This window comes from Triticum aestivum, chromosome 1A (assembly GCF_018294505.1).
Source record: "Triticum aestivum cultivar Chinese Spring chromosome 1A, IWGSC CS RefSeq v2.1, whole genome shotgun sequence".
NCBI classification, from domain to species: domain Eukaryota; kingdom Viridiplantae; phylum Streptophyta; class Magnoliopsida; order Poales; family Poaceae; genus Triticum; species Triticum aestivum.
Window position 1 is genome coordinate 404,488,252 of NC_057794.1, and position 72,089 is coordinate 404,560,340.

The following is a 72,089-nucleotide window of genomic DNA, read 5'->3' on the forward strand; positions in this document are numbered from 1 at the left end:
TAAGAAGAAGAAGCAACTACTCCGCATAGGGCCTCAACGGGGCGGCGCCTCTAGCGGTGCCACATTAGGATTGGCGCCCGCACCTGCGGTGCCTCCCTCCCTTGCATAGGAAGGCGCGCCCGGCGCCCTCCTCGGGCAGGCCTCGGGGGCTCTCTTCTGGAGGGCCTCGGACCTAGCCGACATCACGAGGGAGGCACTCGGGCACCACGTGGAGGCGTGCTTCGTGGCACATTTCCCTCAAGAGGGCACCGGGCGAGGAGCGCCCGGCGCTCAGGAGTTCATCGTCAAGGCCACCCAGGAGTTTCAGGAAGCAAGGGCAATACGTGGCGACTGCCGCCCACCTGGTGCAGCTCCCCATCTAGGCAAGGGTGGTGAGCTGCACGTCTGCGTCGATATCCCAGGGCTCAACAGGGCCGCATCTCAGGAGCGCTTCTGGCCTTCGCGCGCTGGCCGGTGCAAGGGTCCACCTCACAGCTACGTTCGCATGCTGTTTGGCCTGCCGAGCATGGCAGCCGCCTTCTAGCGCAACCTACGAAGTATCCTGGCAACCTAGGAGGCCAGGCATCACGCGGTCCTGGCGGAGATGGAGACGGTCCTCAGGGAGCCACCTGAGCTCCTAGAGCCTCCCAAGGCTCAGGGTCTTGACGGCTCATGAGGAGCGACTTCTTCAGCGCGCGCCTTCAGCTACCCCAACGCTCCTTCGACAACAAAACCAGGTGACATTTTCCAAGTTCATTCAGCTGGGAGCGCCCCTCGGGCTGCATTATTCCCAAGTCGCATGGGCCTGTCCCTGCAGCGTGTATCCTCTTGCATCTTTAGCTTACCTCACTAGGGGTGCCCCTCGGGCTGCATCATCCCCAGGCCGCTCGGGTCCGTCCCAATGGCATGTATCATTCTCGGATCTATCTAAGCTAGCTGGTTCCCATGCATGAGTTATTTATAGTCATCACCTGCTTGATTGCCACCCACCACGGGAGCCGCGCACTGATCATTTTTCTTTAGGATCCTTCACATGAGAAGACTAGGCACGACGCCTGTGCTCGGGTCCGTCCCTGCAACATCGATAAACCCAATGGCTCAGCTCTATCTGGTAGGATGGCCCCGTTCACGTCACCTCCTGGGGTCGTTGGTGCTTGGCCTCCTCATGCGATAGCCTTAGGAGGCCCGCTCGGCCCAGGTTGCCTAACCATCTCGCAGGACCACCACAGCCATCAAGAGCCAAGACCATGCGCAACCCGCCTTGAGGTAGGGCCTCGTGAGTCCCGCTCTTGCTCACGAGTGCCCAGACACACCTCGTCCAGCCCTGTCGTGCAAGCCACGTGTCAGGGCGGGGCTGTACACGCCTCGGGGGCTCCACTCAGAGGGAGCCCTCACCCACGCACCAGTGGAAGCACCATGCTCCACGCTGGCAGTCGACACTGTCAAGGAGCAGCTATGCCCGTGCAAGTGCGGAAGCGCTATGCTTCGTGCTGGTGATAAACAACTGAGGGCGGCCTCATGGCAGTATCAACCTCAGGGAATTTCCGAGCTCAGTGTCTAGCCTCATCGCAACACCTCCCCTTGGGAGAGTCGCGCGAGGGGGCTGGGCACGAGGGCTGCGCTCGGGTCACGCCTGAGCGTACACCACCCTACTAGGTCCCTCGGACCTGGTCGTCGCGCGCCCTCCCAAGTGAAGCCAAGGTATGAAGGTCATTTGGACGTCAAGGGGGACTCCTGAGCATCGTGACTCAAGAGCCTAACTGGCTGCATAGCCCCTCACTCCTTGGTCCGTCCTGGTGATCCGGACGGTCCAATGGCAACTGAGGTATGCGCGGGGTCGTGCCCTGCCAACGTAGAACACTAGGCCTACTCTCGCATCTCCTTTCTATAAGCTGTTTGCGCGTCAAGGGGGACTCCTGAGCATCGCGACTCAGGAGCCTAACTGGCCACGTAGCCCTGATACGTCTCCGTCGTATCTATAATTTTTGATTGTTCCATGCCAATATTCTACAACTTTCATATACTTTTGGCAACTTTTTATACTATTTTTGGGACTAACATATTGATCCAGTGCCCAGTGTCAGTTCCTGTTTGTTGCATATTTTTTGTTTTGCAAAAAATCCATATCAAACGGAGTCCAAACGGAATAAAAACGGACGGAGAATATTTTTGGAATATATGTGAAATATGGGAAGAAAATCAACGCGAGACGGTGCCCGAGGGGGCCACGAGGCAGGGGGGCGCGCCCCTGACCCTCGTGGCCCCCCCGTAAGGCGGTTACTGCTCTTCTTTGGCCACAAGAAAGCTAATTTTCAGAAAAAATTTAGGGCGAAGGTTTCAATCCAATCAGAGTTATGAATCTCCGGATATATAAGAAACGGTGAAAGGGCAGAATCAGAGAACGTGGAAACAGAGAGAGACAGAGAGATAGATCCAATCTCGGAGGAGCTCTCGCCCCTCCCACGCCATGGAGGCCATGGACCAGGGGGAAACCCTTCTCCCATCTAGGGAGAAGGTCAAGGAAGAAGAAGAAGAAGAAGAAGGGGGCTCTCTCCTTGTCGGTGTCAAAACCGGCGGATCTCGGGTAGGGGGTCCTGAACTGTGTGTCTAGGCCGGATGGTAACAGGAGGCAAGGGACACGAAGTTTTACCCAGGTTCGGGCCCTCTCGATGGAGGTAAAACCCTACGTCCTGCTTGATTAATATTGATGATATGGGTAGTACAAGAGTAGATCTACCACGATATCAGAGAGGCTAAACCCTAGAAGCTAGCCTATGGTATGATTGTTGTTGTGTATGTTGTCCTACGAACTAAAACCCTCCGGTTTATATAGACACCGGAGAGGGTTAGGGTTACACAAAGTCGGTTACAATGGTAGGAGATCTGCATATCTGTATCGCCAAGCTTGCCTTCCACGCCAAGGAAAGTCCCTTCCGGACACGGGACGAAGTCTTCAATATTGTATCTTCATAGTCCAGGAGTCCGGCTGAAGGTATAGTCCGGCCATCCGGACACCCCCTAATCCAGGACTCCCTCAGTAGCCCCTGAACCAGGCTTCAATGACGACGAGTCCGGCGCGCAGATTGTCTTCGGCATTGCAAGGCGGGTTCCTCCTCCAAGTACTTCATAGAAGATTTTGAACACAAAGATAGTGTCTGGCTCTGCAAAATAAGTTTCCACATATTGCCATAGAGAGAATAATATTTACACAAATCTAATCTGCTGACGTATTCCGTAGTGTGACACACCACAACCAAGCCTTTATCCGAGTCATTTCATTATCCCACCTTAACGCGTCATGCGAGGCGGTTTCCTTGGCACGTCTTGTTAAAGCAGAGATCGTGTCCCCTTATTCCGGGATTCTCATCAATACGGGCGTGGGTAACCCAACCGCGCCATTGATTACGGTGCTTGGAGATAAGCGAGTTTTACCAGGCTGGTGGGGACACGTAGTTGCGTCCACCCATATAAGGGGATAAGGATCCACCCTTTCACCTATGCCTTCTTCCTCCCTTGCTTATCCATTCTCGCGCACTCGAGCTCCAGCGCCCAAGTCTGCACTCCCCACCTCAACCTTCTCCAGCCATGTCCGGAGCGGGAGGCAAGTGGATGGTCTCCTCGGTCACGGAGGGACACATCAAAAAACTGAGGAAGGCCGGATACTTGTCTAACGACATTGCGTACCGGCTTCCCGAAAAGGGGCAGCTCATCCCCACCCCTAGGCCCTATGAGAGGGTAGTGTTCCTCCCCCATTTCCTCCGCGGACTGGGCTTCCCTCTTCACCCATTTGTCCGGGGGCTCATGTTCTACTATGGCCTAGATTTCCACGATCTGGCCCCGAACTTTGTCCTCAACATCTCGGCGTTTATCGTCGTGTGCGAGGCTTTCCTCCGCATCCGCCCCCATTTCGGCCTATGGCTCAAGACTTTCAATGTCAAGCCGAAGGTGGTGCGCGGCAACCAGGCGGAGTGCGGAGGTGCCATGGTGGGCAAGATGGCCAACGTTTTATGGCTCGAGGGCTCCTTTGTGGAGACCCTAAAGGGGTGGCAATCGGGGTGGTTTTACATCACCGAGCCACACGACCCCGAATGGGTCGCAACCCCCGAGTTTCGATCCGGACCCCCTACGCGGCTCACCTCCTGGAAGGAGACGGGCCTGTCGTGGGGTAAAAAAGGAGAGCTGACCGGACTCCAAACATGCATCCAAACCCTGGTGGACAAGAAACTCAAACTTGTCAACGTAGTCCAGGTTATGCTCATCCGCCTGATCCTCCCGTGTCAACAATGGGCTTTCAACCTGTGGGAGTTCGACCCGGCGCGGCACCAAACTCTGAGCAGGCTCTTCGACACGACGTACGAAGATGCCTGGAAGGTGCTTTTCAAGGGCGCCGAGGCCCCCGCATCCGCTACCTAGGATTGCGGATTTAGTACGCAGCGTCATGCTCATGCGGTAAGCTGTTTTTTCCTTTTACAGGGTATCAGTTTTTCATAGTTTGACTCCATGCGGGATCTAAGCTCCCTTACCTTTGACAGGATTGGCAAGTGACGTCTGGACAGATCAACTATCCGGCTCCTTTGCCCGAAGGCCCAGCGGACGCTCGCTTGGCGAAGCTGCTAGTTCCGGCACCCTATGTGGTGCCGGAGAAGAAGGCCGCGAAAAAGTCCACGGGGACTCGAAAGAGTGCCGGCACCAGGAGGTGTCGGATCCATCATCCGACGGTTCCGAGGCGCATTCCTCCCGTGAAGACGAGGAGGAAGAAGAAGAGACCTCTCCCCCTCCAGCGGGAGGAGAGAAGAAAAGGAAGGCCGCCCTCTCTAGGGAGGCCGGAGGGTCCAAGAAGGGAAAAACCCTTCCTCTGGACTACTCCACCGACGCCGACGACGGCGGAGAGGAGTGGTCGCCTAGGGCCAAGCCCCTGGCAAAATCGTAAGTATCCGGATACCAGAGTAATTCATAGTATTCATTTATTGCACAGCTTTCCCTTATGTCGAATATGTTTATGCAGCCCACCCAAAGACCGGCTCGACGCGTCGTTGAGCGGCTCACTGGACTCGCCGGATGTGAACTCGCTTCTGACGGCTTCCTCTCCCCGCCCTACGGATGACACCGAAGTGTTGTCCCAACAGGTTCCAAGCCGGGAGGAGGTGGTCCTGGAGGCGCCGCAAGGCGACCTCCCGGACTCCAGGAGTAAAGGGGATGAAACCCCCCAGGGCTCCAAGTCCGGCTCTAGGCCGGACACCGCTCCGGAACCTTCAAAGGTTCTAGAGTCCGGCGGGGGACCTCCTTCCAAGAGGAGCAAGCCCACCGTGCCGGTGACCCCCGTCCAACCGGAGGCGCCGGACAATCTGTTGGAGGCGCTCCAAGGCGCCTCCATCGATGAGGAGCACCGCACCATTATGAGTGCAGTGGTCCAGAAGGTTCAGTCCGCCAAGAGCGGACTGACTGAAGCTTGTACTAGCCTTTTAACAGGCTTTGAAGTAAGTAAAGAATGTGTAAATAATATTACCGCATAGACAGTAGCCCCTGATGCTCTGTTTGGCGTTCGGGAAGAAAAGCCGAATAGAGGATCAAATAAAATTCGCAGGAGTCTAACAAAAAGGAGTCAATATGCGCATGCAGGCTTCTCTGCTTGCGTCCGCCGCACTGACTGCGGAAGTGGACACGCTAAAGCAGAACCTCGAGCGGTCCGAGCAAGAGCTCGGGCGTGCCAAGAAGCAGCTCGAGGACAATGAAGGTAGGAAATACCTTGTTTAAATATATATAAAAAGGTGCAATTGCAAAAAATGACAGGATTATCGTGGCTATTGTAGGGGCCACGTCTGAGGTGGCGACCCTTAAGCAAGCGCTGGTCGAGGCCGAGAAGAGGGCGGCCATGGAGCGCACCGAGCGGGAGAAGTATGAGGCCGATGTTGGCAAGGTATGGCAAGAGCTCCAGGCTCTCATGGAAAAACATGAGAGTTTGGAGCTTGACTCAAAGACGCGAGTGTCCGAGCTCGCGGTGGCTATTGGAAATGCCAAGTCTGCCAAGGCCGAATCCCAGAAGACCCTCTAGGAGTTGGATGAGGTGAAGAATATAGCGGTGGGTAAGGCATTCTTTATGCAAAGCAAACACATAAACGTGAGTTACTTGTTACTTACCCGAATCCGGAGCTCTCTAGGAGCGTTCGCAGATCTTCCCCGGAGTGTGTCCAATGCCGTTGCATTCTATCGAGCTGAGGAGCGCAGCTTGACAGAGAAGGTGTTCTGGTCTCAGTATGCTGAGGCCGGACACCCCGTGCCCCTGAGCGACCAGCTGAAGTAACTGGTCGAGCTCCACAAGGTGGCCGAACAGGCCATGAAGGGCCTCATAGTTCGGCTGTGGCCTGGAGGGGCTCTGCCTGGGAGCTATTTCGGGCTGGTGCGGCGGCTGGTGGAGGCCTGTCCAAGGCTCAAAGTCATCAAGCGCTCCGTCTGCATTGAAGGTGCCCGTAGGGCCCTTGCCCGTGCTAAGGTGCACTGGGGCAAGCTGGATGCTGAGAAGCTTGTGAAGGACGGGCCACCGCTGGGGAAAGAGCATCGCAAGCCCGAGAATTATTATAAGGATGTTCTGAAGGGTGCCTGCCTTGTGGCGGATGAATGTTCTAGGGATGTAATTTTTGAGTGAAACTTGCTCGTTTTGTCCTGTGCGCTGAAAACTTGTTCATATGCGCTAAGCAATGCTGTTGGAATAAATATTACCTTTTGTGCGGTTGTTTATCAATTCTGAGAGATGGCAAGTCGTCGGCTTCTGCCCCTGTGCCGCTAGTGCTGGGGTGTTCGGGGATAAACTTGAGCGCTCTTTTCCCCATGTTTGGGTCCTTCGAAGGAGGCGCTCAGCCCAATGAACAAGGCAATCAGACTATAATGCGTGAACACTCTCACTTAGCCATAGAATTCTATAATTTTAAATTTCGGCGAAGCCCCTGGTATTTGGAAGACCGAGTTTGGGGCGCTATCCACGCCTTGGCCGGACAGAGCCGGCTCCTCGCTCTAAGCGGCATAAGTCGTTAGGGACTCGAAAAACCTCTTAAACAGCGACCAGCTCTCGCTTCATCATGACAGTCAGTTTTAGCTTTCTCCACTGAGGTGCTCGACCCAGCTCAACTGGGGCACAATCGCAGTGGTTCTCCTAGTGCTACCTTAGCCGATATAGCGGAACGTAAGGCACCAAAACATAGGAGCCGGGCAAACCCAACTATTGACCCAAGACATGATTCGGAGCCGATGCATATAATGCTATAAGTTCGGGGTGCCGCACTTGTTAAAGTGTTCGGACTTCTCACACCATATTGAGGGGTACTAAAGCCCCTGGCGTATTTAGGCCGTACCAAAGTGTACGGGTGCAATATGTCATTAAGGAACATATATATATATAAAAGAGTAATGCAAAAATAGACAAAAGCTATGCACTGTTTATTAAACAGGGCTGCGATCATTGCAGAACAATACAAATAATGCGATAAGCAAAAGGTTGGACAATGTAACATGTCCGTTCCAGGGGCAAGCTGTGGAATAGTATGCGAAACAGGTATACTGCTCGTGATAGAGACCACCTGGGAGTTCCGCAATGCGGTGTGGCTTGTCTGCTTCCCTGGTTCTTGCATCGTTTGTGCGGCAATTGAACTGCCGAACAGGCCTTCCGAAGTGTGGAGTCCTGAAAGTAAGAGAAAATTAAAAAATCGGCAGCCCCTGGTGCGGTTTAAGCCGTGTTTCGGGCGTGCTGTGATGGTGCCCCTTCCCTTGTACCCATGGTATTTCTAGAGCGTAGTTATGTACGCGAAGTACTGGTGTCGCATTTTTGCGAGGGCTGGGGTTGGGGCCGCATTGCTACGCCTGCTCGGATTGTGCCAGGCGGTCTTGTTGTAGGTTACTCCGGGCGCGCTTGACGGTGTCCGGTCGTTTAATGGCCGGACTGGAGAACTGCCTGGAGAGGCTGCTTTGTACTTCCGCTGCAAGGGCCGCCGTGTGCTCCTCTGTTCGGAGGGAGCGTTCGGTGTTTCCATTGACCGTAATTACTCCTCGAGGGCCTGGCATCTTGAGCTTAAGGTATGCGTAGTGCGGTACCGCATTGAACTTGGTGAATGCGGTTCGCCCGAGCAGTGCGTGATAGCCACTGCGGAATGGGACTATGTTGAAGATTAACTCCTCACTTCGGAAATTATCCGGAGATCCGAAGACCACTTCAAGTGTGACTGAGCCTGTACAGTTGGCCTCTAGACCTGGTATTACGCCTTTAAAGGTTGTTTTGGTGGGCTTAATCCTCGAGGGATCTATGCCCATTTTCCGCACTGTATCCTGGTAAAGCAGGTTCAGGCTACTGCCGCCGTCCATAAGGACTCTAGTGAGATGAAATCCGTCAATAATTGGGTCTAGAACCAATGCTGCGAATCCGCCATGACAAATGCTAGTGGTATGGTCCCTTCGATCAAAGGTGATCGGGCAGGAGGACCATGGGTTGAACTTTGGGGCGACTGGCTCTACCGCGTATACGTCCCTTAACGCGCGCTTCCGCTCCCTTTTGGGGACGTGGGTTGCGTATATCATGTTCACCGTCCGCACTTGTGGGGGAAAACCCTTCTGTTCACTGTTGTTCGGCGGCCGGGGCTCCTCGTCGTCATCTCTATGCAGCCCCTTGTCTTCATTTTCGGCGTTTAACTTGCCTGCCTGCTTGAACACCCAACAATCCCTGTTCGTGTGATTGGTCGGCTTTTCGGGGGTGCCATGTATCTGGCACAAGCGGTCTAGTACTCGGTCCAAACTGGATGGGCCCCTAGGATTCCTTTTGAATGGCTTTTTCCGCTGACCGGATTTAGAGCCTCTGAATCCGGCATTAACTGTCGTATCCTCAGCATTGTCGTCGTCAATGCGGCGCTTCTGCTTGTTGCGACGCGACCTGCCACTACTGTCCCTGGTATCCGAATTACCAGGGTTCTTGGTCATATTGTTGCTATGAGCAAGCCAACTGTCTTCTCCCGCGCAAAAGCGGGTCATGAGTGTCGTGAGTGCTGCCATAGACCTCGGCTTTTCCTGTCCAAGGTGCCGGGCAAGCCACTCGTCACGGATATTGTGCTTGAAGGCTGCTAGGGCCTCAGCATCCGGACAGTCGACTATTTGATTTTTCTTTGTTAGGAACCGTGTCCAGAATTGCCTGGCTGATTCCTCTGGCTGCTGAATTACGTGACTTAGGTCATCGGCGTCTGGGGGTCGCACATAAGTGCCCTGGAAATTGTCGAGGAATGCGGCTTCCAGGTCCTCCCAACAACTGATTGATCCTATTGGCAAGCTGTTAAGCCAATGCCGAGCTGGTCCTTTAAGCTTGAGTGGGAGGTATTTGATGGCGTGGAAATCATCGCCGCGGGCCATGTGGATATGAAGGAGATAATCCTCGATCCATACCGCAGGATCTGTTGTGCCATCATATGATTCGATATTTACGGGTTTGAAACCCTCGGGGATTTGATGATCCATTATTTCGTCTGTGAAGCATAGTGGGTGTGCGGCGCCTCTGTACTGGGCTATATCATGATGTAGCTCCAATGAGCTTTATCTACTGTGTTCGGCCCTGCCGAATTTGTGGCCGGCGTGACGGTTACCGTCTCGAGCCGTGGGGCGCCCACGCGATCTGTAGATCGATCTTGTTTGCCTTGCCTTGTCCTCCAACATATCTCGTAAGTCCGGCACATATTCCCATGCCTTGGTACGGGGTGCGGCTTGAGTGGAGGGCCGAGAGGCCTCTCTGTCGCGGCCACGAGGTGGCCGGTCGGCCGCATCAAGTGCTTCCTCCTTTAATTGGGGTAGCAACCTGCGCTTTGGGTAGCTCTTGGAGGGGCGTTCGATTTTATGCTCTTCGGCCGCAAGGACTTCAGTCCATCTATAGACTAGCAAATCTTGATCAGCTCTAAGCCGTTGCTGTTTTTTATTGAGGCTTCTTGCCGTGGCCATAAGCCTGCGTTGAAAACGCTCTTGCTCGACGGGATCCTCTGGCATGGCGAATTCGTCGTCGTCGAGGCTTGCCTTGTCTTCGGAGGGAGGCATATAATTATCGTCCTCGACCTCTCTGTCTGCCGCTCTCTCATGAGGGCTGATTTCTCCATCCTCCTGTGCTAAGTCTTGCTGGAGGGGGTTTTCTTCGGCACTTTTCGGAGTATTATTATCTCCCGTGCTGGAATCACCGTATTTGTTTTGGCAGGATTTTGAGCGGCGCCGCTGACGCCGGCGCTTAGGCTGTTTCTTGGAGGGGTCATCCTCCACTGTTCCATCGCCATCTCCTTCTTTTGGGGTGTCCACCATGTATATGTCATATGACGAGGTGGCTTTCCAGGGCCTGATAGGCGCTGGTTCTTCATCGTCTCCTTCATCAGCGTCCATACCGTCGATGTCTTATGAGTCAAAGTCGAGCATGTCGGTTAAGTCGTCGACAGTGGCTACAAAGTGGGTGGTGGGTGGGCTTTGAATTTCTTTATCGTCCGAATCCCAACCTTGCTAACCGTAGTCCGGCTAGGGCTCTCCTGATAAAGAGAGAGACTTCAGTGTCTTCAGAATATCGCCGAAAGGCGAGTGCTGAAAGATGTCCGCGACAGTAAACTCCATAATCGGCGCCCAATCGGATTTGATCGGCAGGGGCACGGAGGGTTCGGAGTCTGGAGAGGAGTCCGGCTCCTTGGAGTCACGAGTCTCGCAGAGTGCGGGGCTGGAGTTCGGCTCGATCGCCATTGGGATCGCAGCCCCCGAGGTGGCGTCCAACCACCCATCCTCGATCGGCGCAGTTGGCTCCGAATTAAGGGTCGAAGCCGATGCGGGTGCGGCCTCCAGGGCAGTGTTCGGCGGCAGAGCTAGATCATGCTCGTCATGACAGTGCTGCGCGCTTGGCAGTGGCTCGAATCCATCGAAGATCAAGTCCCCGCGGATGTCAGCCGTGTAGTTTAAACTTCCAAATCTGACCTGACGGCCAGGGGCATAGCTTTCGATCTGCTCCAGATGGCCAAGTGAATTGGCCCGCAGTGCGAAGCCGCCGAAGACGAAGATCTGTCCGGGGAGGAAGGTCTCACCCTGGACTGCATCGCCATTGATGATCGTAGGAGCCATCAAGCCTGACGGCGACGACACAGAGGAACTCTCAATGAAAGCACCAATGTCGGTGTCAAAACCGGCGGATCTCGGGTAGGGGGTCCCGAACTGTGCGTCTAGGCCGGATGGTAACAGGAGGCAAGGGACACGAAGTTTTACCCAGGTTCGGGCCCTCTCGATGGAGGTAAAACCCTATGTCCCGCTTGATTAATATTGATGATATGGGTAGCACAAGAGTAGATCTACCACGAGATCGGAGAGGCTAAACCCTAGAAGCTAGCCTATGGTATGATTGTTGTTGTGTATGTTGTCCTACGGACTAAAACCCTCCGGTTTATATAGACACCGGAGAGGGTTAGGGTTACACAAAGTCGGTTACAATGGTAGGAGATCTGCATATCCGTATCGCCAAGCTTGCCTTCCACGCCAAGGAAAGTCCCTTCCGGACACGGGACGAAGTCTTCAATCGTGTATCTTCATAGTCCAGGAGTCCGACTGAAGGTATAGTCCGGCCATCCGGACACCCCCTAATCCAGGACTCCCTCACTCCCCCTCGCTTTCGGTGGCGCCGGAACGCCGCCGAGGGCCATCATCATCACCGCAATCTACACCAACACCTCTGCCATCTTCACCAACATCTCCATCACCTTCCCCCCTCTATCTACAGTGGTCCACTCTCCCGCAACTCGTTGTACCCTCTACTTGAACATGGTGCTTTATGCTTCATATTATTATCCAATGATGTGTTGCCATCCTATGATGTCTGAGTAGATTTCCGTTGTCCTATCGGTGGTTGATGAATTTCTATGATTGATTTAATTTGCTTGTGGTTATGTTGCTATCCTTTGGTGCCCATCATATGAGCGCACGCGTGGATCACACCATAGGGTTAGTTGTATGTTGATAGGACTATGTATTGGAGGGCAAGAGTGACAGAAACTTCAACCTAGCATAGAAATTGATGCATCGGGATTGAAGGGGGACCAATATATCTTAATGCTATGGTTGGGTTTTACCTTAATGAACGTTAGTAGTTGCGGATGCTTGCTAATAGTTCCAATCATAAGTGAATAGAATTCCAAGTCAGGGATGACATGCTAGCAGTGGCCTCTCCCACATAAAACTTGCTATCGGTCTAGTAAAGTAGTCAACTGCTTAGGGACAATTTCAACTCCTACCGCCACTTTTCCACGCTCGCTATACTAACTTTATTGCTTCTTTACCTAAAACAGCCCCTAGTTTTTATTTACGTGCTCTTTATATTCTTGCAAACCTATCCAAAAACACCAACAAAGTACTTCTAGTTTCATACTTGTTCTAGGTAAAGCAAACATTGAGCGTGCGTAGAGTTGTATCGGTGGTCGATAGAACTTGAGGGAATATTTGTTCTACCTTTAGCTCCTCGTTGGGTTTGACACTCTTACTTATCGAAAGAGGCTACAATTGATCCCCTATACTTGTGGGTTATCAAGCCCCTCACTCCTTGGTCCTTCCTTGTGATCCGGACGGCCCAATGGTGGCAGAGGTATGCGCAGGGTCGGGCCCTGCCGACGCAGAACACCAAAGCAAACGAAAAGGAAATCACGGAATTTCAAAAAAATATTACAAGACATACTGTTTCTCGAATACCAAGCACAAGTTTAAATGCCTCCACGAGGCATGGTTCATGTTGCAGAAGCAAAGCAGGAAAAGGAGCCACCGGCAAGTCATCCCATCATCCCTGGACGCCGCCGTCGCTTGCAAGAGGCGTCCCTTCGATGGTGGTGCCTCCCTCACCTGAGCCGCCAGCTGGAGTTGCAGGTTCAGCAGCGTCACCAGTTGGGGGCTTAGGGTCGAAGACGCGGAACTTCTTCAGCAGAGCCTCCACCTGGCCCTTCACGGCTTCGGCAGTAGTTGCGTAGCGCTCGCCATCCACAGGCTCCAGCAGCTCGTCAAGGTTAGCGTTAGGATCATGAAGATGGAGATGGCTGAGACGCGCATCAGCGCGGCCGAGGAAAGCGTGCGGGCTTCCTCCTCCACCAAGGGGCCGATCCCATCCACGACATCCTCAAGTGCCGCGACCAGATGAGGAAGCAGCTGGGTGGGGCCCTCATCATCTGTCGCCAGCGGCTCCTCCAAGCCCTTCTTGCAGAGTGCCCTCAACGCCACGTGGGACCTCTCCTCAAGGGACGTGAAGAGCACGCGGTCCTCAGCTAGGACCTTTTCCTTGACTTCCATCTCGGCCTTCTCCGCCTTCACCTTCTGCTCCAGCTTCTCCAGCCGGCTATGCTCCACGGCATGCGCCATCGCCAGCTACTCCAGCTCGGCGTCGCGACCCCTGATGGTTGTCGGATGTGGGGTTCCGGAAAACCCTTAAGGTTCAAACACTTGGGTGCGCGCGAAGTCTTTTCCTCCCACCGATCTATGCCCTAATTTGCTAAGATCTCGCGGGAAAACTCGACGAACTCGCAACACGGAAAGACAAAAGATTTATACTGGTTCGGGCCACCATTGTGGTGTAATACCCTACTCCAGTGTGGTGGTGGTGGATTGCCTCTTGGGCTGATGATGAACAATACAATGGGAAGAACAGCCTCCTGAGGTTGAGGTGTTCTTGTGCTTGGCTAACTTGTGTGTGTGAGAGTGATCTAAGATCTCGTTGTCCCCCCGGCCTATGGTGGTGGCTAGTTCTACTTATAGAGGCCCTGGTCCTCCTCCCAAATCTTGAGTGGGAAGGAAGCCAACAATGGCGGGCAAATTTAAAGGGGGACAACTAGTACAAGCTATCCTGACAAAAGTGGTCTTCGCCTGCCAAAGGCTCTGGTGGTAACATCGTCTTGGGCTCCACAATGACCTCCGCCTTGCCGTCCCTCTGGTCTTGGTCTTAGTCTTGTTGCACCAAAATGGCAACCTTTGCCTGGTGCCTCGGTACTCCTCGCCTGCGCTGGTTTCCTTAGCACCAAAGAGGAAACAAGGACGTTGTGCGCGCTGGCGCCTGCCTAGTGTTGATCGTCATGGCTCACATCATGAGAGCCTCGTGAGGTTCGCCTCGCCTTGATATCTCCGCTCCTCGTGAGCCTACCTGACTAGGCCGCTCTAGAGGAGGTCTTGTGTCGTCCGCCTCGCGAGGCTTGGCCCCTCGCGAGGGTCCTGGATGCCTTGTTGATGAAGGTGGGCCGTACGGCCTGCTGGCTTAGCACGCAGCGGGCCGCAGGGAGGCAAGCCTGGGGACCACCGTTCTCAGGATGCCGACAGTAGCCCCGGGGCCCAAGGTGCGCTCGGGCTTGGCTTCGCGGTGAAGCCAAGGGTCAAGTACGGAGCACTGCGGGCCCCAAAAGCATGCGGCCTCGGTTGACGCGTGGTGGTTAATTGGACGTGGGCGTCTCCACTTCCCCACGCTGCGTGGGCAACTGCATGACTTGACGAGTGCCTGCGACATGCAAGGAAAACCATCATTACCTACGATCGTGGGAGGTGCCGATTGGCCTTCTCTTGCTATAAATGGGAGGGGGTGGAGCCCCCGTTGCCCATCTCTTCCTTGCTCGCTTGCTTCTTCCTCCTCGCTCCACTGCTAACTTCTTTTCCCTTGCTTCATTGCTAGCACGAATGGCGCCTATCAGAAGGTTCTCCGCCGAAGAAAAGGGGAAGGCCCCCCGAGATGTCCCGGAGCTCCTTCTGCCGAAGAAGAGGTTGATCCATCGCCGTGAAGAAGCGGCGATGTAGGTGGTGACGAGGCCTTGGTGTGAGATCCTCCCCCAGGGTATCCGCTACCCCTGTATGCCCAAGCCGAGGACTCAGGAAGGCGGAGCGACGAGCAGCGCCGCCGGCGCCGCACCCGGAGTCGCCGCGCCATGGTGACGCGCGTCGTCGCCCCAACAATCCACGCCGCAGACTCTTCGTGCGAGCTGGTGCTGTGGGCGCCGATGCCCCCAAGCTCTTGGATCCGCTTCCCGCGGTTCTTCTCCGATGTGATGCCGCCGAGGGGGCCTCTTGAGCTCTGGTTACAGCATGCCGACTGCGGCGCTCTGGCGACGGGAGCGGTGATCGAAGCGGTCCCCACCAGCAAGATCTTCATGACTCGCGGCTGGGGCGAGATCGTGCGGGTCTGCCGCACGAGGGGCGCCCTCGCAATCCATCTTGAATACGAAGGTGTCTCCACGCTCTTCTTCAAGGTCTTCGATGCCGAGGGCCGCCGCTTGGAGTGCTGCTCCGGAGAGGAGCGCGAGGCTGATGCGTGCTCCGCTCACGACCACTCCAGCAGCAGCAGCTTTTGGGAGTCCAGCAGCTCTCCTGAGCTCTACGAGACTCCGGAGATGAGCGACGACAGCTACATGCCCCCGAGCTCTCGCCTCACTCAGAGCAGTGTTGTCGCGTCCCGCCGTCGCCGCCACTGATCTGGATGGGGTTGGTGCCGGCCTCTCGTGGGCCACTGTTGATGATGGTGTCCGCCATGGGGGGGTGTAGATAGGGCCCTCCTTAGTTTTAGCTTTCATTTCCTGTGAAGAATCATGAAGCACTCCGTGGGGGCATGTAAGGGTCTGTAATGTCTTTTGTGCTTATCTTCCTTGTTATGAAGATTTGATGAAGGCGCGTCCTGTTAAGGCTCAGTTCCCCCTTTCTTTCCTCGCGATAGCTTATTGCTCTGCCCCGATATGTCCCGGTCCCGAGGCAGGCTACAGCCGTCGCTGGTATGCCAGGTCGCGTGCCGTGGTCAAGGCCAGGAGGTGTGCGGCCCGAGGTCCAGTAAGACCCCCTGAGGCGCGATGCTTAGGAGGTCCCCCTTAGCGCTCAAGCGGCCATGGTAAGGGAAGAAAGGGAGTTGACGTGGTCGCAACAGGATTGTGGCAAGGCGTATCCATAAGGCCCAGACATTTAGCCGATCCGAGGGCGAGACTTATCTTGTGAACTTCGTGGCGATTCCTGACGTTGCGCTGGGGTTGCGCGCCAACTTGTGCGGCATGGCCAGGCCGGCCCATACAAGTTTCCCTCCTCACATGCTTTCCTTAGTGCTCTGCGCCCTCAGGTCCCGGCCCTCGAGCGAGCTCAGCTGCCGCCGGTATGCCATGTCGCGATGCCATGATGCCGTGGTCAAGGCCAGGGGTTGAGGGCTGGAGAGCCAGTAAGAGCTCCTGAGTCGTGATGCTCAGGAGCCCCCTTTTAACACGCAAGCGAATTGCACGAGAGAAAAGGAGACTCGCGGTGCCGCCTGCCATCCTCCCCATGGGGTCCCTGTGAACAGGCACAAGAAGAACATGGTTTGCCGTTACAGCCGTCAGCCTGCCGCTGGTTGGTCCGGATGAAGTGAATGCAATGAGGGCCTGGTGAGGTGACGTGTGCGGGGCGTGCCGCAAGCCAGAGCTCGACCGCTTAGATTTGTCGACGTGGCAGGGACGGACCCATGCACCAGCACCGTGCCTGTGAGGAGGCCCCGTGGGAGGCGATGATCGAGCAGGTGATAATCGTAGGCAGGTTAAGTAGGGAAGGCAAATCAGCTTGGGTAAATGCAGGAAGATATATGCCACTGGGTCCGGCCCGAGCGGCTTGGGGATGGTGCAGCCCGAGGGGCGCCCCCAGCAAGGTAAGCTAAAGACATAAGCAAATGGGATACATGCCATAGGGACGGACCCACACGGCCTGGGAATAATGCAGCCCAAGGGGCGCTCCCAGCTTAACGAGCTTGGAAGATGTCACCTGGTTCTGTAGACGAAGCAGAGTTGGTGCAGATGAAGGCGTGCGTTGAAGAAAGGACTCCTCATGAGCCACCAGAGCCCTAAGCCTCGGGAGGCTCTGGGGGCTCAGGAGGCTTCCTGAAGACCGTCTTCATTCCCTCTAGGACGACGCGGTACCTGGCCTCTTGAACCGCCAGGTCACGCTGCACGGCAGCTGATAGGCCGACGCCACGCTCGGCAAGCCAAGGGGCATACAAACGTAGCTGTGTGGCAGGCCCTCGCAACGGCCCACACGCGAAGGCCAGAAGCGCTCCTGAGATGCGGCCCTATTGAGCCCTGGGACGTCGATGCAGACACGCAGCTCAGCACCCTCGCCTGGGTGGTGAGCCGCGCCCTGTGAGCGGCTTTCGCCGCGCATGGCTCTTGCGTCTTGCAGTTCCTGTGTGGTCTTGGCGATGAACTCCTGAGCAGTGGGCACCCCTTTCCCTGTGTCCTCTTGAGGAAAACATGCCGCATGGCACGCCTCCAAGTGGCACCCAAGCGCCTCCCTCATGAGGTTGGCAAGGCTTGTGGCCCTCCAGAAGAGAGCCGCTGAGCCCTGCCCGAGGAGGGCGCTGGGCACGCCTTCCTATGCGATGGAGGGAGGTGTCCCTGGGACGGATGCTGATCCTGATGAGGCTCCCGCCGTGACGCCATCCTCCTGAGGTCCTGCGCAGCGCGGCTGCTTCTTCTTGGGGATGGCCTCCGGAGGGCCCTCACTTCTGCTATCGGGGTCATCGATTGTTGCAGCTTGGAAGGCGCGCTCGAGGGAGCACACTGCATCCCTTTCTTCACACAGGACCGTGATGACCCCACCACTTCCAGGAATCTTGAGGATGTTGTAGCCGTGGTGGGTGACCGCCATGAACTTTACCAGGGCCGGATACCCGAGGATGGTGTTGTACGGCAGGCGGATGTGCGCGACGTCAAAGTCGATGAGCTCGGTGCGATAGTTGTTGCATGTGCCAAAGGTGACAGGCAGGCGGACCTGCCCTATCGGTGTGGTGGAGCCGTCGGTCACTCCTAAGAAAGGTTTGGTAGGCTGGAGCTGCTCATATGGCAGTTGAAGGTTGTCAAAGGTGTCGACGGACAGGACGTTGAGCCCTGCACCACCGTCGATGAGGGTCTTGGTAACCTGCACATTGCTGATGACTAGGGAACACAACATCGGGAGGACGCCAGTGGTGGCTGCGCATTTGAGCTGATCTGCCGAGTCGAAAGTGATGGCGCACTGGGACCACTTGAGCGGGCACGCGGTCTCAAGCTTGGGGAGCGCTGCGTTCACCTCGCGAGCGAACCGTTTGAAGATGCGCTGAGAGGCTGGGGCCTGGGCGCCGCTCAAGATGCAGGCGATTGCACGCGTCTCCTCAAAGCCCCCAGCCCCCTCGTCCTGATGATGGTCGTCGTTCCTTCTTGGCAGCAGTGGAGAAAGACCGGCGTTGCCTTGGGGGCAATCCGCACAAGGCTGGTCCCTCAAGGGCCCCTCGCGAGGATGGTCCTGCCAGCTGTCCTCACGAGGCCTGTCGCGCCATTCCTGGCATGGGCCACGGTCGTCCCAGCGTCCACCTCCTCGTCCTCCTCCACGGCCGTAGCCCCGGTCGCTGCGCTCGGGGCGTCGACCGTAGCGTCCCTCGCGTAGGGCTCGGAGCTCTTGGCCGTCGTTGGTGTTGTGGGTGTTCAGGTTGTGGAAGGTGCAGAACGGTCGTCTGTTCTTGGATGACTCGGGCTGGTCTCTGCCCCATTTGGTGTCGGGCTCCGCAGCTAGCACTACCGCTTCCTTGCGCTTCACGTCCTTGGCCTTGGCTTTCTTCTCCTCTATGCCTGTGGCTGGCAGCTCAAGGAGGGAAAGGTGCCCCTCCTCAGCTCTCGCGCACTTGGTCGCCAGGTTGAACAGCTCTTGAGACGTGCAGAGCTCCTCATGGATGGCGAGCTCTTCCTTCATCTTGACGTCACAGACACCGTCAGAGAATGCGGAGATGATGACCTCATCCATGACCTTGGGGATCTTGAGGCGGGTGCTGTTGAAGCGCTGGATGTACTTCTGGAGGGTCTCCTCTGGTTGTTTCTTGATGAGGCGCAGGTCAGTCGTCGCGGCCGGCGGGCGGTCGCGAGTGCCCTGGAAGTTGGCAACGAAGCGGTCGTGCATCTCGTCCCAGGAGGAGATCGAACTGTGCTGCAGGTTCAGGAGCCAGGTGCGGTCCCCTTCCTTGAGAGCCATGGGAAACCAGTTCGCCATGACTTTCTCGTCGCCGTTGGCTGCTTCGATACTCAGCTCGTAGAGCTGCAGGAACTTTGCGGGGTCGGCGGTGCCGTCGTAGCAAGGAGGCAGATCCGGCTTGAACTTGCCTAGCCAGGCCACACTGCGCAGCTCGGGGGTGAAGGTGCGGCAACCGGCCGTAGTCACTGGGGCCCGCCTTGGAGGTGGAGCTTGGTCTTGTTGAGGTCCGCGTGGCGCCGCTGCAAGCGGCGCACGGTCTTAACGAGGCGGTGCGGGAAGTGCGGGTGCAGCTTCTCGCGGCCGTGGGATTTATTGGCAGCTTCTCTTTTCGCGCGCAGGCACCGGTCGTGGCGGATCGCACCGCGGGGCCGCACGCCTTGGTGCCAAGGCGCCGTCTTTGGACTGGGGTGGTGGAGGCGCACCTCAGGCCTCGTCGCCCGTGGCTGGCTAAGGGTGAGGCCGAGAGAAGGATGGCACCGGGGAGCCCCCTGCGGCGTGGACGAGCTCAGTGACGCGGTCGAGCCACTCCTCATAGAGGTCGTCGACTGGGCGGTAGCGCAGGAGCTCGTTTGCGGCGATGACTGTGGCCCGCGCCTCCATGGGAGCGCGGTGTGCATGAGACGAAGAGCCGGCTGGGGCCAGCGATGGAGTGGCGGTGCAGCCGTTCTGCCGCACTGAAGGATGCAGCAAAGACACTTGCTGCTCATTCCCCACTGGGCTGGTGGCAGCGTTAGTGGCGGGAGACGAAGAACGATGTGGTGGCCCACCGATGGGAGCCGTCTGAGCGACGCAGGCGGTGAGGGCAGCCCGACGCTGAGCTCGAGCACGACGAGTGTCCGCCATGGAGACGATGGAGCGACGGAGCAACGAACTAATGGAAGGAAAGCTACGGCGCACCCCTACCTGGCGCGCCAAATGTCGGATGTGGGGTTCCGGCAAACCCTTAAGGTTCGAACACTTGGGTGAGCGCGAAGTCTTTTCTTCCCACCGACCTACGTCCTAACTCGCTAAGATCTCGCGGACTAACTCGACGAACTCGCAACACAGAAAGACACAAGATTTATACTGGTTCGGGCCACCGTTGTGGTGTAATACCCTACTCCAGTGTGGTGGTGGTGGATTGCCTCTTGGGCTGATGATGAACAATACAATGGGAAGAATAGCCTCCTGAGGTTGAGGTGTTCTTGTGCTTGGCTAACTTGTGTGGGTGAGAGTGATCTAAGATCTCGTCGTCCCCCCGGCCTATGGTGGTGGCTAGTTCTACTTATAGAGGCCCTGGTCCTCCTCGCAAATCTTGAGCGGGAAGGGAGCCAACAATGGCGAGTAAATTTAAAGGGGGACATCTAGTACAAGCTATCCTGACAAAAGTGGTCTTCGCCTGCCAAAGGCTCTGGTGGTGACGCCGTCTTGGGCTCCACGATGACCTCCGCCTTGTCGTCCCTCTGGTCATGGTCTTGTTGCACCAAAATGGCAACCTTTGCCTCGTGCCTCGGTACTCCTCGCCTGCGCTGGTTTCCTTAGCAGCTCCTTCGCCCCTTATCTCTTCATCATCGTCGGTTCCGTCACTTGTGGTATTCGTTTAGAATCTTGTTGACCCTACTCGCTTACTCCTATTTTCCTTATTTCTTTTTCTACATAATTAATTAGAACTTTCTTGAAAGAATGGGGTTCTCTCTGGGGGGCGCACCCTCTCTTCCTTTTTGAGAAAGATGGGCTTGTTTTTTTCAATAAGTTCTATTGCTTTGACACATTTAGTATATAACATAATATATATAAGAAAAGTACTAAAGGCAAAGGGCATTCTATTGTACAGCTACTTTGGTACGCGTTGGCGCCCGCCTGGCGCCCGCCTGGTGTTGATCGTCATGGCTCGCGTCACGAGAGCCTCGTGAGGTTCGCCTTGCCTTGATATCTCCGCTCCTCGTGAGCCTGCCTGACTAGGCCGCTCCAGATGAGGTCTTGTTCGTCCGCCTCACGAGGCTTGGCCCCTCGCGAGGGTCTTGGATGCCTTGTTGATGAAGGTGGGCCGTACGGCCTGCTGGCGTAGCCACGCAGCGGGCCTCAGGCAGGCAAGCCTGGGGACCCCCATTCCCAGGACGCCTACAACGGCGTCCTCCTGGGCCTTCATCTTCTCCTCCTTTGCCTTGTGGTCTCGAGCTTCGGTCGCACGCTTGTTGTGCGCGGTCTCTAGCTCGGCCACCAGCGACCGATGATTTCTACTACACAACCTTCTTCTTGTACATGTTGTTGGGCTTCCAAGTGCAGAGGTTTGTAGGGCAGTAGCAAATTTCCCTCAAGTGGATGACCCAATGTTTATCAATCCGTGGGAGGCGTAGGATGAAGATGGTCTTTCTCAAGTAACCCTGCAACCAAATAACAGAGAGTCTCTTGTGTCCCCAATGCTACCTCTTTTAGCACTGCGTTGGTTTTCCCCGAAGAGGAAGGGATGATGCAGCAAAGTAGCGTAAGTATTTCCCTCAGTTTTTGAGAACCAAGGTATCAATTCAGTAGGAGGCTACGCGCGAGTCCCTTGTACCTGCACAAAACAAATATCCTCGCAACCAATGCAAATAGGGGTTGTCAATCCCTATAGGGCCACTTACGAGAGTGAGATTTGATAGATATGATAAGATAATATTTTTGGTATTTTTATGATAAAGATGCAAAGTAAAATAAAGGCAAAGTAAATAGCAAAGGAGATAACTAAGTAGTAGGAGATTAATATGATAAAGATAGACCCGAGGGCCATAGGTTTCACTAGTGACTTCTCTCGAGAGCATAAGTATTCTACGGTGAGTGAACAAATTACTGTTGAGCAATTGACATAATTGAGCATAGTTATGAGAATATCTAGGTATGATCATGTATATAGGCATCACGTCCGAGACAAGTAGACCGACTCCTGCCTGCATCTACTACTATTACTCCACTCATCGACCGCTATCTAGCATGCATCTAGAGTATTAAGTTAAAAACAGAGTAACACCTAAAGCAAGATGACATGATGTAGAGGGATAGACTCATGCAATATGAAGAAAACCCCATCTTGTTATCCTTGATGGCAACAATACAATACGTGCCTTGCTGCCCCTACTGTCACTGGGAAAGGACACCGCAAGATTGAACCCAAAGCTAAGCACTTCTCCCATTGCAAGAAAGATCAATCTAGTAGGCCAAACCAAACTGATAATTCGAAGAGACTTGCAAAGATAACCAATCATACATAAAAGAATTCAGAGAAGATTCAAATATTATTCATAGATAGACTTGATCATAAACCCACAATTCATCGATCTCAACAAACACACCGCAAAAAGAAGATTACATCGAATAGATCTCCACAAGAGAGGGGGAGAACATTGTATTGAGATCCAAAAGAGAGAAGAAGCCATCTAGCTACTAACTACAGACCCGTAGGTCTGAGGTAAACTACTCACACTTCATCGGAGAGGCTATGGTGTTGATGTAGAAGCCCTCCATGATCGATGCCCCCTCCGGCGGAGCTCCGGAATAGGCCCCAAGACGGGATCTCGTGGATACAGAAAGTTACGGCGGTGGAATTAGGGTTTTGGCTCCGTATGTGATCGTTTGGGGGTACGTGGGTATATATAGGAGGAAGAAGTACATCGGTGGAGCAATAGGGGGCCCACGAGGGTGGAGGGCGCGCCTAGGGTAGGCAGGCGCGCCCCCCTACTTCGTGGCCTCCTGTTACGTGTCTTGACATAGGGTCCAAGTCTCCTGAGTCTTATTCGATGAGAAAATTACGTTCCCGAAGGTTTCATTCTGTTTGGACTCCGTTTGATATTCCTTTTCTTCGAAACCCTAAAACAGGCAAAAAACAGCAATTCTGCGTTGGGCCTCCGGTTAATAGGTTAGTCCCAAAAATACTATAAAAGTGGATAATAAAGCCCAATAATGTCCAAAACAGTAGATAATATAGCATGGAGCAATCAAAAATTATAGATACGTTGGAGACGTATCAAGCATCCCCAAGCTTAATTCATGCTCGTCCTTGAGTAGGTAAGTGATAAAAACAGAATTTTTGATGCGGGGTGCTACTTAGCATAATTTTAATTTAATTCTTCTTAATTGTGGTATGAATATTCAGATCTGAAAAGATTCAAGACAAAAGTTCGTATCGACATAAAAATAATAATACTTCAAGCATACTAACAAAGCAATTATGTCTTCTCAAAATAACATGGCTAAAGAAAGTTATCCCTACAAAATCATATAGTCTAGCTATGCTCTATCTTCACCACACAAAATATTTAAATCATGCACAACCCCGATGACAAGCCAAGCAATTGTTTCATACTTTTGATATTCTCAAAACTTTTTCAATCTTCACGCAATACATGAGCGTGAGCCATGGATATAGCACTATAGGTGGAATAGAGTGGTGGTTGTGGAGAAGACAAAAAGGGAAGATAGTCTCACATCAACTAGGCGTAGTAACAGGCTATGGAGATGCCCATCAATAGACACAATGTGAGTGAGTAGGGATTGCCATGCAACAGATGCACTAGAGCTATAAGTATATGAAAGCTCAAAAAAAACTAAGTGGGTGTGCATCCAACTTGCTTGCTCATGAAGACCTAGGGCAATTTTGAGGAAGCCCATCATTGGAATATACAAGACAAGTTCTATAATGAAAAATTCCCACTAGTGTATGAAAGTGATAACATGAGAGACTCTCTACTATGAAGATCATGGTGCTACTTTGAAGCACAAGTGTGGTAAAAGGATAGTAACATTGTCCCTTCTATCTTTTTCTCTCATTTTTTTTCCTTTTTTCCTTTTTTTGTTTTGGTCGTTTCTCTTTTTTTATGGCCTCTTTTCTTTTCTTTCTTTTTCGTCCGGAGTCTCATCCCGACTTGTGGGGGAATCATAGTCTCCATCATCCTTTCCTCACTGGGACAATGCTCTAATAATGATGATCATCACACTTTTATTTTTCTTACAACTCAACAATTACAACTCGAGAACAAAATATGACTCTATATGAATGCCTCCGGCGGTGTACCGGGATATGCAATGATGCATGAGTGACAAGTATGAAAGAATTATGAACGGTGGCTTTGCCACAAATACTATGTCAACTACATGATCATGCTAAGCAATATGACAACGATGGAGTGTGTCATAAATGGAACGGTGGAAAGTTGCATTGCAATATATATCGGAATGGCTATGGAAATGCCATAATAGGTAGGTATGGTGGCTATTTTGAGGAGGGTATATGGTGGGTGTATGATACCGGCGAAAGGTGCGCGGTATTAGAGAGGCTAGCAAAGGTGGAAGGGTGAGAGTGCGTATAATCCATGGACTCAACATTAGTCATAAAGAACTCATATACTTATTGCAAAAATCTACAAGTTATCGAAACAAAGTATTACGCGCATGCTCCTAGGGGGATAGATTGGTAGGAAAAGACCATCGCTCGTCCCCGACCGCCACTCATAAGGAAGACAATCAATAAATAAATCATGCTCTGACTTTATCACATAACGGTTCACCATACGTACATGCTACGGGAATCACAAGCTTCAACACAAGTATTTCTCAAATTCACAACTACTCAACTAGCATGACTTTAATATCACTATCTCCATATCTCAAAACAATTATCAAGTATCAAACTTCTCATAGTATTCAACACACTCATAAGAGAATTTTTATTATTAGTCTTGCATACCAAGCATATTAGGATTTTAAGCAAATTACCATGCTATTAAGACTCTCAAATTAATCTAAGTGAAGCATGAGAGATCAATAGTTTCTATAAAACAAATCCACCACTGTGCTCTAAAAGATATAAGTGAAGTACTAGAGCAAAATTATATAACTCAAAAGATATAAGCGAAGCACATAGAGTATTCTAATAAATTCCAAATCGTGTATGGATCTCTCAAAAGGTGTGTACAGCAAGGATGATTGTGGTAAACTAACGAGCAAAGACTCAAATCATACAAGACGCTCCAAGCAAAACACATATCATGTGGCGAATAAAAATATAGCTCCAAGTAAAGTTACCGATAGAAGTAGACGAAAGAGGGGATGCCTTCCAGGGCAGCCCAAGCTTTGGCTTTTAGGTGTCCTTAGATTATCTTGGGGGTGCCATGGGCATCCCCAAGATTAGGCTCTTGCCACTCCTTGTTCCATAATCCATCAAATCTTTACCCAAAACTTGAAAACTTCACAACACAAAACTTAAAGTAAAAAATCTCGTGAGCTCCGTTAGCGATAGAAAATAAAAGAACACTTCAAGGTACTGTAATGAACTCATTATTTATTTATATTGGTGTTATACCTACTGTATTCCAACTTCTCTATGGTTTATAAACTATTTTACTAGCCATAGATTCATCAAAATAAGCAAACAACACACGAAAAACAGAATCTGTCAAAAACAGAACAGTCTGTAGTAATCTGTAGCTAGCGCAAGATCTGGAACCCCAAAAATTCTAAAATAAATTGATGGACATGAGGAATTTATCTATTAATCATCTTCAAAAATAATTAACTAAGTAGCAGTTTCCAAATAAAAATTACAGCAGTTCTCATGAGCGCTAAAGTTTCTGTTTTTTACAGCAAGTTCAACGAGACTTTCCCCAAGTCTTCCCAACGGTTCTACTTGGCACAAACACTAATTAAACACAAAAAACACAACCAAAACAGAGGCTAGATAATTTATTTATTACTAAACAGGAGCAAAAAGCAAGGAATAAAAATAAAATTGGGTTGCCTCCCAACAAGCGCTATCGTTTAACGCCCCTAGCTAGGCATAACAAGCAAGAATAGATCTAGGTATTGCCATATTTGGTAGGCAATTCTTCAATTAGGCATCTACCATCTTTAGGAATTTCTTTATTTTTACTAATTATCAAACTTTAGGCACAAGATCGAAAAAATCATTAGTAACAAATGGTTCCTTAATGATAGCAAAAAGATTGGGATGAACACTTATAGATTTAAGATCCGCATTTTCCTTACTAGAGGATTCACCCTTATTTTTAGGAACATACATAAGCTTGGCAACTTTAGTGGAAGGACTTGGGGTATTCTTTACGGAAGAAAAAGCGGTTCCCAAGTCGATAATAATATTCTCAAGTTTATCGATCCTGATGGAATCGTGATTTATTTTCTCATTAACTATGGGTTCCTTTTCTTTAATATCTTTCAAAATAACTCCTACTTTAGATCCATATTGAGAGATTCGGTTGTGGATATTTTTATCCAAATTTTCAATTAACTCTACGGTACCAACCTTATTTTCAATAATCTCAAGCATTTGCATTACATGCTCCAAAGTTAATATAGTTCCATGAACCAAGAGAGGGGGTGAGCCAAATAAATCTAACATAGCATTATAAGAATCAAAAGTATGGCTACCCAAAAAGTTCCCCCCGGTAATAGTATTAAGAACATAACGGTGCCAAGGAGTAATGCCTACATAAAAATTGCGAAGAAGAACGGAAGTAGATTGCTTCCTAGTGTATCTGTTTTGAGCATTGCAAATTCTATACCAAGCATCTTTTAGGTTTTCTCCCTCCCTTTGCTTAAAATTTAGAATTTCATTCTCAGGAGACAACGGAGAAGATAAGGGACTAGCCATAACGACAAGCAAACAATTGTCACACAAGCAAACAAAAAGCAAGCGAGCAAAAAGAGGCAAATAGAGAAAGAGAGGGAGGATAGAGAGAGAGAGGGCAAATAAAACGGCAAGGGTGAAGTGGGGGGAGAGGAAAATGAGAGGCAAATGGCAAATAATGTAATGCGGGAGATAAGGGTATCTGATGGGTACTTGGTATGTTGACTTTTGCGTAGACCTCCCCGGCAACGGCGCCAGAAATCCTTCTTCCTACCTCTTTTAGCACTGCGTTGGTTTTCCCCGAAGAGGAAGGGATGATGCAGCAAAGTAGCGTAAGTATTTCCCTCAGTTTTTGAGAACCAAGGTATCAATCCAGTAGGAGGCTACGCGCGAGTCCCTCGTACCTACACAAAACAAATAAATCCACGCAACCAACGCAAATAGGGGTTGTCAATCCCTATAGGGCCACTTACGAGAGTGAGATCTGATAGATATGATAAGATAATGTTTTTGGTATTTTATGATAAAGATGCAAAGTAAAATAAAGGCAAAGGAAATAACTAAGTAGTAGGAGATTAATATGATAAAGATAGACCCGGGGGGCATAGGTTTCACTAGTGGCTTCTCTCGAGAGCATAAGTATTCTACAGTGGGTGAACAAATTACTGTTGAGCAATTGACAGAATTGAGCATAGTTATGAGAAATATCTAGGTATGATCATGTATATAGGCATCACATCCGAGACAAGTAGATCGACTCCTGCCTGCATCTACTACTATTACTCCACTCATCGACCGCTATCCAGCATGCATCTAGAGTATTAAGTTAAAAACAGAGTAACGCCTTAAGCAAGATGACATGATGTAGAGGGATAGACTCATGCAATATGAAGAAAACCCCATCTTGTTATCCTCGATGGCAACAATACAATACATGCCTTGCTGCCCCTACTGTCAATGGGAAAGGACACCGCAAGATTGAACCCAAAGCTAAGCACTTCTCCCATTGCAAGAAAGATCAATCTAGTAGGCCAAACCAAACTGATAATTCGAAGAGACTTGCAAAGATAACCAATCATACATAAAAGAATTCAGAGAAGATTCAAATATTATTCATAGATAGACTTGATCATAAACCCACAATTCATCGGTCTCAACAAACACACCGCAAAAAGAAGATTACATCGAATAGATCTCCACAATAGAGGGGGAGAACATTGTATTGAGATCCAAAAAGAGAGAAGTAGCCATCTAGCTACTAATTATGGACCCGTAGGTCTGAGGTAAACTACTCACACTTCATCGGAGAGGCTATGGTGTTGATGTAGAAGCCCTCCGTGATCGATGCCCCCTCCGGCGGAGCTCCGAACAGGCCCCAAGATGGGATCTCGTGGATACAGAAAGTTACGACGTTGGAATTAGGGTTTTGGCTCCGTATCTGATCGTTTGGGGGTACGTGGGTATATATAGGAGGAAGAAGTACATCGGTGGAGCAACAGGGGGCCCACGAGGGTGGAGGGCGCGCCTAGGGTAGGCAGGCGCGTCCCCTACCTCGTGGCCTCCTATTACATGTCTTGACGTAGGGTCCAAGTCTCCTGAGTTTTATTCGATGAGAAAATCATGTCCCCGAAGGTTTCATTCTGTTTGGACTCCGTTTGATATTCCTTTTCTTCGAAACCCTAAAACAGGCAAAAACAACAATTCTGGGCTGGGCCTCCGGTTAATAGGTTAGTCCCAAAAATAATATAAAAGTGGATAATAAAGCCCAATAATGTCCAAAACAGTAGATAATATAGCATGGAGCAATCAAAAATTATAGATACGTTGGAGACGTATCACCCAATACACCCAATACAATGGTAAATTGTATAGGTGCACTAGTTCGGCGAAGAGATGGTGATACAAGTGCAATATGGATGGTAGATAAAGGTTTTTGTAATCTGAAAATATAAAAATAGCAAGGTAACTAATGATAAAAGTGATCACAAACGGTATTGCAATGTGTTGAAACAAGGCCTAGGGTTCATACTTTCACTAGTGCAAGTTCTCTCAACAATAATAACATAATTGGATCATATAACTATCCCTCAACATGCAACAAAGAGTCACTAATAGTGGAGAACAAACAAAGATATTATGGTAGGGTACGAAACCACCTCAAAGTTATCCTTTCTGATCGATCTATCATAGAGTTCATACTAGAATAACACCTTAAGACACAAATCAACCAAAACCCTAATGTCACCTAGATACTCCAATGTCACATCAAGTATCTGTGGGTATGATTATACGATATGCATCACACAATGTCAGATTCATCTATTCAACCAACACAAAGAACTTCAAAGAGTGCCCCAAAGTTTCTACCGGAGAGTCAAGACGAAAATGTGTGTCAACCCCTATGCATAATTTCATGAGGTCACGGAAATCGCAAGTTGATCACCAAAACATACATCAAGTGGATCACATGATATCCCATTGTCGCCACAGATAAGCACGTGCAAGACATACATCAAGTGTTCTCAAATCCTTAAAGACTCAATCCGATAAGACAACTTCAAAGGGAAAACTCAATTCATCACAAGAGATTAGAGGGGGAGAAACATCATAAGATCCAAATATAATAGCAAAGCTCACGATACATCAAGATCGTGCCCACTCAAGAACACGAGAGAGAGAGAGAGAGATCAAACACATAGCTACTGGTACATACCCTTAGCCCCGAGGGTGAACTACTCCCTCCTCGTCATGGAGAGTGCCGGGATGATGAAGATGGCCACTGGAGAGGGATTCCCCCCCTCCGGCGGGGTGCCGGAACGGGTCTAGATTGGTTTTTTGTGGCTAAAGAGGCTTCTGGCTATGGAGAAGACAAAAAGGAGAAGATAGTCTCACATTAACTAGGCGTATTAACGGGCTATGGAGATGCCCATCAATAGATATCAATGTGAGTGAGTAGGGATTGCCATGCAATGGATGCACTAGAGCTATAAGTGTATGAAAGCTCAAAAATAAACTAAGTGGGTGTGCATCCAACTCGCTTGCTCACGAAGACCTAGGGCATTTTGAGGAAGCCCATCATTGGAATATACAAGCCAAGTTCTATAATTAAAGATTCCCACTAGTATATGAAAGTGACAACATTGGAGACTCTCTATCATGAAGATCATGGTGCTACTTTGAAGCACAAGTGTGCTAAAAGGATAGTAGCATTGCCCCTTCTCTCTTTTTCTCTCATTTTTTTTGTTTTTTGGGCCTTCTCTTTTTTTATGGCCTCTTTTTTCTCTTTTTTTATTTTTCGTCCGGAGTCTCATCCCGACTTGTGGGGGAATCATAGTCTCCATTATCCTTTCCTCGCATGGGACAATGCTCTAATAATGATGACCATCACACTTTTATTTACTTACAACTCAAGAAATACAACTCGATACTTAGAACAAAATATGACTCCATATGAATGCCTCTGACGGTGTACCGGGATGTGCAATGACTCATGAGTGACATGTATGAAAGAATTATGAACGGTGGCTTTGCCACAAATACGATGTCAACTACATGATCATGCAAAGCAATATGACCATGATGGAGCGTGTCATAATAAACGGAACGGTGGAAAGTTGCATGGCAATATATCTCGGAATGGCTATGGAAATGCCATAATAGGTAGGTATGGTGGCTGTTTTGAGGAAGGCAAATGGTGGGTTTATGGTACCGACGAAAGTTGCGCGGCACAAAAGAGGCTAGCAATGGTGGAAGGGTGAGAGTGCGTATAATCCATGGACTCAACATTAGTCATAAAGAACTCACATACTTATTGCAAAAATCTATTAGTTATCGAAACAAAGTATTACGCGCATGCTCCTAGGGGGATAGATTGGTAGGAAAAGACCATCACTCGTCCCCGACCGCCACTCATAAGGAAGACAATCAATAAATAAATCATGCTCCGTCTTCATCACATAACGGTTCACCATACGTGCATGCTACGGGAATCACAAACTTTAACACAAGTATTTCTCAAATTCACAACTACTCAACTAGCATAACTCTAATATCACCATCTTCATGTCTCAAAACAATTATCAAGTATCAAACTTCTCATAGTATTCAATGCACCTTTTATGAAAGTTTTTATTATATCCCACTTGGATGCCTATCATATTAGGACTAGTTTCATAACTAAAGCAAACTACCATGCTGTTCTAAAGACTCTCAAAATAATATAAGTGAAGCATGAGAGTTCATCTATTTCTTCAAAATGAAACCACCGCCGTGCTGTAAAAAGATATAAGTGAAGCACTAGAGCAAATGACAAACTACTCCGAAAGATATGAGCGAAGCACAATGAGTAGTCGAATAATTATGCAACTATGTGAAGACTCTCTAACATTTAATAATTTCAGATCTTGTTATATTATTCAAACAGCAAGCAAAACAAAAGAAAATAAAATGACGCTCCAAGCAAAACACATATCATGTGGTGAATAAAAATATAGCTCCAAGTAAAGTTACCGATGAACGAAGATGAAAGAGGGGATGCCATCCGGGGCATCCCCAAGCTTAGGCTCTTGGTTGTCCTTGAATATTACCTTGGGGTGCCTTGGGCATTGCTACTTCTTGAGCACTGCGTTGGATTTCCACGAAGAGGAGAGGATGATGCAGCAAAGTAGCGTAAGTATTTCCCTCAGTTTTTGAGAACCAAGGTATCAATCTAGTAGGAGGCTACGCTGGAGTCCCTTGTACCTACACAAAAATAATAGCTCAACGCAACCAATGCGCTTAGGGGTTGTCAATCCCTTCACGGTCACTTACGAAAGTGAGATCTGATAGAGATGATAAATAATATTTTTGGTATTTGGTATAGAGATGCAAAGTAAAAAGTAAATGGCAAAGTAAAAGCAAAGCAATAATAAAGTGATGGAGATTGATATGATGAGAAAGAGCCCCGGGGGCCATAGGTTTCACTAGTCGCTTCTCTCAAGAGCATAAGTATTCTACGGTGGGTGAACAAACTACTGTTGAGCAATTGACAGAATTGAGCATAGTTATGAGAATATCTAGGTATGATCATGTATATAGGCATCACATCCGAGACAAGTAGACCGACTCCTGCCTGCATCTACTACTATTACTCCACTCATCGACCGCTATCCAGCATGCATCTAGAGTATTAAGTAAAAACAGAGTAACGCCTTAAGCAAGATGACATGATGTAGAGGGATAGTTTCATGCAATATGATAAAAAAACCATCTTGTTATCCTCCATGGCAACAATAAAATACGTGCCTTGCTGCCCCTTCTGTCACTGGTAAAAGACACCGCAAGATCGAACCCAAAGCTAAGCACTTCTCCCATGGCAAGAACAACCAATCTAGTAGGCCAAACCAAACTGATAATTCGAAGAGACTTGCAAACATAACAACTCATACATAAAAGAATTCAGAGAAGATTCAAATATTATTCATAGATAGACTTGATCATAAACCCACAATTCATCGGTCTCAACAAACACACCGCAAAAAGAAGATTACATCGAATAGATCTCCACAAGAGAGGGGGAGAACATTGTATTAAGATCCAAAAAGAGAGAAGAAGAAATCTAGCTACTAACTATGGACCCGTAGGTCTGAGGTGAACTACTCACACTTCATCGGAGAGGCTTGGATGATGATGTAGAAGCCCTCCGTGATCGATTCCCCTTCCGGCGGAGCTCCGGAACAGGCCCCAAGATGGGATCTCGTGGATACAGAAAGTTGCGGTGGTGGAATAAGGTTTTTGGCTCTGTATCTGATCGTTTGGGGGTATGTAGGTATATATAGGAGGAAGAAGTACATCGGTGGAGCTTCGAGGGGCCCACGAGGCAGGGGGCGCCCTAGGGGGGCGCGCCCTCCACCCTCGTGACCACCTCATGGCTTTCTTGATGGAGGGTCCAAGTCTCCTGGATCTTATCTGATGAGAAAATCACGTTCCTGAAGGTTTCATTCCATTTGGACTTTGTTTGATATTCTGTTTCTCCGAAACACTGAAATAGGCAAAAAACAACAATTCTGGGCTGGGCCTCCGGTTAATAGGTTAGTCCCAAAAATAATATAAAAGTGGAAAATAAAGCCCAATATAGTCAAAAACAGTAGATAATATAGCATGGAGCAATCAAAAATTATAGATACATTGGAGACGTATCAAGCATCCCCAAGCTTAGGCTCTTGCCACTCCTTATTCCATACTCCATCGAATCTTTACCCAAAACTTGAGAACTTCATAACACAAAACTTAACAGAAAACTCGTAAGCTCCGTTAGTATAAGAAAATAAATCACCACTTAGGTACTGTTGTGAACTCATTATAAATTCATATTTGTGTAATATCTACTGTATTCCAACTTATCTATGGTTCATAGCCTCCGATACTACTCATAGATTCATCAAAATAAGCAAACAACACATAGAAAACAGAATCTGTCAAAAACAGAACAGTCTGTAGTAATCAGGATCAAACGTATACTTATGGAACCCCAAAAATTATAAAATAAATTGCTGGACGTGAGTAATTTTTCTATCAATCATCTCCAAAAAGAATCAACCTAATCACACTCTCCAGTAAAAAATGGCAGCAAATCTCGTGAGCGCTAAAGTTTCTGTTTTTTACAGCAAGATCGCAAAGACTTCACCCAGGTCTTCCCAAAGGTTCTACTTGGCACAAACACTAATTAAAATATAAAACCACATCTAAACATAGGCTAGATTAATTATTTATTACTAAACAGGAAGAAAAATCAAGGAACAAAAATAAAATTGGGTTGCCTCCCAACAAGCGCTATCGTTTAACGCCCCTAGCTAGGCATGATGATTTCAATGATCCTCACATAAAAGATAAGAATTGAAACACAAAGAGAGCATCATGAAGAATATGACTAGCATATTTAAGTCTAACCCAATTCATATGCATAGGGATTTTATGAGCAAACAATTTATGGGAACAAGAATCAACTTGCATAGGAAGGTGAAGCAAGCAAAACTTCAAAACTTTAAGCACATAGAGAGGAAACTTGATATCATTGCAATTCCTACAAGCATATATTCCTCCCTCATAATAATTTTCAGTAGTATCATGAATGAATTCAACAATATAGCTATCACATAAAGCATTCTTTTCATGATCTACAAGTATGCAAAGTTGACACTCTTCCAAAATAGTGGGATTAACATTAACTAAAGTCATGACCTCTCCAAACCCACTTTCATAATTATCACAATAAGATTCAACACCCTCCAAAATAGTGGGATCATTACTTCCTGAAGTTGACAGTCTTCCAAACCCACTTTCATCAATATAATCATCATAAATAGGAGGCATGTTATCATCAAAATAAATTTGCTCATCAAAACTTGGGGGACAAAAAATATCATGTTCATCAAACATACCATCCCCAAGCTTGTGGCTTTGCATATCATTAGCATCATGGATATTCAAAGAATTCATTCTAACAACATTGCAATCATGCTCATCATCCAAAGATTTAGTGCCAAACATTCTAATGCATTCTTCTTCTAACACTTTGGCACAATTATCGGAATCCTTATTTTCATGAAAGACATTAAAAAGATGAAGCATATGAGGTATCCTCAATTCCATTTTTTAAATTTTATTTTATAAACTAAACTAGTGATAAAAGAAGAAACTAAAAGATTAGATTGCAAGATCTAAAGATATACCTTCAAGCGCTAACCTCCCCGGCAACGGCGCCAGAAAAGAGCTTGATGTCTACTACACAACCTTCTTCTTGTAGACGTTGTTGGGCCTCCAAGTGCAGAGGTTTGTAGGGCAGTAGCAAATTTACCTCAAGTGGATGACCTAAGGTTTATCAATCCGTGGGATGCGTAGGATGAAGATGGTCTCTCTCAAGCAACCCTGCAACCAAATAACAAAGAGTCTCTTGTGTCCCCAACACACCCAATACAATGGTAAATTGTATAGGTGCACTAGTTCGGCGAAGAGATGGTGATACAAGTGCAATATGGATGGTAGATAAAGGTTTTTGTAATCTGAAAATATAAAAACAGCAAGGTAACTAATGATAAAAGTGAGCACAAACGGTGTTGCAATGTGTTGAAACAAGGCCTAGGGTTCATACTTTCACTAGTGCAAGTTCTCTCAACAATAATAACATAATTGGATCATATAACTATCCCTCAACATGCAACAAAGAGTCACTCCAAAGTCACTAATAGCGGAGAACAAACGAAGAGATTATGGTAGGGTATGAAACCACCTCAAAGTTATCCTTTCTGATCGATCTATCATAGAGTTCGTACTAGAATAACACCTTAAGACACAAATCAACCAAAACCCTAATGTCACCTAGATACTCCAATGTCACCTCAAGTATCCGTGGGTATGATTATACGATATGCATCACACAATCTCAAATTCATCTATTCAACCAACACAAAGAACTTCGAAGAGTGCCCCAAAGTTTCTACCGGAGAGTCAAGACGAAAATGTGTGCCACCTCCTATGCATAAGTTCACGAGGTCACAGAACTCTCAAGTTGATCACCAAAACATACATCAAGTGGATCATATGATATCCCATTGTCACCACAGATAAGCACATGCAAGACATACATCAAGTGTTCTCAAATCCTTAAAGACTCAATCCAATAAGACAACTTCAAAGGGAAAACTCAATTCATCACAAGAGAGTAGAGGGGGAGAAACATCATAAGATCCAAATATAATAGCAAAGCTTGCGGTACATCAAGATCATGCCGACTCAAGAACACGAGAGAGAGAGAGAGATCAAACACATAGCTACTGGTACATACCCTCAGCCCCGAGGGTGAACTACTCCCTCCTTGTCATGGAGAGCGCCGGGATGATGAAGATGGCCACCGGAGAGGGATTCCCCCTCCGGCAGGGTGCCGGAACGGGTCTAGATTGGTTTTCGGTGGCTACGGAGGCTTCTGGCGGCGGAACTCCCGATATAGGTTATTTTCTGGAGGTTTCTGTATTTATATGGATTTTTGGCGTCGGTATCACATCAAGGAGGTGCCCGAGTCATCCACGAGGCAGGCCCACGCGCCTAGGGGGGTGGGAGCTCCCCCCACCCTCGTGGACAGCCCGGGACTCTTCTGGCCCAACTCTTTTACTCCGGGGTCTTCTTTTGGTCATAAAAAATCGTCAAAAATTGGCATGTCTATTGGACTCCGTTTGGTATCCCTTTTCTGTAGAACTCAAAAACAAGGAAAAAAAACAGAAACTGGCACTGGGCTCTAGGTTAATAGGTTAGTCCCAAAAATCATATAAAATAGCATATAAATGCATATAAAACATCCAAGGTTGATAATATAATAGCATGGAACAATAAAAAATTATAGATACCTTGGAGAGTATCAACCGATAGCAATCCTGGGTGTCCTCGGCGTCCTTCAACGCCACCTCACGAGCCACCACGGCTTGTACGGCGGCCTGCTTGTCCGTCTCGGAGGCCGCTGCAACTTGGCTCAATGCCGCCCAGGCGGACGCATCGGAGTGAGGCCATCCAAAAATCAGCTCCAGGCGCCCGGCCGCCAGGTGACGGTCGGTGCCTTGAAGATCCTCTCGCAGCAGGGTCAGCACGGAGAGAGCATGCTCCAGGACCTCAGGGGAGGCGGAAGGATCCAAGGTCAGCAGTGCGGCGGAAGGAGGAGGAGACAAAGTCATCACCATGGCCTAAGAGGCTAGGAGCTCCTGAACTTGGGGGACCCCAGCAACCGAGCCGGACGTGGGCACCTCCGGAGCCAGCAGGGCTACGGGGGCTGCCTCCTCCGTAGGACGCTCCCCCAAGTCTCGCGAGGACGATCGGGCCGGGGAAGCGTGAGCGCTCTCACTGCCCTTCCCCACGGAGGAGGGTGCGGCTGCTACAGGCAATTTGGTCCCGAGCAGTACCGCCGCTTCCTCCTTCCTCTTCTTCGCGACGGGCGTCGGCCTAATTGCGCAACGGAGAAGCGTCAAGAATCAGCAGCAGAAGCAAGAACAAGGCAGGACGAGAATACTTACTGGTCCACCGTGGCGTAGTCTCTCCGCTTCCTAAGCTTGAAGCCTGAGAGCCTTGCAGCCTGAGGCACGGGCGTGCAGCCTCCAGGCGCTAAAGAGGGGGCAGCAGATAGGCCGGAAGCAGCTTCAGAACGGGGGCATCGTTTTGGGAGATTAAGGCCGACCTTCCCCTCATCGGAACCTCGGCCGGTGACCTCCTCCAGGTACTGACCTTGGACCCCATGGAGCCCCCTGCCGCACGCAGCTCCCCACTTTCCAGGAGGACATCGGCCTCATCATCGTCATCAGGCAGGGTGCGGAGGATGTTGGCCTTGTGCAAAGGGGAGGTCTCCCCCGCCCCTTCGCGGTCGCCTCCGAGCCGCACTCCTCCTCCTCCTCTTCTTCCTCCTCTTCGTCCGCCCGAGACTCGTCGGAAGACACGTCCACCGGAGTCGTCTTCACCGGGACGTTCGAGGGTGCAGGCGGCATGAGCCCATGCCCATCGAAGACAGGCAGAGCGGTGACAACATTCGCCCCATTCCGACGACGGTACAAGGGAACGAAGGAGTCCGGCGGATACCCTTGGTCATCCCCAACCAAGGAGCGGAGGGCCGAGCGCAGCTCCTCGTTAAAAAGGGCCTCCGGGCGCAGGCGGAGGTAATCTCCAAGCTTCCACAAAGGACGTGGGCGCGACTGGAGGGGAGCCACGCGCTGCTTCATGAATTCTTTGACGATCATGGCCCCCGTCAATTTCGCCGCCCTTGAATCACCAGGCCTCAGGTCGGCAGTCATCCTCTCCAACACCTGCGTCGCCCGGGAGTTGGTGCGCATCGCGCGAAGCCACCCCTCATGGGACACAGGCATCTCCGTCGGCAGCACCAGCCCGAGGTGGGCACGCTTGGTGTCCATCAAGACCCACTTGCCCCTGAAGCCCTCGGCCTTCTTCCCGGACTTCGAGATGGCGCTGGTCTTGTTGGCCGCGACGAAGCCAATGCACCCAGAGCAGTGGCCCTCTTTGATCGGGAGGAAGAAGAAGTGGCGCAGCAGCGCCACGGACGGCATCACCCCGACATACGCCTCGCAGTAGAAGGCGAAGATCGACAGGAGGAGGATGGAGTTGGGATGAAGATGGAGAGCGTGGATGTTATAATGGCTAAGGACGGAGTAGAAGAAGTAAGAGAAGGGGGGAACCAGCACGGCGACGATGCTACTCGTGAAGAAGGGGTAGAAGGTGCTGCCTGAGGCCTCCGGCTCGTCGGAGCTAGCCCGGAGCATAGTCTTCCTCTTCTTATCACCCTCCGCTGTCATCAGGAGCATGATGGCAAGGTTCTTCTCCGAAACGCTCGGCGCATCGAGCGCCGGCACGTACCAAGACGACGAGTGTCGGTGTCAAAACCGGCGGATCTCGGGTAGTGGGTCCCGAACTGTGCGTCTAGGCCGGATGGTAACAAGAGGCAGGGAACACGATGTTTTACCCAGGTTCGGGCCCTCTTGATGGAGGTAAAACCCTACGTCCTGCTTGATCAATATTGATGATATGGGTAGTACAAGAGTAGATCTACCACGAGATCAAGGAGGCTAAACCCTAGAAGCTAGCCTCTGGTATGATTGTTGTATATGGAGTTGATTGCCTACGGACTACAACCCTCCGGTTTATATAGACACCGGATAGGGTTAGGGTTACACAGAGTCGGTTACAATGGTAGGAGATCTTGAATATCCGCATCGCCAAGCTTGCCTTCCACGCCAAGGAAAGTCCCATCCGGACACGGGACGAAGTCTTCAATCTTGTATCTTCATAGTCCAGGAGTCCGGCTGAAGGTATAGTCCGGCTACCCGAACACCCCCTAATCCAGGACTCCCTCAGTAGCCCCTGAACTAGGCTTCAATGACAACGAGTCCGGCGCGCAAATTGTCTTCGGCATTGCAAGGCGAGTTCCTCCTCCAAGTCCTTCATAGAAGATTGTAAACACCAAGAGTAGTGTCCGGCTCTGCAAAATAAGCTTCCACATATTGCCATAAAGAGAATAATATTAACACAAATCAAATCTGCTGACGTATTCTGTAGTGCGTCATCACACTACAGCCAAGTCCTTCACTCGAATCGTTTTCACTTTTCCACCTCAGCGTGTTTTGCGAGGCGGTTTCCTTGGCACGTCTTGTCAAAGCAGAGATCGTGTGCCCCCCTTTTGCGGGATTCTCATCAATACGGACGTGGGTAACCCAATCGTGCCCATTAGCATGTTTTCTCGATTAAAGGCGAGTCCCAAACGGTTACGGGGAGGGCTCTTGGTATTCAACCTCTTATAAAGAGACCAGGGCCTTACTCCTTTTCTCCAATCCCAAAACAAGTTCGCCCGTCGCCTCGAGTTCCAACACCCTAGGCTCCAGATTCCGGGCGCCTCAAACCTTTGACAATGTCCGGTTCCGACCTTCAAGGCCGATGGATGCCCTCCTCCGTCACGGAGGAGGACGTGCTAAAGTTGAGAGAGGCTAAGTTCTTGACCGCCGAAATTTTGCACAGGTTGCCTGCTCAAAGGCAGGCTATCCCCAGTCCCCAGCCCGGTGAGAGCGTAGTGTTCGTGTCTCACTTCCTTCGGGGGTTAGGCTTCCCGATGGACCCCTTTGTGAGGGGACTGCTGTTTTATTACGGGCTGGAATTCCACGACTTAGCTCTGGAGTCCATCCTCCATATCTCCTTGTTTATTATTGTATGCGAAGCGTTCCTCCGTGTTACCCCTCACTTCGGATTATGGCTCAAGACTTTCAAAGTGGAGCCGAAGATGATCAAGGGACGGCACGCAGAGTGCGGAGGCGCTGTTATAAGAAAAAATGCTGATGCTCCATGGCCCGAGGGCTCCTTTCAAGAGGAGCTAGGCTTGTGGCAACGAGAGTGGTTTTATATCACCGCTTCCCGGAGCACCAAGTGGGTGGCGCTTCCTGCCTTTCGCTCGGGTCCCCCACCACGGCTAGCGTCATGGGTTAACAGAGGGTTAGATTGGGTTTTGCCCAAAGATGTGCCCCTGTTACAGGGCCGAATTAAGGATCTCTTGGAAGGAGGCCTCATCTTGGTCAAGGTGGCGCAGGTCATGCTGATTCGCCGAATATTGCCCGACAAACGTCGCCCCCTTCGCCTGTGGGAGTTTAATCCAGAGGGACCGCGAGCTCTCCAAAACTTTATGGGCGCAACGCCCGCGGAGATGTATAGACTGTTCTTCGAATCACAAGAGATGTGTCCGGATTTAACCGAGGACGCAGGCCTAAGCTGCAATCGCCCGGATACTCAAGTAAGCAACCTTGTGCCCGGACCTTCTATCCGTATAATTGTCATAAACTTGCCCCTAAAGGAGCCATCCTTTTAAACAGGAGTGGATAGTGAAGGCGAAGTTGATCAGGTGTCCGGCTCCCCTTCCTGAAACCAGGTCGGATCCCATGCTGGTCAGGATGTTGTAGATAATGCCTTTGGAGGGAGAGGACAAGGAAGCTATGGCCTCCTCAAAGGAGGCTTCTCCGAAGGGAGGAACCGACAATTCCTCTCCTAAGGGGAAGAAGAGAGCCGCCTCTGACGACCCGGAAACCATGGCCTCGAAACGGGGGAGAAAATCCTTGTCAGAGGGTCTGATGCCGGGGAGTTCCTCGGCCGGACTACGCCCTCAAGGGGGTCAGCCCTCCAGCGAGCCGTAAGTGGAGAAAAGATTTTCCTTTTGAGGGATGAGGGAAGTCCTTGATTTATATCTGAGAAGATTAACCAAACCTTTATCTTGTAGCTCGGACCTCAGCCCTTCCCAGCAGAGCTCGTCTTCGGGGGATCTCCTTCCGGAGATGATGGAGAGCGGGACGCCTCCCCCTGCCGTGCCGCCTAGCGAGGCGGGTGACCCTGAGGTGTCGTCGCGGAGGGTTTCTCCAAATCCGGCAGGGGCGGAAGGTGGCTATGCGGCCCCCTGAGGTTCTCCGCGTCCGGCCTTCGAAAGAGGTCATGGGACGAGCCCGGCACCGTCTGGTGCTCGGCCGGAGGAGCTAAAGATTCTGCTGGGGTGAGCTTCTATCTCAGAGGTGCACCGCGCATTGATGGGCATGGTGATTGAAAGGATTTCATCCGTAGAGAGCGGATTGTATGAGGCCGTCAAAAGTTTACTCACGGGTTTCGAGGTACATTAGATAATGTATACTTTTGTCAGTTGCGCATGAATAAGATGCGCCCTGTGTAGATAGTAGCCCCTGAGACTCTGCGCGTCGTCAAGAAATGACGGCACGCGGAGGATCATAATCCCAGGTCTAAGATGTCGCCTTTGAATGTAGGCGGCAGGGTGTCCAGAATCGAGCCGAACTGACGATTTTGCCGAACTAAAGCGGCAACTGGAAGTGGCAGATGCCGACATCACGCTTGTTGATAAGCGGCTTGATGAGGCTCAAGGTATGTAATTCCTCGGGCGGCATCAGGTAAGAACAGTTTTATGCCTGTGTCTTACGATGTGTGTGCTTGACGCAGATGGTGCGGCTGCCGTGGAGAGTCTTAGGGCAGAACTTGCCTGAGCTAAAGAACAAGCCAGCGAAAGTGATGCGGTCACCAGGAAAGCCCTTTAAGAGCTAAGAGCCGAACAGGCTGCTCATTGCCGAAGCAAAGAAGAGATGGCCAAGATGGCCGAAAAGTTAAAAAGCGCTACAGACCGTTGCAGACTTCTTGAAAAAGAAGACCAGGCGAAACAGACGGACTTAGAGAAGGCCGTTGCCAATGCCAAGGACGCGCGCTCTGCAATGAGAGCTGCGAAGGAAGAGCTGCGTCAGGCCGAACAGATTGCGGCTGGAAAGCCCTTTATGCTGCGAAGGAAATTTTGTGATCCAAAGTTTGCTCCGTTGGACCGGATGTGGAGTGTGGAGGATACCTATCTAGACTTGGCAGCGAGTGCTGCTGATGCGACCGAACACTCTCGAGATCAGAAAGATCGTGAAGTGGAAAAGCTTTTCTGGTCGCAGTTTCACAATCCAGAGCGTCCACTGGCAGTGGATGATCGTTTGGCTCAATGGGCCGAACTGAATAGGTTGTCTGGACTGGCCATGAAGTACGTCATGGGTCACCTGTGGCCGGGGAGATCGGAGCCGAAGAGTTATTTCAGCTTGGTGCAGCAATTCCTTGACGCGGTGCTGTGTATAAATGCAATGAAGAGATCAGCATGCATAGAGGGCGCTAGGATGGCTCTTGCCCGTGTTAAGACATACTGGGCAGAGATGGAGACCACCGTTGTTGCGTCCCGAGATTCGGACAAAAGCCGAGTACCCTCTAAGCACTATTTTCAGGAAGTTCTTGAAGGCGCTCGTGTAATAGAGACACACTACCCGGAAGATGCTATGTTATGATAGCATATGTAATTATAAAGTAATATTTTGATAAACTGTAGTGGCCTTTTTTATACTTGTGCCTCCAAGTATTGGGAACACCTCCTGTGCGGCCGTTTTAAGATATATACAGAATCTGAAAGATGGCAGTCGTTGGCTTCAGCCCCCACGCACATAGTGCGTGGGTGCTCGCAGAAGACGCATTTTCACACTTAACCCAACGTCTTGGTCCTACAAAGGAGGTGATAGCGCAGCGGGCTAGGCAACCGGACTATAATGCTTTAACACTTTCACTTAGCCATAGGAGTTTGACAGTGAGACTATTTAGGTAGCCCCTTGGTGGCAACTGCGCTCGTCCGAGTTCGGGCGCGTATGTGCCTGACCGGGAAGCGGCCCTTCGTTAAAGCGGAGGAATCCGATAGATTCCGATAGGTCATCGAGTGGCTGGCCAGTCTCACGCTACATCATGACAGTCAGCTTTCGGCTTTCTCTACTGAGGTGCTCGCCCGGCCGAACCGGGGCACAATCGCAGTAGTTCTCCTGGTGCTACCTTAGCCGATAGAGCGGAACGTAAGGTAGCCGAACTCAGGAGCCGGGCAACCCAACATTTGACCAAAGACATGATTCGGAGCTGATGCATATAATGCCAAAACTCGCGACGCCGAACACTCCCTAAGGTGTTCGGTCTTTATGAGTGCGGGCGAAACAACACTCTTTATTAAAAAAGCCCCTAGTGTCCAGGTACGTGCAAAAATTCTGACGTGGCCACATGCCAAGACGCCAGCCTCCTCCTTGGTTATATCAGAAAGAAAAAACCAGGGGATGTGTAGCAACAAGAGATAGTAAAAAAGGTTTACGCAGGGTCTTAATCTGAAAAGAATCCTTTAGGACGGGTCCCTACTGCACGTCTGCGCCTGTGTCTCCATTGTGCCGTATCCTGGACAGGCGCCGCACGACGTTCATCTGTAAAAGAGAGGAACTGAGTTGAAAATGGGTCGTGCCGAAAAAGTTTAAAATAAGCAAAGTATAAAGTAAGATATATAAGATTGAGCTTTATTGTCTCTTATTGTATACGCGTGGAGCCCCTAGTGCGGGGGTATATGGCTTCTAGGCCTGCATCAATGATGATTTTGCACCGAACTCGTCTATCCGCGTTCGTGGTCTTGAATGACCTATTTCGAAGTTTTTTTGGCCGGTGAGGCCATTTTGCTGTGGGGCTGTCAAAGCAGCCGCATAGTCCGCTGCTTGGGGAGGTGCACTTTAGTGCTTTCCCTTCAAAGAGATGATGCCTCGTGGACCGGGCATCTTAAGCGTAAGAGATGCATAATGCGGTATTGCGTTAAAGCAAGCGAAAGCTTCGCGTCCCAGTAGTGCTTGATAGCGACTTGAGAACGGGGCGATATGGAAGGTCAGCTTTTCACGGCGGAGGTTATCGGCAGAGCCGAATATGACTTCGAGCCGGAGAAAACCCATACAATGGGTGTCCGTACCAGGTATTACCCCTTGAAAGGAGGTTTTGCTGCGGCGGATTCTTGCTGGGTTTATCCCCATGTGCTGGATTGTATCCTGATATATCAGGTTTAGTCCACTGCCGCCGTCCATAAGGACATTTGAAAACTGGAGTCCGCCAATTATTGGATCGACTATCAAGGCAGTCCAGCCTACATTCTTGATATTCCTAGAATAATCTAGCTGATCGAAGATGATCGGTTTTGACAACCAGTGGCAGGACCCTTTGGGGATGGGCCGTGTGGTGCGTACCTTAACGGACGCCGCGCGTTTTGTTATGTGAAGTGAGTTAACTGTTTTTACTTCTTGTGGGAAGTTCTTTTGTTTCCTAGTGCTCTGCTTTTGGGGTTCGTCCTCATCTTCGCTTGGTGTGTCGATCCCCTTGTGTTCGGCATTGAGTCTGCTGGATTGTTTGAAAACCCAACAGTCTCTGTGGGTATGGTTAGCAGGCTTCCCGGGAGTACTGTGTATCTGACATATCCTGTCCAGGACTTTATTTAGGTTGGATGGATCGTCCCTATTATCCTGGGGGGGCGATTTTTCCTAATTTTGTCTTGAGCCTTTGAATCCGGCATTGACTGTCGTGCTCTTCGGACTTTTGTCCTTAGTCCAGCGACGGTCCTTGTTGCGTCGCGGTTTTCCGTTTCCATCCCTAGTTTCGGATGTACTTGGGTTGCTGGGGCTGCACCTTGCCAACCAGCTGTCCTCCCCTGCACAAAAGCGGGTCATGAGGCTTGTTAGTGCGGCCATTGTTCTTGGCTTTTCTTGGCCGAGGTGTTTGGCGAGCCATTCGTCTCGGACGTTATGCCTGAAAGCTGCTAAGGCTTCGGCGTCCGGACAGTCGACTATCTGATTCTTTTCAGTGAGGAATCTATTCCAGAACTGCCGAGCTGATTCTCCGGGTTGTTGAGTTATGTGACTAAGATCGTCTGCATCCGGAGGGCGGACATAGGTCCCTTGAAAGTTTGCTCAAAAAGCATCCTCGAGCTCTTCCCAGCTTCCAATTGTGTTTTCGAGAAGGCTTTTAAGCCAATGCCGGGCTGGCCCTTTAAGCTTAAGGGGTAGATATTTTATGGCGTGGAGATCATCTCCTCTAGCCATGTGTATGTGGAGGATATAATCCTCGATCCAAACTCCAGGGTCTGTTGTTCCATCATATGCCTCTATGTTTACGGGTTTGAACCCCTCTGGGAATTCATAGTCCAGGACCTCATCGGTGAAACATAGGGGGTGTGCGGCGCCCCTGTATTTGGGTGTGCCGGATTCTGATGATGGCTTCATAGTGTTGCTTACGAGAGCTTGCTTTCTTGGCCCATAAATGGACCTGACTGGGCCATGATGCGAATCCTTAAGTGGGTCGCATGCCGATTTAGGTGCGGCGCCGCTTGCCGCTTTATGCGGTCGTCTATCCGACCATGTGGCTTTTTCATTTTTTGAATGCGAGGGCTCTAGGGCCTCTTCGTCGAATTCAGGCACTAGCTTTCTTTTCGGATAGCTTTTAGTGCGGTGACTGTCGCCGTACTTATCTGTGGTATTGATTACTTTGCTCCATCTAATCCGGAGTGCATCTTCCGCTGTTTTTAGCTTCCGCTTCTGCTTTTTTAGGCTGCGTGCAGTTGCAACGAGCCTCTCGTGGAGATTCTTCTGCTCCATAGGTTTATTCAGCGTGAGGTCGTCCGGAATGCCGTTTTCGCCGGAGGAGGGATGTTCGGTTTCTCTATCCGTGTTGCCCTATTCGGACGGTTGCTCTAAGGCCTGCTCGTCGTCTACCGGCTCGTCCTGCTCTATGGCTGGGTTTTTGTCGAGGCGGGGCTTGGGTCGGCGTTTACGCCGACGCTTTGATTGCTTTTCGGGGGGTCGATCTCCCGTCCCATCCCCTTTTTCCTCGTTGTCGCTTCCTTTAGGGGTATCCACCATGTACACATCGTGATATGAGGTGGTTGTCCAATGCCCTATGGGCGTTGGTTCGTTGGTATCTCCTGCATCGTCATCCATGCTGTCGATGTCTCCGGAGTCAAAGTTGAGCACGTCGTTTAAATTGTCGACAGTGGCTACCAAGTGGGTGGTGGGTGGGCTTTGAATTTCTTCATCGTCCGTATCCCATCCTCGCTGACCGTAGTTCGGCCAGGGCTCTCCTGATAAGGAGAGAGACTTGAGAGAGTTCAGGATATCGCCACAAGGCGAGTGCTGAAAGATGTCTGCAGTGGTGAACTCTATTATCGGCGCCCAATCGGATTCGATCGGCAGGGGCGCGGGGGGTTCGGAGTTCGGAAAGGAGTCCGGATCCTCGGAGTCACGGATCATGCAGAGTGCGGGGCTAGCGTTCGGCTCGATCGCCTTTGAGATCGAAGCCCCCGAGGTGACGTCCAACCGCTCATCCTCGATTCAATAGGCTTCGAGTTAGGGGTCGGAACCGATGCGTGTGCGGCCTCCAGGACACTATCCGGAGGCAAAGCTAGGTCATGCCCCTCGAGATAGTGCGGCGCGCTTGGTCGTGGCTCGAACCCGTTGAAGATCAAGTCTCCGCGGATGTCAGCCGTGTAGTTTAAGCTTCCAAACCTGACTTGATGGCCAGGGGCGTAGCTTTCGATCTGCTCCAGGTGGCCGAGCGAATTGGCCCGCAGAGCGAAGCCGCCGAAGACGAAGATCTGTTCGGGGAGAAAAGTCTCACCCTGGACCGTATCGTTGTTGATGATCAAAGGAGCCATCGGGCCTAAAGGCGACGACACAGAGGAACTCTCAATGAAAGCACTAATGTCGGTGTCAAAACCGGCGGATCTCGGGTAGTGGGTCCCGAACTGTGCGTCTAGGCCGGATGGTAACAGGAGGTAGGGAACACGATGTTTTACCCAGGTTCGGGCCCTCTTGATGGAGGTAAAACCCTACGTCCTGCTTGATTAATATTGATGATATGGGTAGTACAAGAGTAGATCTACCACGAGATCAAGGAGGCTAAACCCTAGAAGCTAGCCTATGGTATGATTGTTGTATATGGAGTTGATTGCCTACGGACTACAACCCTCCGGTTTATATAGACACCGGATAGGGTTAGGGTTACACAGAGTCGGTTACAATGGTAGGAGATCTTGAATATCCGCATCACCAAGCTTGCCTTCCACGCCAAGGAAAGTCCCATCCGGACACGGGACGAAGTCTTCAATCTTGTATCTTCATAGTCCACGAGTCCGGCTGAAGGTATAGTCCGGCTACCCGAACACCCCCTAATCTAGGACTCCCTCAACGAGGGAGTGGCCCAAGCTTTCTTGGGCGCCATTGGCGGCAGACTTGAAGGAGGATCCGGGCGGATCTGGAGTCTCCGGAAGCAAGGAGCGAGAAAGGGGATCTGGAGCAAGTCAATGGGAAGCAATGAAGGCAAATGCAGCCCGCACCAGCCTTTTGTCAGGTGGGCAATTGCCGAGGCAACATGGGGAAGCGGAGACGCCCACGTCCCATCAATCACCACGCGTCAACCGAGGCCGCAGGCTATTGGGGCCAGCGGCCGCACTTGTCCCTTGGCTTCGCCTCGAAGCCAAGTCCGAGCGTGCCTTAGGCCCGGGGGCTATTGTCGGCGTCCTGGGAATGGGGGTCCCCAGACTTGCCTGCCAGTGGCCCCGTATGGCCCATCTTCACCAGCAAACACTCAAGACCCTCGTGAGGGGCTGAGCCTCGCGAGGCAGACGACGCAAGACCTCCTTGGGGGCGGCCTCACCAGGCTGGCTCACAAGGAGCGGGGAGATCAAGGTAGGGGCACCTCGAGAGGTCCCTGTGACGTAAGCCATGACGACCAAGGCCAGGCGGACACCAGGCTGGCGCCAGCGCGCGCAGTGTCCTCGTTTCCTCTTTGGTGCTAAAAGGACAAGCGCCGGCGAGGAGTCCCGAGGCAGCAGGCAAAGGTTTCCATATCAGTGCAACAAGACCAAGACCAGCAGGACGGCATGGCGGAGGTCACTGTGGAGCCCAGGATGGCGTCACCACCAGAGCCTTTGGCAGGCGAAGACCACCTTTAGTCAGGATAACTTGTACTAGTTGTCTCCCTTCAAATTTGGCCGTTGTGGCACCCCTTCTCGCCAGCATTTGGGAAGAGGATCAGGGCCTCTATAAATAGGGCTAGCCACCACAGTAGGAGGCAACAGGACAGAGGGATCCGAGGCCATTCAGATCATCCCCATCCACACAAACTCACCAAGCACAAGAGCACCTCTCCTCAGGAGGCTGTTCTTCCTTGTAACTGTTCATCCTCAGCCCAAGGGGCAATCAACCACACCACACTGGAGTAGGGTATTACACCACATCGGTGGCCTGAACCAGTATAAATCTTGTGTCCCTTTGTTCTGCGAGTTCGACGCGCTGAGCCTTGAGATCGCGGTGAGGGAGAGTGCAAGGGGGAGGAGATATCTTTGTGTGCACCCCAACATTCAAACCTCAAGGGTTTTGCTGGAACCGTCACCGACTTGACACCTTGATCTCCATTGTAGCATCGTTGTCGTCTCGCCAACTATTGCTTCTACGACTATCGCTACCGCTTAGTGATAAAGTAAAGCAATTACATGGTGATTGCATTTCATACAATAAAGCGACAACCATATGGCTCCTGCCAGTTGCCTATAACTGTGTTTACAAAACATGATCATCTCATACAACAATTTATATAATCATGTCTTGACCATATCACATCACAATATGCCCTGCAAAAACAAGTTAGACATCCTCTACTTGTTGTTGCAAGTTTTATGTGGCTCCTACGGGCATAGCAAGAACCGTTTTTACCTACGCATCAAAAACCACAATGATTTTTCGTCAAGTGTGTTGTTTTAACCTTCAACAAGGACCAGGCGTAGTCACACTCAGTTCAACTAAAGCTGGAGAAACAGACACCCACTAGCCACCTGTGTGCGAAGCACGTCGGTAGAACCAGTCTCATGAATGCGGTCATGTAATGTTGGTCTGGGCTGCTTCATCCAACAACACCGCCGAATCAAAGTATGACATGCTGGTAAGCAGTATGACTATTTATCGCCCACAACTCTTCGTGTTCTACTCGTGCATATAACATCTACGCATAGACCTGGCTCTGATACCACTATTGGGGAACGCAGTATTTCAAAATTTTCCTATGATCACGCAAGATCTATCTAGGAGATGCATAGCAATGAGAGGGAAGAGTGTGTCTACATACCCTTGTAGACCGAAAGCGGAAGCGTTAAGCAACGCGGTTGATGTAGTCGAACGTCTTCGCGATCCAACCGATCAAGTACCGAATGCACGACACCTCTGTGATCTACACACGTTCAGCTCGGTGACGTCCCTCAAACTCTTGATCTAGCTGAGGTCGAGGGAGAGTTTCTTCAGCACGATGGCGTGGTGACGGTGATGATGAAGTTACCAGCGCAGGGCTTCGCTTAAGCACTACAACGATATGACTGAGGTGTGTTTCTGTGGAGGGGGCACCGCACACGGCTAAGAGAAACTTTGGTGTGCCTTTGGGGTGCCCCCCCTCCCACGTATATAAAGGGGAGAGGGAGGAGGAGGCCGGCCAAGGGGAGGAGGCGCGCCATGGGGGGGGCAATCTTACTCCAAGTAGGATTCGGGCCCCCCTTTCCTATTCCAACAAGGAGAAGGGGAAGGTGAGGGAGGAGAGAAGGAAAGGGGGGTCGCCCCCCTAGTCCAATTCGGTTTGAGCTAGGGGGGCACGCCCTGCCTTGGTCTGCCTCCTCTCTTCCAGCAATAGGCCCATGAGGCCCAATAACCCCCCGGGGGGTTCCGATAACCCCCCGGTACTCTGGAAAATACCCGATACACCTTGGAACTATTCCGATGTCCGAATATAGTCTTCCAATATATCAATTTTTATGTCTCAACCATTTAGAGACTCCTCGTAATGTCCATGATCTCATCCGGGACTCCGAACTACCTTCGGTACATCAAAACACATAAACTCATAATATCGATCATCATCGAACGTTAAGCGTGCAGACACTACGGGTTCGAGAACTATGTAGACATGACCAAGACTCATCTCCGGTCAATAACCAATAGCGGAACCTGGATGCTCATATTGGCTCCCACATATTCTACAAAGATCTTTATCGATCAAACCGCATAACAACATATGTTGTTCCCTTTGTCATCGGTATGTTACTTGCCCTAGATTCGATCATCGGTATCATCATACCTAGTTCAATCTTGTTACTGGCAAGTCTCTTTACTCATTCCATAATGTATCATCCCGCAACTAACTCATTAGTCACTTTGCTTGCCAGGCTTATAGTGATGAGCATTACCGAGAGGGCCCAGAGATACCTCTCCGAAACACGAAGTGACAAATCTTAATCGCGATCTATGCCAACTCAACAAACACCATCGGAGACACCTGTAGAGCATCTTTATAATCACCTAGTTACGTTTTGATGTTTGATATCACACAAGGTGTTCCTCCGGTATTCGGGATTTGCATAATCTCATAGTCATAGGAACATGTATAAGTCATGAAGAAAGCTATAGCAATAAACTAATCGATCATAGTGCTAAGCTAACGGATGGGTCTTGTCCATCACATCATTCTCTAATGATGTGATCTCATTCATCAAATGACAACACATGTCCATGGCTAGGAAACTTAACCATCTTCGATTAACGAGCTAGTCAAGTAGAGGCAAACTAGGGACCTCTGTTTGTCTATGTATTCACACATGTACTAAGTTTTCGATTAATACAATTCTAGCATGAATAATAAACATTTATCATGATATAAGGAAATATAAATAACAACTTTATTATTGCCTCTAGGGCATATTTCCTTCAACAAGTAGACCGAAACAATTCGGCGTCTACTACTATTACTCCACACATCGACCGACTCCTGCTTGCATCTATAGTATTAAGTTCAAAAGAACAGAGTGATGATTTAAGTAAGATGACATGATGTAGAGGGATAAACTCAAGCGATGTGATATAAACCCCATCCTTTTATCCTTAATGGCAACAATACAATACACGCCTTGCTACCCCCTCTGTCATTAGCTGAGGAGACCACAAGATTGAACCCATCACAAAGCACCTCTCCCATTGAAAGGAAAACCAATCTAGTTGGCCAAACCAAATCGATAGATCGGAGAGAAATACAAAGCTATATCAATCATGCATAAAAGAGTTCAGAGAAGACTCAAAAAATATTCATAGATAATTTGATCATAAATCCACAATTCATCGGATCTCAACAAACGCATTGCAAAAGAAGATTACATCAAATAGATCTCCAAGAACATCGGGGATAACATTGTATTGAAGATCAAAGAGATAGAGGAGAAGCCATCTAGCTACTAGCTATGGACCCTTAGGTCTATGGTAAACTATTCACACATCATCGGAAGGGCAGCAAGGTTGGTGTAGAGGCCCTCCGTGATCGAATCCCCCTCCGGCGGAGTGCCGGAAAAGGCCCCAAGATGGGATCTCACGGGAACAGAAGCTTGTGGTGGTGGAAAAGTATTTTTGGTGTGCCCTCTGGCATAGGGGAATATTTGAGTATTTATAGTGCTAAGATTAGGGTTAGAAGGTCTACGAGGGGCCACAAGCCCTAGGGGCGTGCCCCTACAGCTTGTGGCCACCTCGTAGGTCTTCTGGCCTCCTCTCCATGTCTCGTGGGTTTCTTCTGGTCCAAGAAAAATCACCGTAAAGTTTTATTTTGTTTGGACTCTATTTGGTATTCCTTTTCTGTAGAAGTCAAAAACAAGGGGAAAACAAAAACGGTACTGGACACTAGGTTAATAGGTTAGTCCCAAAAGTAATATCAATAGCATATAAACACATGTAAAACATCCAAGATAGATAATGTAATAGCATGGAAGAATAAAAAAAGTATAGATACGTTGGAGACATATCAGTGTTCTATATATTCACTTGATATATGTTTTGGTATACAACTTGCGGATTATCGTGACATTGGGGTAATCTATGCATAGGGATTGATACACGTTTTCGTCCTACTTTCTCCGGTAGAAACCTTGGGGCACTCTTTGAAGTTCTTTGTGTTGGATTGAATATTATGAATCTGAAGTTGTTTGATGCATATCAAATAATCAACTCATGGATACTTGTGGTGACATTGGAGTATCTAGATGACATTAGAGTGGGTTGATGTGTATCATATGGTGTTATTTTAGTATGAACTCTACGGCTGTTTGTGACACTTATAGGGGTGACTCAATAGATTGATCGGAAAAGATTACTTTGAGGTGGTTTCGTACCCTGCAACAATTTCATCTTATGTTCTCCGCTTGATAATAACTTTGATGTGATTATTTTTCACACGCTGATGGATTGTTATATGACTAAATTATGCCAACACTGTTGAGAGATTGCACTACTGAAAGTATGAACCCTAGGCCTTGTTCCTAAGCATTGCAATACCGTTTGTGCGCCATTTTATCACTTGCTATCTTGCTATTTTTATATTTTTCATATTACAAAAACCTACATCTACTATCCATATTACACTTGTATCACCATCATTTTGCCGAACTAGTGCACCTATACAATTTACCATTGTATTGGGTGTGTTGGGGACACAAGAAATTTCTTGTATTTGATTGCAGGGTTGGTTGGGAGAGACCATCTTCATCCTACGTCTCCCATAGATTGCTAAAGCTTAGCTCGTCCACTTGAGGAAAATTTGCTATTGTCCTACAAAACTCTACGCTTGGAGACCCGATAGAGTCCACAAGAAATAAAGTTGCGTAGTAGACATCACACACTACTTGTCACAAGGAGGTGGGGAGTGACATTCATAAGGGTAAACTCTAATTAGTTATTTTCTTCTTCATTCATGTTTTCTGATATTTGTTATTCGGTTGTCTTTTTAATTTATATTTATTTAATTTATATTTACAGATATTCTAAATATTTTTTCCAAATATAATTTACTTAAATTTTTTAAAATGTTTGTCGTGCATTACAATATTTTTATGCAGCGAGTACAATTTAAAAATATGTTCGTGTCATTTAAAATATGTAAAAAAATATTCACGTAATATTCTAAAGAAATGTGTCATACCATTCATAAAAATATTAGTGACCTTGAAGAAATGTTCTAACACTTTATAGATGTTTAGCATGTTTGAAAAAGTGTTCATGGCATATAAGAAAAAATAGCATGTATTCAAAAGAAATGTTCAATGTGTTATGGAAAAGGTTCAAGGTGTATGTGGAGAATGTTTCACATGTATTCAAGAAATCGTCAATGTGTATTTAAAAATGTGTAACATCTATTTAAAAATGTTCATCATGCATTGAAAAATGTTTAACTTGTATCACAAAATTGTTCCGCATGTATACAAAAAGTGCATGATGTGCATTAAAAAATGTCGACATGTATTTGAAGAAGAAAAGGATGAAATTGATACAGGAAAAACACATAAACAAAAAAACCATGCAAAACTACCAAAACCGATCGATAGAAACTTTCCAAAACTGCTTCAGGAAAGCTGCATTGGGTTGGCTGTTAGGTGCAGACTACAACACAAGAGGTGAGACCATGGCTCGTCTTGCAATAGGCGAGACATAATGCATCTTATAATTGTGGACACCTTCGAAATCACTAGACAAGGGGTACCCATTACAAAGGTCATTCTCATCTCATCTAATGGTTACAAGTGATGCACCGCATCACTTGAAGAGGGAGCGGGTATCTATACTATTAAAGGACAGTACATACGTCGATTCATTTTGCTTAGTTACCACACTAAACGAACAAAGGACTCCCCCCACCGATCCCCCTCCAACTGATTTTTTTCCAACACAACCCCACCTCCCTCCCTCTCCAATCCTCAACAGATCAAACTTTCCTAACGTCGTTGTCTTATCTTTTCCTTGCCTTGTAGATTAAGAAATCATGAATCACTAATCAAATCACAAATCACATGCAAACTTTCCTTTTTATTCTTTTTTTTCTAAAATATAAAATACTTATTGATTCATCTCAAACGTATCTACAATTTTTGATTGTTTCATGCTACTGTCGGTGTCAAAACCGGCGGATCGCGGGTAGGGGGTCCCGAACTATGCATCTAAGGCGGATGATAACAGGAGGCAGGGGACACGATGTTTACCCAGGTTCGGGCCCTCTTGATGGAGGTAATACCCTGCGTCCTGCTTGATTGTTCTTGATGATATGAGTATTACAAGAGTTGATCTACCACGAGATCAAAGAGGCTAAACCCTAGAAGCTAGCCTATGGTATGATTGTCTATTGTCCTATGGACTAAAACCCTCCGGTTTATATAGACACCGGAGGGGGCTAGGGTTACACAAGGTCGGTTACAAAGGAGGAGATATACATATCTGTATTTCCTAGCTTGCCTTCCACGCCAAGTAGAGTCCCATCCAGACACGGGACGAAGTCTTCAATCTCCAATATTCATAGTTCAACTGTCCGGCCAAAGGATATAGTCCGACTGTCTGGAGACCCCCTAATCCAGGACTCCCTCAGTAGCCCCTGAACCAGGCTTCAATGACGATGAGTCCGACGCGTAGTGTTGTCTTCAGCATTGCAAGGCGGGTTCCTCCTCTGAATACACCATGGAAGAGTTTGAATACAAGGACAGTGTCCCACCCTGCAAAATAAGTTCCACATACCACCGTAGAGAGAATACTATTTCCACAAATCTAATCTGCTGACACGTTTTGATAGCATGACATCATGCCATGGCCCGGTCATTATTCGAACCGTTTTTCTCAACCAGCTCCGCACATAACGCGAGGCGGTTTTCTTGACACGTCTTGTCAAAGCAGAGATCGTGTCCCCCTTATCACGAGATTCTCATCAATACAAACGTGGGTAACCCAACCGTGCATGTTGGTATGACTCCTAGATCTTAGGTAAGTCCCAAACGGCCACGGGGAGGACGCCTGATATCCACCCTCTTTATAAAGGGGACAAGGCTTTTTCTTTTTTCCCTCCCGTGCTCAATTGAATCCTTCCCCCACCTCGAGTTCTAACACCCAAAGCTCAGGTCAGGTGCTTCGGACCTTCAACTATGTCCGGATCCAACCTTCAAGGTCGGTGGATGCCTTCCTCCGTCATAGAGGAGGACATCAAGAAGTTGAGAGAGGCCAGATATCTGACCGCCAAGATTTCGCATAGGCTGCCCGCCCGAGAGAAGGTCATCCCTACTCCCGAACCCAACGAGAGCGTTGTGTTCATCTCCCACTTCCTCTGAGGACTAGGCCTCGCTCTGTATCCCTTTGTTAGGGGTCTTATGTTCTATTATGGGCTGGATTTTCACGATCTGGCCCCGGATTCCCTTCTTCACATCTCATCATTTATTGTCGTATGTGAGGCCTTCCTCCACATTACCCCTTAGTTCGTCCTGTGGCTCAAGACCTTCGATGTGAAGCCAAAGATGATCGAGGGGCAGCACGCAGCGTGCGGAGGTGCTTTAATAAGCAAAATCGCTGACGCTCCATGGCCAGAGGGTTCCTTCCTAGAGGTGTCCGGATTGTGGCAGCGGGAGTGGTTTTACGTCACAGCTCCCCGAAGTGCCAAGTGGTAGCTGCGCCCACCTTTCGCTCGGGCCCCCACCGCAAATGATGTCATGGATCAACAGGGGGCTGAGCTGGGGTCCAACAAAGGACGTGAAAATACTGCAGAGTCGTATCCGAGATCTCTTTGAGAGAGATTTCAGTCTGGTTATGGTAATGTAAGTTATGCTAGTTCGTCGAATCTAGCCTTGCAATCGCCGGCCCCTCCGCATGTGGGAATTCAAACCGGAAGGACCGCGAGCTATTCAACATTTCCTCGGCATAATGCTTGAAGAGATGTACAAATCGTTCTTCGGACCCCAAATAGAGTATCCGGACACCACCGAGGATGTGGGTCTGAGCTGCAACCGCCCCGCTGCCCAAGTAAGTAATCCCATGTCGAACCTATTGTCCTTTTATTTATCATGGCATCATTCTAAAGAGCCGCTTTTTGACCAGGACTGGATAACAAAGGCGATGATGATCAGGTGTTCGGCCCCCCTTCCTGAGGGCTTGGACAATCTGGTACTGGACAAGATGCTCGAGCCGGCGCCTTATCCAGTGTCCTCAAAGGAAAATGATGGGGGGAATAAAGAGGGCGAAAGCGGGCCTCACTCGCTACTTATTCCAACCGGGGGACTGAGCACCTCCACGAGGGAGGACAATCAAAGGGAAGAATCTGACATTCTCTCTCCCCGGGGAAGGAAGAGGACTACCTCTGAAGATCTGGAAACTAAGGTTTCCAAATAGGAGAAGAAATCTTCATCAGAGGGTCCTGCCTCAGAGGGTATTCTTGCCGCACAATGTCCGCGCGGGGATCAACCCTCTACCGAGCTGTAAGTAATCGAAAAGTACTTAATAGTGGAAACATCCTACCTTACTTCCGAAGACAATAACCGATGCTTATAAATTGTAGTCCGGATCGTAGCCCTTCTCGACAGAGTTCATCTTTGGGGGATCTTCTTCCGGAGATGATGGAGAGCGAAACGCCTCCCCCGGACACCCCGCCTCAAGAAGCGGGCGACCTAGAAGTGTCGTCGCGAAGGGTATCTCCGAATCCACTAGGGCCAGAGTATAACTCTTTGACTACCCAGAATCCCCAGTATCCGGCTCCTAAGGAGAGCGACAGCAAGGGTCCGTACAGTGTGCGGTCGGACGCGTTGAAGGATCTTCTGGGGCAAGCGTCCGTCTCGGAAGCGCATCGTACGCTAATGGGTACGTTAATTGAAAGGATTTCATCCGCTAAAAGCGGTTTGCATGAAGCCTTTATGAGTCTGCTGAAAGGCTTCGAGGTACATGAAATAATGTATGTTTTTAACAGTACCGCACACATTAGGTATGCCCTATGCAGATAGTAGCCCCTGAGACTTTGGTTGTCATCGAAAACGGCGGCAAACAGAGGATCATAGTCCCAGGTAATAACCAGACCGCCTTTATGTGCAGGTGGCTGAAGCTCCGGTGGCTAGCCGGACTAATGGGTTTGCCGAGCTAAAGCGGCAACTTGATGCGGCAGATGCCGACATCGTGCTTGTCAACAAGCGGCTTGACGAGGCACAGGGTGAGTGATTTCTTTGGTGATCGTCACATAATAAGAGTAGCATGATGCCAGTATCTTTAATATGTTGTGACTGCAGATGGAGCTGCCACCGTGGAGACCGTTCGGGCGGAGCTTGCCCGAGCCAAGGAGCAAGCAAGGAGTAGCAATGCGGCCGCTCTAAAGGTGGATGAGAAGTTAAGGGCTGAATAGGCCGCGCATTGCGAGAGCAAGGAAAAAATATCCAAGATGGATGTAGAGGTAAAAGATGCTGTTGACCGTTACCAGCTTCTTGAAGAAGAAAACCGGGCGAAGGCGATGAATCTGGAGAAGGCCCTGGTGGCTGCCAAGGAAGCCCGCTCCAAAATTAGAGTGACGAAGGAGCTGAATCAAGCTGCAGATATCATGTCTGAAGCCCCTCTTGTTGCGGACTAAGTTCGGAGATCCAAAGTATGCTCCTCTGGACCGGATATGGAGTTCTACGGACGCCTAAATGGATTTGGCTGCAAGTGCTGCTGATGCGGCCGAGTACTTCAAGGATCAGAAAGGTCACGAAGTGGAAAAGTTGTTCTGGTCAAAGTTTCACGCTCCAGTCTGTCCGCTGCTGTTGAATGAGCGATTGGCCGAGTGGGCCGACCTCCATACATTGTCTGGACTTGCCATGAGGTCCGTTGTGGATCACCTGAGCCGGGAGGGCCAAGGCCAAATAGCTACTTTAGTTTAGTGCAACAATTCCTTGGTGCTGTGCCACGCATCGATGCTGTAAAGAGATCGGCGTGCATAGAGGGTGCGCGGATGGACCTTGCCCATGTCAAGACATACTGGGTGGAGATGGAGGCCACCATTGTTGCGACACGGGGTTCGACCGTAGGCCGAGTGGCTGCCGAGCACTACTTTGAAGAGGTTCTTAAAGGCACTCGTTTGATAGAGGCTCAGTGCTCAAAGAATATTATGTTCTAGTGACATGTATTCCCATTGTAAAAACAATGTTTTACTGAATTATCAAGGCTGTATTTATACTTTTGCTCGAAAGTACTATGATGCCTCCTGTGCGGCCGTTTATGTATATATGTATATAACCTGAAAGCTTGTAGTCGTCGGCTTCCGCCCCCACGCATATAATGCGGGGGTGTTCGCAGAAAATGCATATCCACACTTGATCCAACATCTTGGTCCGTTAAGGAGGTGATAGCACAGCGAACGAGGCAATCGGACTATATTGCTTTAACACTTTCACTTAGCCATAGGAGTTTGACGGTGGGGCTACTATATAGCCCCTGGTACTTCTGCGCTCGTCCGAATATGGGGCGCGTACGTACATGACCGGGAAACGGCCCTTCGTTAATGTAGAGGAATCCCGAAGATTCCGATGAGTCATCGAGTGGTTGACCAGTCTCTCGCTATATCATGACAGTCAGTTTTCCGCTTTCTCTACTGAGGTGCTCATCCGGATGAACCAGGGAACAATCACAGTAGTTCTCCCAGTGCTACCTTAGCCGATATAACGGAACGTAAGGTACCAAAACGTGGGAGCCGGGCAAACCCAACATGTGACCAAAGACATGATTCACAGCTGATGCATATAAGGCCAAACTCGCGATGCCAAACACTCCCTAAGGTGTTCAGTCTTTATAACATATACCGGGCTAAACAATGCCCTTAATAAGAAACCCCATGTTTCCAGGTACGTGCAAAATCCTGGCGTGGCCACATGCCAATAACGCCAGCATCCTTCTTGGTTGTGTGGAGTATCCGGAGGATGTGAGCAACAAGAGACAATAAAAAAGGTTTACGCAGGGTCTTAATCTAAAAAGAAACCTTTTGGCGGGTCCCTGCTGCACGTCTGTGCCTGTGTCTCCGTTGTGCCGTGTCCTGGACGGGTGTAGCACGATTGCCATCTACAAAAGGAAAGAACTTAAGTAAAAGTTGCCGTGCCAAAAAGAAGAATTGGTTATTGCCAATGAACTATCAAAATTCATGAGAAGCCAAGTTGAGCCGGGCTGGCCCTCATTACATGCGAGAAGCCCCTGGTATCATTTATGAGGGTTTGATCATCAAACCAATCTCATGTATATATGATGGAACGCCGAATTCGTTTGACCGTGTCCGTGGTCTTGACGACCTGCCATTTTTCTGGTTGGTGAGGCCGTCTAGTTTGCGGCTACTAGAGCCGCCGCATCCTCTTCCGTACGTGGGAAACGTTCAGTATTTCCGCTGACTGAGATGATGCCACGTGGACCAGGCATCTTAAGCTTGAGAAAAGCATAATGCGGTATTGCGTTAAAATGAGCAAAAGCCGTTCTTCCGAGTAGTGCTTGATAGCCACTTCGGAATGGGGCAATGTGAAAAGTTAACCTTTCGCTTTGGAAGTTATCGGGAGAACTGAATACCACCTCTAGTAGTAGAGAGCCCGTACAGCGGGCCTCTTGGCCTGGTATTACTCCCTTGAAGGTAGTATTACTGTGGCTTATTTGTGTCGGATCTATCCCCATTTTGCAGATTGTGTCCTGATATATCAGATTTAGATCATTGCCGCCGTCCAAGAGGACTCGTGTGAAATGGTACCCATTTATTATTGGGTCTAACACCAAGGCCGTCAGTCCTTCGTGCCGGATATTTGTCTCGTGATCCCTACGATCAAAAGTGATCGGGCAGGCCAACCAGGGGTTGAACCTAGGGGTGAAGGGCTCTATGGCTCGTGTGCCTCGGAGTGCATGCTTGCTTCTCCTCTTTGTCACATGGATCACGTTTACTGTTTTAACCTCTGGTGGGAACTTTTTTTGTCCTTCGGCGCTTTGCTGGCGAGGCTCATCCTCGTCTTCGCTTGGTGTCTCTTCCCCTTTGTGTTTGGCGTTTAGCTTACCAGCCTGCTTGAAGACCCAACATTCTCTGTGGGTATGATTTGCAGGTTTGTCTGGGGTGCCGTGAATATGATAGAGTTTGTCAAGAATTTTGTTTAGGCCAGATTGTCCTTCTTTGCTGCCTTTGAAAGGATTTTTCCGCTGACCTAGTCGGGAGCCCCTGAATCCGGCGTTTACCACCGTGTTATCTGGGCTACCTTCTTTATTCCAACGCTTGTTTTTGTTGCATCGTGGTTTACCATTGCCATCCCTGACTTCGGATGTGCTTGGGTCGCTGGTGCTGCTACGGGCCAACCAGCTATCCTCGCCCGCACAAAAGCGGGTCATGAGGCTTGTTAGAGCTGCCATTGTTCTCGGTTTTTCTTGCCCGAGGTGTCTGGCGAGCCATTCGTCTCGGACGCTGTGTTTAAAAGCTGTTAAGGCTTCGGCGTCCGGACAGTCGACGATTTGGTTCTTCTTGGTGAGGAACCTGTTCCAAAGCTTTCGGGCGGACTCTCCGGACTATTGGATTATATGACTTAAATCGTCTGCATCCGGAGGTACGACATAAGTCCCTTGAAAATTGGCCCGAAAAGCGTCCTCGAGCTCCTATCAACTTCCAATTGAGTTTTCGGGGAGGCTTTTCAGCCAGTGCCGAGCTGGCCCTTTAAGCTTGAAGGGCAAGTATTTAATGGCATGGAGATTGTGTCCATGAGCCATATGAATATGGAGGATAAAGTCCTCTATCCAGACTCCAGGGTCTGTGGTCCCGTCGTACGCCTCTATGTTCACCGGTTTGACTCCCTCTGGGAATTTGTGATCCAGCACCTCATCAGTGAAACATAAGGGGTGTGCGGCACCCCTGTATTGGGATGCGCCATGGTGTTCGGACGGTTGTAGTATTCGGTGTTGGTTTTGTACCATAGCGCGCTTCCTAGATCCATAGATAGATCTGGTCGCGCCGGATTTTTGATGCAAGTTCTCACGTAGATCGTGTGTTGACTTATGCGCGACTTTGTTAGCCACTCAATCGCGTTCACAAGGTGGTGGATCCGGCCGGTTGGCCGTATCACTCTTCGGCTATATGGGCTCTAAGGACTCATCGTCGAATTTCGGTAATAGCTTGCGCTTTGGATAGCTATTTTTATGGTAACTTCCACCATACTTTGTTACTTTGTTCCACTTGCTGTTGAGCGTATCTTGTGCAACCATGAGCCTTTGCTTCTGTTTCTTCAGACTCCTCGTCGTGGCAATAAGCCTTCTGCGGAGGTTTTCTTGCTCCAAGTGCGTTTCCGGGATGATGTGTGCATCTTCGTCCGGACTGTTTTCTTCCCCAGACGGGGCTTGATGAGGCTTATCCTTGGCGTCGTCGTGGTCGGACGTTGGATCCGTACTACGTTTGTAGTTTGCATCTTGATCGTGCTCTGCCACCTGGGTGGTGCAGTCGTCGTTTCTTCTAGAGTCGACTAGACTGTTATTTCCTCTTGCGTTGTTATCGCTGTTTTTGCTATGGCGGGACTTAGAGCGGCGCCGCTGACGTCGGCGCCTGGGTTGCTTGGAGGGGGCATCCTCCGCTATCTCTTTTCCATTGCCATCTCTGGGTGTATCTACAATGTATACGTCACGTGATGAAGTGGCGGTCCAGCGCCCTCTGGGCGGTGGTTCTTGTTCGTCTCCTCCATCATCATCCATACCGTTGATGTCTTCAGAGTCGAAATCGAGCATGTTGGTTAAGTAGTCGACAGTGGCTACTAAGTGGGTGGTGGGTGGGCAGTGAATTTCTTTGTCGTCCGCATCCCATTCTAGCCGGACATAGTTCGGCCAAGGTTCTCCTGACAGGGAGAGAGACCTTAATGAATTTAGCACATCTCCGAAAGGTGAGTGCCGAAAGATATCCGCGGAGGTGAACTCCATGATTGGCACCCCGCCGGATTCGACACGCACGGATGTAGGCGGCTCGGAGTCCGTGGTCGGGGATAAATCCAGTGGTTCGGCGACGCGGCTCTCGAAAGGGGTGAAGTCAGTATCTGGCTCTATCGCCACTGAGAGTGCGGCATCCATGGCGGGGTCTATCCCTCCGCTCTCGGATGGCGCAATTTGCTCTGGATTAACGGCCGGAGTAGCTGCGGATGCGATCTACCGAACACGTCTGACGGCAGAGTTACGTCTTGCTCGTCGCGACTGTGCGGCGCGTCCGGCATGGGCTCGAATCTGTCGAAAATCAAGTCTCTGCGGATGTCGGGCATGTAGTTCAACTTTCCAAATCTGACCTGATGGCCACGGGCGTAGCTTTCGATCTGCTCCAGATGGCCAAGCGAATTGGCCCGCAGTGCGAAGACGCCAAATACGAAGATCTATCCGAGGAGGAAAGCCTCACCCTAGACCGCATCGCTAGCGATGGTCGAAGGAGCCATCAAGCCTTATGGTGATGACATAGTGGAACTCTCAATGAAAGCACCAATGTCGGTGTCAAAACCGGCGGATATCGGGTAGGGGGTCCCGAACTATGCGTCTAAGGCGGATGGTAACAGGAGGCAGGGGACACGATGTTTACCCAGGTTCGGGCCCTCTTGATGGAGGTAATACCCTATGTCCTGCTTGATTGTTCTTGATGATATGAGTATTACAAGAGTTGATCTACCACAAGATCAAAGAGGCTAAACCCTAGAAGCTAGCCTATGGTATGATTGTCTGTTGTCCTATGGACTAAAACCCTCCGGTTTATATAGACACCGGAGGGGGCTAGGGTTACACAAGGTCGGTTACAAAGGAGGAGATATACATATCCGTATTGCCTAGCTTGCCTTCCACGCCAAGTAGAGTCCCATCCGGACACGAGACGAAGTCTTCGATCTCATATCTTCATAGTCCAACAGTCTGGCCAAAGGATATAGTCCGGCTGTCCAGAGACCCCCTAATCCAGGACTCCCTCAGTAGCCCCTGAACCAGGCTTCAATGACGATGAGTCCGCCGCGTAGTGTTGTCTTCGGCATTGTAAGGTAGGTTCCTTCTCCGAATACACCATGGAAGAGTTTGAATACAAGAACAATGTCCGACCCTGCAAAATAAGTTCCACATACCACCGTAGAGAGAATAATATTTCCACAAATCTAATCTGCTGACATGTTTTGACAGCATGACATCACGCCATGGCCCGGTCATTACTCGAACCGTTTTTCTCAACCAGCTCCGCACATAACGCGAGGCGGTTTTCTTGACACGTCTTGTCAAAGCGGAGATCATGTCCCCCTTATCACGGGATTCTCATCAATACAAACATGGGTAACCCAACCGTGCATGTTGGTATGACTCCTAGATCTTAGGTAAGTCCCAAACGGCCACGGGGAGGACGCCTGATATCCACCCTCTTTATAAAGGGGACAAGGATTTTTCTTTTTTCCCTCCCGCGCTCAATTGAATCCTTCCCCCACCTCGAGTTCTAACACCCAAAGCTCAGGTCAGGTGCTTCGGACCTTCAACTATGTCCGGATCTCGCTCTGTATTGATCCAGCCCATAATAGAACATAAGGACCTTCAACTATTTCCACTTCAACTATGTCCAAAGGGACCTTCAACTATTTCCACTTCCTTCGACGACTAGGCCTCGCTCTGTATCCCTTTGTTAGGGGTCTTATGTTCTATTATGGGCTGGATTTTCACGATCTGGCCCCGGATTCCCTTCTTCACATCTCGTCATTTATTGTCGTATGTGAGGCCTTCCTCCACATTACCCCTCACTTCGGCCTGTGGCTCAAGACCTTCGATGTGAAGCCGAAGATGATCGAGGGGCAGCACGCAACGTGTGGAGGTGCTTTAATAAGCAAAATCGCTGACGCTCCATGGCCAGAGGGTTCCTTCCCAGAGGTGTCTGGATTGTGGCAGCGGGAGTGGTTTTACGTCACAGCTCCCTGAAGTGCCAAGTGGGTAGCTGCCCCCACCTTTCGCTTAGGCCCCCCACCACAACTGATGCCATGGATCAGCACGGGGCTGAGCTGGGGTCCAGCAAAGGACGTGCCAATACTGCAGAGTCGTATCCAAGATCTCTTTGAGAGAGATTTCAGTCTGGTTATGGTAATGCAAGTTATGCTAGTTCGTCGAATCCAGCCTTGCAAACGCCGGCCCCTCCGCATGTGGGAATTCAACCCAGAAGGACCGTGAGCTATTCAGCATTTCCTCGGCATAACGCTCGAAGAGATGTACAAATCATTCTTCGGACCCCAAATAGAGTGTCCGGACACCACCGAGGACGTGGGTCTGAGCTGCAACCGCCCCGCTGCCCAAGTAAGTAATCCCATGTCGAACCTACTGTCCTTTTATTTATCATGGCATCATTCTAAAGAGCTGCTTTTTGACCAGGACTGGATAACAAAGGCGATGATGATCAGGTGTTCGGCCCCCCTTCCTGAGGGCTTAGACAATCCGGTACTGGACAAGATGCTCGAGCCGACGCCTTATCCAGTGTCCTCAAAGGAAAATGATGGGGGGAATAAAGAGGGCGAAAGGGGGCCTCACTCGCTACTTATTCCAACCGGGGGAATAAGCACCTCCGCGAGGGAGGACAATCAAAGGGAAGAATCTGACATTCTCTCTCCCCGGGGAAGGAAGAGGACTACCTCTGAAGATCCAGAAACTAAGGTTTCCAAACAGGAGAAGAAATCTTCATCAGAGGGTCCTGCCTCGGAGGGTATTCTTGCCGCACAATGTCCGCGCGGGGATCAACCCTCTACCGAGCTGTAAGTAATCGAAAAGTACCTAATAGTGGAAACATCCTACCTTACTTCCGAAGAAAATAACCGATGCTTATAAATTGTAGTCCGGATCATAGCCCTTCTCGATAGAGTTCATCTTCGGGGGATCTTCTTCTGGAGATGATGGAGAGCGAAACGCCTCCCCCGGACACCCCGCCTCAAGAAGCGGGCGACCTTGAAGTGTCGTCGTGAAGGGTATCTCCGGATCCACTAGGGCCAGAGGGTAACCCTTTGGCTACCCGGAATCCCTAGTATCCGGCTCCTAAGGAGAGCGACAACAAGGGTCTGTACAGTGTGCGGTCGGACGCGCTGAAGGATCTTCTGGGGCAAGCGGCCGTCTCGGAAGCGCATCATACGCTAATGGGTACGTTAATTGAAAGGATTTCATCTGCTGAAAGCGGTTTGCATGAAGCCTTTATGAGTCTGCTGAAAGGCTTCGAGGTACGTGAAATAATGTATGTTTTTAACAGTACCGCACACGTTAGGTATGCCCTATGCAGATAGTAGCCCCTGAGACTTTGGTTGTCATCGAAAACGTCGGCAAACAGAGGATCACAGTCCCAGGTAATAACCAGACCGCCTTTATGTGCAAGTGGCTGAAGCTCCGGTGGCTAGCTAGACTGATGGGTTTGGCGAGCTAAAGCGGCAACTTGATGCGGCAGATGCCAACATCGTGCTTGTCAACAAGCGGCTTGACGAGCCACGGGGTGAGTGATTTCTCTGGTGATCGTCACATAATAAGAGTAGCATGATGCCAGTATCTTTAATATGTTGTGACTGCAGATGGAGCTGCCACTGTGGAGACCCTTCAGGCGGAGCTTGCCCGAGCCAAGGAGCAAGCAAGGAGTAGCAATGCGGCCGCTCTAAAGGCGGCCGAGGAGTTAAGGGCCGAATAGGCCGCGCATTGCGAGAGCAAGGAAAAAATAGCCAAGACGGTTGTAGAGTTAAAAGATGCCGCTGACCATTACCAGCTTCTTGAAGAAGAAAACCGGGCGAAGGTGACAGACCTGGAGAAGGCCCTGGTGGCTGCCAAGGAAGCCCGCTCCAAAATTAGAGCGGCGAAGGAGGAGCTGAATCAAGCTGCAGATATCGTGTCTGGGAAGCCCTTCTTGTTGCGGACTAAGTTCGGAGATCCGAAGTATGCTCCTCTGGACCGGCTATGGAGTTCTGTGGATGCCTACATGGATTTGGCTGCAAGTGCTACTCATGCGGCCGAGTACTTCAAGGATCAGAAAGGTCCTGAAGTGGAAAAGTTGTTATGGTCACAGTTTCACGCTCCAGTCCGTCCGCTGCTGTTGAATGAGCGATTGGCCGAGTGGGCCGAGCTCCATAGGTTGTCCGGACTTGCCATGAGGTCCGTTGTGGATCACCTGTGGCCGGGAGGGCCAAGGCCGAATAGCTACTTTAGTTTAGTGCAACAATTCCTTGGTGTTGTGCCACGCATCGATGCTATAAAGAGATCGGCGTGCATAGAGGTAATACGTCTCCAACGTATCTATAATTTTTGATTGCTCCATGCTATATTATCTACTGTTTTGGACATTATTGGGCTTTATTATCCACTTTTATATTATTTTTGGGACTAACCTATTAACCGGAGGCCCAACCCAGAATTGTTGTTTTTTGCCTGTTTTAGGGTTTCGAAGAAAAGGAATATCAAACCGAGTCCAAACGGAATGAAACCTTCGGGAACTTGATTTTCTCAACGAACAAGACCCGGGAGACTTGGACCCTATGTCAAGGCACAAAAGAGGAGACCACGAGGTAGGGGGCGCGCCTGCCTACCCCAGGCGCGCCCTCCACCCTCGTGGCCCCCCTGTTTCTCCACCGATGTACTCCTTCCTCCTATATATACCTAGGTACCCCCAAACGATCAGATATGGAGCCAAAAACCTAATTCTACCGCCGCAACTTTCTGTATCCACGAGATCCCATCTTGGGGCCTGTTCCGGAGCTCCACCGGAGGAGCATCGATCACAGAGGGCTTCTACATCAACACCATAGCCCCTCCAATGAAGTGTGAGTAGTTTACCTCAGACCTACGGGTCCATAGTTAGTAGCTAGATGGCTTCTTCTCTCTTTTTGGATCTCAATGCAATGTTCTCCCCCTCTCTTGTGGAGCTCTATTCAATGTAATCTTCTTTTTGCAGTGTGTTTGTTGAGACCGATGAATTGTGGGTTTATGATCAAGTCTATCTATGAATAATATTTGAATCTTCTCTGAATTCTTTTATGTATGATTGGTTATCTTTGCAAGTCTCTTCAAATTATCAGTTTGGTTTGGCCTACTAGATTGATCTTTCTTGCAATGGGAGAAGTGCTTAGCTTTGGGTTCAATCTTGCGGTGTCCTTTCCCAGTGATAGTAGGGGCAACAAGGCACGTATTGTATTGTTGCCATCGAGGATAACAAGATGGGGTTTTCTTCATATTGCATGAGTCTATCCCTCTACATCATGTCATCTTGCTTAAGGCGTTACTCTGTTTTTAACTTAATACTCTAGATGCATGCTGGATAGCGGTCGATGAGTGGAGTAATAGTAGTAGATGCAGGCAGGAGTCGGTCTACTTGTGTCGGACGTGATGCCTATATACATGATCATACCTAGATATTCTCATAACTATGCTCAATTCTGTCAATTGCTCAACAGTAATTTGTTCACCCATCGTAGAATACTTATGCTCTCGAGAGAAGCTTAGTGAAACCTATGGCCCCCGGGTCTATCTTTATCATATTAATCTCCTACTACTTAGTTATTTCCTTTGCCTTTATTTTACTTTGCATATTTATCATAAAAATACAAAAAATCTTATCTTATCATATCTATCAGATCTCACTCTCGTAAGTGGCCCTATAGGGATTGACAACCCCTAGTTGCGTTGGTTGCGGGGATTTATTTGTTTTGTGCAGGTACGAGGGACTCGCGCGTAGCCTCCTACTGGATTAATACCTTGGTTCTCAAAAACTGAGAGAAATACTTACGCTACTTTGCTGCATCATCACTTCCTCTTCGGGGAAAACCAACGCAGTGCTAAAAGAGGTAGCAAGAAGGATTTATGGCGCTGTTGCCGGGGAGGTCTATGCAAAAGTCAACATATCAAGTACCCATCACATACCCTTATCTCCCGCATTACATTATTTGCCATTTGCCTCTCGTTTTCCTCCCCCCCCCCCCATTTCACCCTTGCTGTTTTATTTGCCCTCTCTCTGTATCCTCCCTCTCTTTCTCTATTTGCCTCTTTTTGCCCGCTTGCTTTTTGTTTGCTTGTGTGTTAGTTTGTTTGCTTGTCGTTATGGCTACTACTTTACCTTCTGCCTCTATGTCTGAATGGGCAAACTATTGTCGATAATAATTTTGATACTCCTACTAAAGAACCCACTATCTCACATATAAAAAGATTCTGTGTTGGTAGCGGTAATATTATTGGAAAAGGAGTTATTCAAGATTTCTTTACTTGTGCCGGTGCTTTACCCTCTATGGGTAGTTCTATCCTTCATAGAACTAGTAGTCTTGCGGACGCTATTGCCATGCTTGTAGTTGAACTTGAAAGACAATTCATGCACATGCATCCTTCCATACAAAGGATTTTCCTAGAGTTTTCTAATATTGAGCATTCTTCTATTAAGCGTGTCGTTACTATCTTTTTGGCTCATGAGTTTAGATTCATAATAAAATAGGCCAAAGAAATCTTTGCGCATTATAGGGTGGACGCTTGCCGTCCTCCCATAGAGGCCATCCTTTTTGATCAAGAAGAAATAATGCGTTTTCAATCTCTAGACTATGTTGCTTTCAATGAAAATCTTAGAAAAAGGGTTCTTACCAATGTTTTAGTTGATAGAATTTCTGAACTTAATGATGATTTGGCTATTCAAAATAATGAATTAGGATATTCTCTCGAATATAGGCTCACAAAGTTTTGTCAAAAGAACGCTTATAATGATGAATTGGTTGTGCAATATGAAGGACCGAAGGAGGAACCTATACCTCCCAAGGTTGATCTTGGGGACTTTTGTCCCAATAAATTCAGCCCTTTTGATTACTTTTTCTTGCCTCAAAGAAAACTTGCTACTGAACGTAGAGAATATGAAATGAGTTTTAATAATCTATCTTACTATTATGGCAATACCTAGATCGATTCTTGATTGTTATGCCTAGCTAGGGGCATTAAACGATAGCGCTTGTTGGGAGGCAACCCAATTTTATTTTTATTCCTTGCTTTTTGCTCCTGTTTAGTAATAAATAAATTATCTAGCCTCTGTTTTGGTTGTGTTTTTTATGTTTAATTAGTGTTTGTGCCAAGTAGAACCGTTGGGAAGACTTGGGGAAAGTCTTGTTGAACTTGCTGTAAAAAACAGAAACTTTAGCGCTCACGAGAACTGCTGTCATTTTTATTTGGAGAGTGATATTTAGTTAATTATTTTTGCAGATGATTAATATATAAATTCCTCACGTCCAGTAATTTATTTTAGAATTTTTGGGGTTCCAGATCTTGCGCTAGCTACAGATTACTACAGACTGTTCTGTTTTTGCCAGATTCTGTTTTTCGTGTGTTGTTTGCTTATTTTGATGAATCTATGGCTAGTAAAATAGTTTATAAACCATAGAGAAGTTGGAATACAGTAGGTATAACACCAATATAAATAAAGAATGAGTTCATACAGTACCTTGAAGTGGTCTTTTATTTTCTTTCGCTAACGGAGCTCACGAGATTTTTTACTTTAAGTTTTGTGTTGTGAAGTTTTCAAGTTTTGGATAAAGATTTGATAGATTATGGAACAAGGAGTGGCAAGAGACTAAGCTTGGGGATTCCCATGGCACCCCCAAGATAATCTAAGGACACCTAAAAGCCAAAGCTTGGGGATGCCCCGGAAGGCATCCCCTCTTTCGTCTACTTCTATCGGTAACTTTACTTGGAGCTATATTTTTATTCGCCACATGATATGTGTTTTGCTTGGAGCGTCTTGTATGATTTGAGTCTTTGCTTTTTAGTTTACCAAAATCATCCTTGCTGTACACACCTTTTGAGAGAGCCATACATGATTTGGAATTTGTTAGAATACTCTATGTGCTTCGCTTATATCTTTTGAGTTATATAATTTCACTCTAGTACCTCACTTATATCTTTTAGAGCACGGTGGTGGATTTGTTTTATAGAAACTATTGATCTCTCATGCTTCACTTAGATTATTTTCAGAGTCTTAATAGCATGGTAATTTGCTTAAAATCCTAATATGCTTGGTATGCAATTTAATAATAAAAATTCTCTTATGAGTGTGTTGAATACTATGAGAAGTTTTGATACTTGATAATTGTTTTGAGATATGGAGATGGTGATATTAAAGTCATGCTAGTTGAGTAGTTGTGAATTTGAGAAATACTTGTGTTGAAGCTTGTGATTCCCGTAGCATGCACGTATGGTGAACTGTTATATGATGAAGTCGGAGCATGGTTTATTTATTGATTGTCTTCCTTATGAGTGGCGATCGGGGACGAGCGATGGTCTTTTCCTACTAATCTATCCCCCCTAGGAGCAAGCGCGTAATACTTTGCTTTGATAACTTGTAGATTTTTGCAATAAGTATATGAGTTCTTTATGACTAATGTTGAGTCCATGGATTATACGCACTCTCACCCTTCCACCTTTGCTAGCCTCTCTAATACCGCGCACCTTTCGCCGGTATCATACACCCACCATATACCTTCCTCAAAACAGCCACCATACCTACCTATTATGGCATTTCCATAGCCATTCCAAGATATATTGCCATGCAACTTTCCACCGTTCCGTTTATTATGACACACTTCATCATTGTCATATTGCTTAGCATGATCATGTAGTTGACATCGTATTTGTGGCAAAGCCACCATTCATAATTCTTTCATACGTGTCACTCTTGATTCATTGCATATCCTGGTACACCGCCGGAGGCATTCATATAGAGTCATATTTTGTTCTAAGTATTGAGTTGTAATTGTTGAGTTGTAAGAAAAATAAAAGTGATGATCATCATTATTAAAGCATTGTACCAGTGAGGAAAGGATGATGGAGACTATGATTCCCCCACAAGTAGGGATGAGACTTCGGACGAAAAAAAGAGAAAGAAAAGAGGCCATAAAAGGGGGAAAAGTCCCAAATAAAAAAAGAGAGAAAAAGAGGGAAGGGACAATGTTACTATCCTTTTACCACACTTGTGCTTCAAAGTAGCACCATGATCTTCATAGTAGAGAGTCTCTCATGTTATCACTTTCATATACTAGTGGGAATTTTTCATTATAGAACTTGGCTTGTATATTCCAATGATGGGCTTCCTCAAAATGCCCTAGGTCTTCATGAGCAAGCAAGTTGGATGCACACCCACTTAGTTTCTTTTTGAGCTTTCATATACTTATAACTCTAGTGCATCCGTTGCATGGCAATCCCTACTCACTCACATTGATATCTATTGATGGGCATCTCCATAGCCCGTTGATACGCCTAGTTGATGTGAGACTATCTTTTCCTTTTTGTCTTCTCCACAACCACCATTCTATTCCACCTATAGTGCTATATCCATGGCTCACGCTCATGTATTGCGTGAAGATTGAAAAAGTTTTGAGAATGTCAAAAGTATGAAACAATTGCTTGGCTTGTCATCGGGTTTGTGCATGATTTAAATATTCTGTGTGGTGAAGATAGAGCATAGCCAGACTATATGATTTTGTAGGGATAACTTTCTTTAGCCATGTTATTTTGAGAAGACATGATTGCTTTGTTAGTATGCTTGACGTAATATTATTTTTATGTCAATATGAACTTTTGTCTTGAATCTTTCGGATCTGAATATTCATACCACAATTAAGAAGAATTACATTAAAATTATGCCAAGTAGCACTCCGCATAAAAAATTCTGTTTTATCATTTACCTACTCGAGGACGAGCAGGAATTAAGCTTGGGGATACTTGATACATCTCCAACGTATCTATAATTTTTTATTGCTCCATGCTATATTATCTACTGTTTTGGACATTATTGGGCTTTATTATCCACTTTTATATTATTTTTGGGACTAACCTATTAACCGGAGGCCCAGCCCAGAATTGTTGTTTTTTGCCTGTTTTAGGGTTTCGAAGAAAAGAAATATCAAACGGAGTCCAAACGGAATGAAACCTTCAGGAATGTGATTTTCTCAACGAACAAGACCCGGGAGACTTGGACCCTACGTCAAGGCACAAAAGAGGAGGCCACGAGGTAGGGGGCGCGCCTGCCTACCCCATGCACGCCCTCCACCCTCGTGGGCCCCTTGTTGCTCCACCGATGTACTCCTTCCTCCTATATATACCTACGTACCCCAAACGATCAGATACAGAGCCAAAAACCTAATTCCACCGCCGCAACTTTCTGTATCCACGAGATACCATCTTGGGGCCTGTTCCGGAGCTCCGCTGGAGGGGGCATCGATCACGGAGGGCTTCTACATCAACACCATAGCCCCTCTGATGAAGTGTGAGTAGTTTACCTCAGACCTACGGGTCCATAGTTAGTAGCTAGATGGCTTCTTCTCTCTTTTTGGATCTCAATACAATGTTCTCCCCCTCTCTTGTGGAGATCTATTCGATGTAATCTTCTTTTTGCGGTGTGTTTGTTGAGACCGATGAATTGTGGGTTTATGATCAAGTCTATCTATGAATAATATTTGAATCTTCTCTGAATTCTTTTATGTATGATTGGTTATCTTTGCAAGTCTCTTCGAATTATCAGTTTGGTTTGGCCTACTAGATTGATCTTTCTTGCAATGGGAGAAGTGCTTAGCTTTGGGTTCAATCTTGCGGTGTCCTTTCCCAGTGACAGTAGGGGCAGCAAGGCACGTATTGTATTGTTGCCATCGAGGATAACAAGATGGGGTTTTCTTCATATTGCATGAGTCTATCCCTCTACATCATGTCATCTTGCTTAAGGCGTTACTCTGTTTTTAACTTAATACTCTAGATGCATGCTGGATAGCGGTCGATGAGTGGAGTAATAGTAGTAGATGCAGGCAGGAGTCGGTCTACTTGTG